Genomic DNA, 70,637 nt, shown 5'->3' with positions numbered 1-70,637 from the left:
GTGGGCTAGGAATGATGGGAATGGCAGTCCAATACATCTGGAAGGCACTAGGTTAGAGAACACTGCTTTAAGAAATCATCTAGATAAAGAATCTTTAATTGGCAATGTCTTTCTCCTTTAAAATTTGCAAATTAATGAGATCTAGGAACATGCTGTTTAAACACAGACATATTTATAGGCATCTGATGAGTACATGGTGGCCTAGGGATCAGCTTTATATTTGCATTATATTCAACTGACCCTTTAAAGGTGGAATCCCAAATGGATTTTGACACAACACTGTTTCTCCTCTTTATTTTCTAAATGGGAATGTTAAGATCATCTTATATTTCACAGTTTTGCAGCTGTAGGGTGGGAAAATGAAACATGATAAGGGCTGTGAATTCTGTTGTGCGTAGGTTGTTCGGTGGCAAATCCTGTGATTTGTTGCTTCATCACAGCTAAGTTTATCATTCTCTTTGCTTCCAACAGAAAAGGACTTTCTGAAGAGAACAATGCGCCTCTAGAAGACATTGCAGGATTTGCCTGGGGGCTGTGGAAGTGTGGGTTCTGCTGGTTTAACAGCCTTTAGGATTAACCAGTTCTTATTTGATCCAGTGCTTGAAAAATGTCAAACAGCAGGCACGGGACTTTGCATCAGATTGCATTGTGCAGCACAATCTAGGCATGGACAAATCTGCCAGATTCTTTTTCCTATTTTCCCTATTGAACTCTGAAAATTTTTCCAGTGTTGTACTTGGTTTACCTTACTGATTTTATTATTTATGTCGTTTCTGCACTGCTGAATCGCTGCAGCTCTCCAGATAATTCACAGCAATTCATAAAAGCACAAAACCACAATACAATAAAAACAGTATAACATTTCCAATATACAAAATTAAAAACATCCAAGCAGTTAAAACAGGTTTTTCCTGTCAACTGCTGACATCAAATCCATCCCCACCCCCAAAATGCAAGTAGATGCCAACAAATGCCTGGCTTGAAGAAAAGGACAGTTTTAACCTGGCACCAAAATGATAGCAAAGTTGGCCCCAAATGGGCCACAGGGGGGAGGTCTTTCCTTAAATTGTGTGTGGGGGGAGGCACCACCAAGAAAGCCTCACCCTGGTTTTTGCCCTCCGGACTTTCCTTGGCTGGCACATCCAGAGGAAGGCTCCAGATTTTGCTCATAGTGTCAGGGTTGACTGCAATTGCAAGTAGTAATTAGTGTGTCCGTAGTGGATTAAAAAATAAAATAAAACCTAGGCCAATGCACATTTCTCCTAAGAAACACATATTTGTATGTCATTATATCTAATATTCACATTTTTGGAAGGAATTTTCTAAAGTAATGGAGTTTGTGCATTATTTCATTAATACATTTATTGGATAATTGGATATTTTTGCAAAATTCAGAGATGTGTGGTGTTTCCAGGATAATTGAATTTTTGTTTGTGAGTTAGTGTGAAAATGCAAAATTAGGTACTGAATGAATTTCTACCCCATACCAGAATCTTATGCATATTTACTCAAAAGTAAGTCCCATGGTGAGCAACATGTTTTATTCCCTAGGAGTGTGTTTAGGATAAGGATACCCCGGAGCCTCTGAATTTGAAGGAGGACAGGCATCCTATACAGGGAGGGTGGAATATAGAATTGATCTTCCCCTCCATGCTTCTCCTGCCCTGAAAATCATCCAGACAGCTGATTTTGCCTGGCATTTCAGATGGGAATGGAAGGACGCTGGGGCATCATGAGACTGCATCAGATTCTTATCTCCCATCACCACTCCCCAGAATGCCCCCTGTCCCGACTTGCAGTCACTGTTACAATCTTGGAGAAGCAGTTGGTGATGTATTTTAAATGCTGGCTGCAAGCAGGGTGAGGGGGCTCTGAAGGTGAAGTTCTTCTCTGGCCTTGTATCTGGAAATCCAAAGAATTCTGTGCCCCCCCTAGATGCTGTCTGTTGACTTCTTTTGCATTTCAGATATTCACGTGCTACAACTGGATTTGACAGCATTCCTATGTGAGTATTGACAAATATACTTTTTCTAACGTTCTTTGTAAGAAGCACAGGGGTAGGTAACAAATGCTACTTGCACAGTGTGATGTAGATACTTTCCTCTTAACCAGGAAGGTGAGAGGTGTAGAAACCAAGCCCTATGAGGAACACTTGAAAAACTGGGACATGTTTAGCATGGAGAAGATGATTAGAAGAGACATGATGGTGGTCTTCCAAAATTTGAAGGGTAGAAGAAGATAAAGCTTGTGTTTTGTTGTTGTAGAGAGCAGAACTAGAAAAAATGGGTGGAAATTGCTGGAAATGTTGTTTCATCCAAATAATAGAAAAAACTGGTAAGAGCTGTTTGATAGGGCCTTGGTGGTGAGCTCTCCTTTTCTGAAGGCTTTAAAACAGTGGTGGAGCAGCCAGCTGTCAAAAATGCAGTGGTTGTATCTGACATTAGAGATGCTGACTGAGCAGGGAATTGGAATGGATGACCTCCAAGGTTCTTTCCAACTCTAAAATTGTATGACTCTTTGAAAAACTGTCTTGTGTCAGTTAGAGTTTCAGGAGAGTGTTAGAGTACATGAAGGAGGAGGTCCTACATATGGGGATTATTCCATTTTCAAACATACATTCCTGACTAATGCTTCGGATCTTGTGCTTTGGCTTTCCAGAGTGCTGGTCACCGATAGGAGTCTGAAATCACAGTTCATACAGTGGCCAGCCGGTTGCCCATGGGATTCCACAAGCAGGATATAAATGCAACATCACCATCCAATCCAAGTTCCTCAGAATCATGACCTGCATCATTAGGAACAGAAAATGTTAAAATTCCCGTGTTTAAATCTTGCAACAAAAAAGGTGTGTTGGGCTGTGTACCCACTTGTATCTTTCTATTCACTGTTGACGAACCGTATAAATTTTGATACCCCTATTGGTCAGGGAGTGAGACCCAATCTTTTTATAGAAAGTTGATGTTTACGTGATAGCTATTATTGTCTGGCCAATCCTAGCTATTTTGGCAGTGCTGGTAAAATTAGTTTTGCAGTCTTCCTCTTAGAAACACAACAATACAGCATGTCTTAAAAATCAACCAGCTTATTTTTTTCCCTCCAGCAGTGTACAGTTTGGACTTGCACTTAGAAAAGACACAATCCAGCCAAAGCTAATCATTTGAATTCAGTGGGAGAAGGTGACACACATACTTAACTTCCTCCTGTTGAAATCAGTAGACCTTTAAAACACTTTACTTTGACAGGGCTGGATTGTGCCTACAGAAAACAGGAGAATATGCCAAACAACTGAAATAACTTACAATATAGTACTAAAAAAATAGCCATAAGACTGTAAAATATGCAAAGCAAAGACAGATTCCGACCAAGTACACAATCAGTGGCAAGTGCGTCATGCAACAAAATGTTGCCGTACTCTCTCCTTCATTCATCCAGTTTTTTATCTCACTCTCCACCCCACAACAGACACACAACATTTCATGCCTCCTCATATTTGGTGAGCACGATCAGCTCACATTGGGTGTGTATTCAGATGCTTTTTCTTTCTTTGGGAGTGGTTTTCTGTTACAAAGAGGGATGAATTTGATCCATTATCACCAGTTTCCAAATTCAGTGGGCTGGTAGGGCAATTAAATCTAAAAGGAAAATTGTCCACTACACCCCATTGTGCATGCCTATGTCCTTATATACAGCTAGAGCGAACTCTGAGAGTAGAACTGAATTACAACAGCATGTAGCATTTTAAGGTTGGCACTACACTGTTCAAGATACCTAACAGCCTTGTTCAAGTCACTTCAAAGCACCTTTTCCCACCTTCTCTGTGCACTGGCTTGCTCCAAGTAGTTCTTTAGTAAAGGTTAGAACGTGCTACTATAGGCAGTTTATTGAAGTTTATTCACCTTAAAAGGGACATACTTGTCTTTAAGGGAGAAAACAAGAGTTTAAATTTTAATTTATACACAAACATGAGTAATTCTGGTCCGCTTAGGTTTGTTTGTTGCTAAAGAAGAGAAAGATAACTTCATTAAAACAGTGTTGTTTCATATTTCACCACCCTCAGTGTCCGACTAAATGGTGCATTTTCAGCATTTGTTGTGATTATTTTCCATGTTTATGCTTCATGTGGATTAAATGTTTTATGAGGATGCAGGACAAACATACACTTGCTTTAAAAACAATTAGATCAGCCATTTGGCTGGCATCCCTACCTAATCAGAGGCCAATTCCATGCAGTTGGATCCCAGTGGGTAGTGGAGAGGAATCCTGACCTCCAAATGGAGCTTGCTAGAAGGTCTTCAGATGAGCAGGAGGTGCCACTCGGCTGTCACAGGGACACCACAATGCCTGCACAAAGCTCTGCAGGTGTTATTGTATGGCTGGAGTCTCAAGAGTGGGGCATTCTGGGGAAGGGCAGGGCAGAAGGTAGCCTCCCAACCCAATAAATATGTATTTATTTATATTTTCACACAGTTTTTACAAAAAACGGGTGTCCAAAGAGACTTCTATGTTCTTGAGAGTGCCCAGAACCAACTGTCTCATCTACGCCAGCCTGGAGCAGGTATTGTTCCTCTTTCTTTTCCTTTCTAAAAGAGGCAATTTTAAAAATTCATACCACTGAAGCAAATGGAAGAAAAACCTGACACCAGGCCGGCATGACCCAGTCAAACACTGGATGGGGTGGAAGATCCGCTGCTTCATTCTAACTCCACTTAAATTGTAGTGCTAGACATGTGTTTATGTGAATTTAATGTGAATCCTTCTAAGAGCATGACAAAACCTGGAACCAACCCCCTCTTCCTAAACATAAAGTGTCTAATAAGAGAAGCGGTCAGAAATATACTTCTTCCTGAAGAATAATAATCACATGTAGACTAAAGCATGGGGTGCTGAGAGCATCTGTACTTCTTATGCGGGATCCCTTTTCACATATCTAGGAAGATTTTCTTCTCCTTGCACATATAGGTTTTTATTTTTTCCATATTACTGTGTACCCAGTACTGTGTATGCCTCATATACAAATGTTTCCTTCATGAATTTCTGTGTGATGATATTACATTCTTTACTGAATTGTATCACAATTCTGCAAATTGCACTTGCATAGCTGTGATCTGCAGGCATCTACTGTTCAAGCAGTGCATCTGGGAAGCTTATGGGATGGTCAAGTGCAGTTATACAGAAGCACAGAGCCCCAGCTGGAAGATAAGCCTGTTGAGTCACTCTTCCCACAGGACTGAATGATGATGATAATTAAGTTATGATCCACAGTGGGAGATGCAACTTTAAAATATCCCTGTACAGAAAAGAGGTGAACACAGCAACTGGTTAATCAAAGGGAACCCCGAAAAAAGAGCAAACTATAGGATTGTGATTCTGTGGTAATATCCAGGTTAAATTTTTGCATGAGTAATTAAGAATATCACAACACAGGGTGCTGCATACGGGGTTGGGGAAGAAGAGATTTGATATAGCAAATGTAGATTTTGCTTAAGATTTAGCTGGAACACCACCTACTCATGGATGATTAATGGTAGTTTGCAATGCCTTTCTGAGTTTGAAATTTGTGAGTAATGAAAACATCGAGGTCCTCAGTGGTCTGGAAACTCCTTCAGGATAAGAACAGATAGAATTTTGTATTGTATTTTAATGTTTGATAATCCACCTATAAAGCATTCAATTGTTTCTTATTGTTGGGTATTGTCAAGTCTTCCTCAACTTATGGTGACTCTATGAACGAAATTGTCCAGATTGTCCTGTCCTTAACAACCCTGCTCAGCTCTTCTAAAGTCAAGGCTGCAGCTTCCTTTAGGGAACTGATCCATCTCATGGTTGGTCTTCTTACTCCCCTTCCGCCTTCAACTTTCCGTTTGTCTTCTCCAGTGAGTCTCACTTGCTGATGATGTGCCCCAAATGACAGCTTCATTTGTCATTTTTGCTTCCACTTATTCTGTCAGTGCATTTGCAAAGCTGTTCTCAAGCACCATGTTTCAAATACGTTGCTTTTTTTCCTGACTGCTTTTTCCCGTTCAACTTTGGGTTGATTAGCGATATAATAAACAAACCAGTTTCTGTTTCATATGTGCTTATTTCATCATCCCTTTCATTAGACCCTTGATTTGAATTAAATGCCTTCTTACACCTTTGGCACTTCATTCAGGCACTTGGCTGAAACACAATGGCACTGGTATAGGCAATTTGCTGAAGTGTATCACTGCAGGACATAGTGTAGCGCTGGTTTGCAGACCTTAGGGAAAGGAAGGAAGCTGTCCATTGGCCGGAAGGCCAAATCCCATCATTCGGTAAGTCTCTAACTCCCGTTCATTCTTCCCCTGCCCAGCCAAAAAGGCTGAAATGCTCCTCCTTGGTTACTGCAGTACGAGCGTTAATCTAAAATATTTCGGTATACAAGTGGGCACCATTCTTTGCTTCTGGTCTTGTCAGGGCTGGCTCTGCTTTTAGGCACAGTTAAAGTCCCTGCTTCAGGCAGCATAAGTGGTAAAGCAGCAACGCAATGTGGGAGAAAAGAGCTTAGGCTATGCGGCCTTGATGCATCCTTAAATTTAGCTTGTTGCCTAATAGGAGGGATGGTCATCTTGTCCTTTGCCTTGAGCAATAAAATACCTTGAGCTGTCATTGGTCTCTGCTTCCCACTAGAGTGCAGCTCCCAGGCTACTTGGATACCTTTAAAAATGGCATACCTTCATAAACACCCTTTTTCTTAACCATGAGACCTCTTGGATGGTCTTAGGAACATAACTATTTGCCATTATTGTCAGCTTCACAGGGTTAGGTAGTCTCAGGCTTGCATTACACCTGAATGGTAGGTTGCCTTGGGGAATACAGATGCAACAGGTACATTGTTTTACTTTAGAATATTCTCCCTCCTCTTTTAATTCAAAGCTTCTCCCATCATCCCATTTCCTGTTTGGTAGTATCTATTAATTTCCAATATTTGACGCATCCACATTCTTCTTAATAAACAAGATATGTAATATAAACTGAAAGCACTGCTGACAGAAGAGTACAATCCACATGGCATTTAAAGCAACGCACTTGAATTTAAGCTTTCACATTGCTTTCCTGGCCACCGCCTTGCCCTTTTACAAGCTCACGTATGGAATGCTACACATTGTTCATGTGATGCAGTAGGATGGGAGCATGACGGGCAGCCATGCCCCCTGCGCAAGACCCTGGGCGATAGCTATGTGTGGGTAATTGGTAGTGTGGAAGAAAACGCAATCCATACTCCGTGGTAGGTTCACAAGAAAAGTGGTAGGTTCACAAGAAAAGAGGTCTGACATATGTATGATATGGATCATTCTAGTATTGTGACATGGCCTACAACAGGCTTCTGAAACAGCAAAGCTGACATGAAACCATTAGCTGAAAAGCTCACACCTGCATGTGAGTCAAGCAGTGCCTTTTCCCTTCCAACACACTCTCAGTTGGTGTTGGGATGGAAACATGGTCCACTTTCTCAGGGCATGTTGAACTGGACTATGAAGTTGTAAGCAGTCCTGAGACGACGCTGTTAAGGATGGGGTAGAAATGCTGGAAAGAAAGAAAGAAAGAAAGAAAGAAAGAAAGAAAGAAAGAAAGAGTAGTAGTAGTGAGAGGCGGCTTGGAAGTGGGCCAATTACAGATGCTGAGATGAGAGAAGTGGAGGCATGTATCTCAAGCCCAGACTCCCCAGGTGCTCCGGCAACCTCTGAGAATACCCAAGATGTACAGCTATGGGGAGGGAACTTGGAACAGGGCAGTTTCTCAGAGACAAAGTGGATACAGCTCTCAACCCCATGACATGATGTCAGCAAAGGAGGGTGGCCCACTTAGAGAGTCGGAGTAGAGAGGAGTGCAGTGCTCACGTCCAAAAGGCCCCTTCTGAAAGGATGGGGCCCAAGTGTACTCATAAGGAGAGTTCCTAGAAGTAAATACTAGATTGGGCTCAACAAACTGCCCTATGAACACTCAGGAATTCATTCCGGGTGATTGTGCTTCTGGAAAACACTTTGGTGAATAGTACACTTTTTGCAAAAAAGGGTCTATGGCTATGAATGTGTGAAGGGAAGAAACTTAGTGAATTACAGTTGGGATGAATGGTGCTGATCACTTAGAAAGACCCATGTGGTCATCTCAAAGCATGATTGGAATATTCACACCTGAACAGTGGACATGCGGAGCACCCCACAGGAAAGAGGCTCCTGTATCACCCTGCATGTGTTAAAGTGTTCCATGGGTCAGAACCAGTAAAAAACATTTTACTACCTGCGGCAAAGGGTGGCAACATCCCTATTCCATGTACAAATGCTGTGCAGCCTGCCTGTTGAATTTAGGGATGTGCATATCTTGAGCTGATCAAGGAATTCTAGTTTGGACTTGAAACTTGTTTCACCTTGTGTAGTTGACTGCAAGCTTTTGTGGTGGGCTTTCAAATGAACATTTCTTCATGCACATTTCCTCAAAATAGCATGCATCAATTGCACACTTTAATCAAAGGAAGAATTTAATTTTCTCCATTTGACTAAAGCATTTTTGTATGCAAGATATGCATTTTCATGCACATTTTTCAAACATAGTTTCTTGCTCTGTGAAATGTACAGACTTTAGAATGTGTCTGGGTCCAGGAGGTGGAATCTGGTTCAATTTTAGTCAAAAGAAGCTGAAACTAATGCATCTTCCATTTCTAGCTGAGTATTTGATATTGGAGAAAGGAGCCAAGACTTTGACATCCTATTCACTAAGCCAGAGGACTGGTTCATGCATAAAAATCAATGGTGTTTCAGTAAAGGATGTAATTTAAAATACTGAATTATTTAACACATTTTAACCTTCCAGATATCAGAGCCATATCTAAAGGGTATGACCCAATTAAACGTCACATGAATAAAGTATACAATAAGTGAAACAAAATTCTCATAATCAACTTAAGGTGCAGTCCTATGCATTCCTAAACAAAAAAAATGTCTGACCACTCCCAGCATGCCTCAGCCAGCCATGGTACCTGCGGGATGTTGAAGGGTGTAGGGCATGTTGAGATCGGCAGCAGGGGCTCTCCTCTGGGAGCCTTCCGTAAGAGGTATCAGGAAGCAAAGCACCCAGAGGAGGGCTTTCCCTGCAGTGGCGCCCCATCTGTGGAATGCACTCCCCAGAGAGGTCCGCCTGGCACCGTCATTATTTGTTTTTCGGTGCCAGGCCAAGACCTTTTTATTCAAACAGTATTTTAATAATCTTTAATATTTATAGATTTTAATTGTGCAGCCAGTGTGTTTCCAAGTTTTAATTGTAATTGTTTTATTTATTTATTGCTGTGAGCCGTCGAGAGGCTATGTAGCAAGGGGACGGCAAATAAAACCTTTAAATAAACAAACAAACATGCACAGCATTGCATCTTTAGTCAAAATTTTAAAGTGCAATCTTTTTGCATGCCTACTAAATCCTATTGTGTTCAATGGGTCGTCCATATAGGCAGGTTTAGGGTTGTAGCCTTAGGGTAGAATCCTATGTGTACTTAGAATAGGTCATCCAGCTCCCTGCTTGCCACAGCATGGCATTGCATATTTAGTTTGCACAGTGCAGCAACATTTTAAAGAATTCATTGTATTCTGTAGATGTTTTCTTGTTGCTTATGTTAAAATATTTTTTAAAAGATTATTTTCTATGAGACTGTATGAAAGTTTTTTTTCACCAAGTAGGGAAGGCAGTTATTTTTAAGTGGTTATTGGTTTTTCCATTAGTAAAGCATAACCTGCTTACCTAGCTTGACATTTTTGATGATTTGGACCTCCTCAACTGGATGAAAAACAGAACATACATTTTACAATATAACACAATAAAATATGTCAACACAAGGCTTTGCTGAACATGATCCTCCGTGATAGTAAAACCTGAGGAACAGCACTCCTGTACAGAAAGTGTACTGTATGTGCAAGGCAGAAGAGAGGCGCATTTGCTTGAATAACTCCTACAGAATTAGGAGCTAATGCTCTTTGCCTTTGTTCAGGTGAAGGCAACCATAGGAAATAACCACAGGGAACATCAGTCCAACCCACCGCCTTGAGGCAGGAAAGTGGAGTTAAGCATCTTGACAGATGACTATCTAGCCACTTCTTATACATTTCCGGTTATGGAGATTTCATTTGAAAGAGCCTGTTATTTTCATAGGTACAGCAGAACACAGAGATAGGAAGGTGTGGGATTAAAAAGAAAAAGAACCTCCTCTGACTTCCTGGTTTTCTCTGAAAGTGAAATGGACCGTATCAGGACCTGGAGCTGTCTTGAGCTTTTGTTTTGCTTTTCCTATACTGAAACATGACTCAAGACACGAGTAGCAAAACAGGAATACCCTGGTGGGAAGAATCTGACCTGGCTGCTGCAGACTAAAGCAGCAATCCAACACCTGCCTATTTAGGAGTAAGCTCCACTTAAATCAATAGGCTTACTTCTGAGTAGAATTGTGCTGTAGGCCAGTTTAAAAGGTGCTAAGAACCCCTTTATTGAAGCTTTTGCTACTTTGATTCATTAATAAAATTGTATTCCTAATGATATCCACATATGGTGCATTTTAGATGAGAACACATTTCTGTGGCCCGCTCTTATGCAGGTTTACTCAAATGCAAATCCCATTTGATTTATGGGGTCTTCTTCCAAATTCGTGTGCTTAATTGTGCTTTGCATGCAATATTGTGCAGAGGACTATGCCAAACTGCCACTGGCTGAAACAGTCCTTCCACTTATGAATATTGTTAAATGCAAAATGGAAAGCAGAAAGTACATGTTTAATCACATTTGCATTCTCTAGTCCATGCATACTTTTAATTTGACACACCCGTGAGGAAATGAAATCAATTAAACCATGGCTTTAAGTGTCTCTCCTGAAAACTGTCATAGTCATGTGATAACAACTTGCCTAATTGGATTGAAACTAGGCCAGGCCTATTGAATCTTGCAACGATCAGGAAGCTTCTCCTAGCTGAAATCCTCATTTGCACAATGTCTTCACTATGCCCTGAAAGTGATGAACAAGGTCTTAATCACACCTGGCATTCTGCATATACTCAGGAGCACTGCCATCTTTGTTTGCCACTTCACATATTGCAAGGCTCAGGGAAACCAAGAGCTGGTGAGGATCTCTAATCAATCCCCCACAATTGCAGGTTTCAGCGCAGTTTAGAACCGGCCTTTGAGTTGTGGCCGCAGCTGCCGTCGCCACATTTTCAGGTCACCCAGCTTCCAGAGCCCGCCTGGCGCGCGCATCAACACACCACAGGACCGGCTTTTGGCAAGTGGCAATTTGTTTGCAGCAGCTTTGAGACCTGGTAACAAAAAGGCAGGCCCTACCCGGCTGAAGGAGCACGTGGCGCACACGTAGGCCGGTTCGCCACGTGCTGGCGCAGTTGGGCAGCGCTGACTTTTCGGCGTCTCCCGCGGAGGCCTCGCAAGTCCCGGGGCTTGCCACAGAAGTTGAGGGCCACGCAGGGTTCAGCTCGAGCCCTCCCCGGAAAGAAACGAGCACCGCCAGCTCTAGGCGCATTTCACCCTAGATAATCCTGTCGATTTCAGGGGCGTTTCCGCTTAAGGAAACGCGCTGGTGCAGTAGAACAACCAGGTGCATCGCTATTCACACGTACGCTCCCCGGGACTCAACAGATCTTACTCTCGAGTAAGCGTACACTGTATTGCCGCAGCCTTTGGTTCGCAGAGGTGCCCAAAGTGGCAGCGCTGACATCCGCTTCTCCCCAGCCAGCTGTTTGGGCTAGAACTGAGCCAGCCTGGCCAGGGATGATGGGAATTACAGTCCAACGTCTACGCCATCACTGTCGTCGGCTCCCTCTAGTGAACTTTCTCTCTCGCTCTCTTTCTTAATCGTCCAGGACGCCCCAAGGTGAGCAGAGCTTCCGTCCAAGCAGAAATACCCGTGCGTTTGCGCCAGGCACCCGGTCGGTGCGCATTTGCGTCCTCGAGAGATCCGCGTACAACTGCCGGAGCCCTAAGCTCAAGGTGGGAGTGACCGCTTACGAGCAGGCTTACTTCCGAGCAGGCCTGCTTAGGATCGGGCTATTTGGTCGCACCTTCCCGGCAACTTGCGAGTTAGTCTCGGGGAGCAAGCCCTGCGTAAAGATCGGTTTGGCGAGTTCCTTCGCTCCCTGGCCGCCCAGCCGGCCGCCTGCCCGGCGTCCTCTCCCGACGGCGCCCAGGTCCTTGAGCGCTGCTTCAACACCTCGGGGAAAAGCCGGGATCCTTGGGGAAAAGCCGCACTTTGCTCAGCTCCAGGGCCGCGCCGCCGTCCGATCTCGCTGTTTGCATCCCGTCTCTTTTCCTCCGGTGGCTCACGATTCAATCGCGGCTTCCAAGTTTCTGGTGGTTTGCATTGATCTGCTTTATCTGCACACCGCTGTGGCGGGAGTGTCGCAGAGCAGTAAAAAAAAAAAAAAAAAAATTAGAAGAGGGCGAGCGAGCAAGGGAGCGGGCGAGAGAGCGTGTGCGAGGTTCTGGTATTGCGTCGAGCTGGCTGGGCTGGAGGAAGGAACCGCCGCTCTATGCAGCAGGTAGCGTTGCGCGCTAGGACCTGGGAGAACCCTCGCCGCCCGCAAGCTGGACTACCTTAAACCCAACCCAATGCCTCTTCCTGCGCCACTTTTCCCTGCGTGCTTGGATGGGAGAGCCACAGTCGAGAGCCGCAGCAGCAGCAGCTCGGGGCTGGAGGAGCACGACGTTGCACGGAGGAGCTCTGCAGAAGCTACACCTGTTTCAAGGCAACGCAGCGGAAAGGCACTGGCGGCACCCGGACGCCCCTCTCTCCCTGCTCGGGGTGGATCGTCGGCCAGGCTAAACCGGGGGCATCCGTGGAGGATTCTGGATAATAGCGCTGGACGTCAAAAGTTTTTTCCCCCCATTTCGGGTTTTCCAATATCATATTATATGAACAACAGCCCCTCTCCGCTTTCTTGGTTGCCTCTGCCAACCAGTGTGAGATCGCTCCCCGCTGCTGCTGCTGCTGCTTCTTTTCCTCCTCACAGGATTCGTGCTGATGTATGCAGTCTGTTATAGAGTAAAAACCGCGCATGCCTTTCTGGAATCCGAATCCGTAAAAAATCCTGGCGTCGCCCGTGCATCTTAAATGCATATGCCAATAATCCATGTATGCGCCTCCCTCCTCCTCCTCCTCCTCCTCTTCTTCCAGCACCTCTAACGCTGAAGTTGCGATGGTCGTTCCGCTGCTGCTTCTAAGCCCGATGGAGAAACTACGGATTCTGATCCTCATTACGGCCGGATGGGCAGAAGACCACCCTACCGCTTGCTAAAAGCCCGAGGGAATACAGATGAGCTCGCCCTACTCCACTTCTAGACCTCTTCTCTCTGATGTGTTTATAAATATGTCACGGTGTGAGTCGAGCGTGGTGGTTTCTTGAGACGAGCAGTGCTTTGACCTTGAACCTGAGACCAGTCAAAACAGCAGATTACATATATAGAGATATATTGATGGATTAAAGCAAGAACCATTTTTCCCTCCCCTCAATGTAACTGCAAGTGGGAGGGAAGACTGGAGTGGAAACACGGTTCTCCCCCTGTTAAGGGAAGGGGGGGAAAAGCTTGGGTCTGGGCACTAGCGTTATAATTTTGCTACACGCACACACACACACACAAAGCCAACCACCCCCCTCCTCCTTGCCCCTCGCTCCTGATGGCTCCCTTAGGTGAAGTTGGGAACTATTTCGGTGTCCAGGATGCGGTACCCTTTGGGAACGTGCCCGTCTTGCCGGCCGACAGCCCGGTCCTGCTGAGCGACCACCTGGGGCAGTCCGAAGCAGGAGGTCTTCCTCGGGGGCCGGCCGTGACGGACCTGGATCATTTAAAGGGGATCCTGAGGCGGAGGCAGCTCTACTGCAGGACTGGATTTCATTTAGAAATTTTCCCCAATGGCACGATCCAAGGAACCAGGCAAGATCACAGCAGATTTGGTAGGTATGGGGCTGTTAACCCTCTGGTGGTCGAGGGATGGCGATGACAGAAGTTGGTCTGGCTTTTTTATTGTAGGGAGGAAATGGGATGGAGGAGGAGGAGTCGATGATGAGGATTGTTGTTGTTATTGAACAGCTCTGAAGAGGAAAAGCCTCCGGACTTTGCAGATGGCATGCACAAGGGACACCCCTGCAAGTGTCCAAGTAAGAGTTTTTTAAACCCAAGAGCCACCAAGTGTGGGGAAATATATGGATCACCACTACCCTCCCCACAAACCTGTGCTGATGGAGAAATAGAGGTAGCTAATAATAATGGGTCATATCCAGTGTTAATGCTAAAAGTCCCATTCATTTCTGTGGGTCTACTCTACATATGGCTGCAACCCATATCTAGGCAGCTATTCTGCTACAGGAAGATTCGGATCGCCTTCTAGTAAGTCTAATATATGTTGGTACTGCTGTCTTATTCACAGTTAGCAGGGAGTAAGTTCCCTTGAGCTCAGTGGGTTGGATCTAGACTTCGTCATAGTTAAATTTTGTCGGTTTCACTGGGTCTGTTCTAAGTGTGACTAAATCTGGCTTCAAGCCAGGAGTCTTATTTCTGAGCATGATTGTGCTGTTAGGAAATGACAATGCTTTCTTGGGACAAATAAATTCCCAACTCCCTTCCCCCCTCTGACGTTAATATCTGCCTCTACCCACCTGCAAAACAGTGGATTGAAGGATGCCTACAGTGCTTCCCCCTCCCCCTTGAGGGATTCCCCCCACCCCACCCAAGTCAGCAGCTCCTGCCAAGACTTTTCAGCGCTGCTGTTGGTGCCTACATAAACTGAGATCTCTTGGCCATGAAATTAGCAAATGCTTCAGCAACTATCTTTGTCTAATTGTTGTATGCCTGCATGTCTGAATACTATGCAGGTATCACAGGAATGATCCATGTGTAATGCTTTCCATCAAGCAGCATGCAAACTGCCCTGACACAGAGATCATGAGTGCTTCTTGCCTTTTTTAAGTATTCTGTAGAGTTTGTTTTCAAAAGATCGTATTTGTGACTCAGCACAGAGGTGAAGCATACTAGTTCTATCTTCCATAAGCTGGCACTTTTCAGATGTGCTGAACTCCAATTCCCATCAGCCTCAGCTAGCTGATGGGGGGACAGTATTCCTATGCTCCTGGAGGGCACCAACTTTGTGGAGGCTCATCTCCCACACACATCTGATGTATTTCAGACACTGCAGCTCAGCTATTCCAACCTGGTGCCTTCCAGATATTTTAAACTCCAACTCCCATCAGCACCAGCCAAGTCAGGAATGCCTGCAGTTGGAGCTCAGCATCTGGAGGACCCCAGGTTGGGGAAGACTGCTTGCAGGACTACTGCTATAGACTGCTGCGGTTATTATGATAGACCACTCTAATTGAACCCTGCAGATTAAGTTTTGAAAGGGTTGGGAGGAGAAAATAATGCTGCTTTAGGTTGCTTCCTATTGCTGTTTGGAAGGAGTTAACTTGTGAGTGAATCCACCTGACAGCACTTAAAAGCTCGTCGTAAAAGCGATGTCCTGTGGTGGTTCCCCCCCCTTCCTTCACTGTCATGCTTTAATGCCAGATGTTGAACAAGATCTAAACTGTGTTCCTTTTATTGCTTTCAAGAGCTGTTTGGATAATGCCGCTGTTGTGTAAGGAAGGGATGCGCACTGGAGGGGTCATTACTAGAAGGGGGGATTCGAACAGGTCTAGTTAAATGCCAAGTCATTCCGTTTCGCCATTCATTCCTCACACCCTGGTCGAGACGTGCCCCAACTTGGGGCCTTCCAGATATATTGGATTCCAACTCACATCATCCCCAGCCAACATGTCTGGGGAAAGTTGTAGTTCAGTCTGTCTACAAAGCCTCTTTCGTAGTTTTGTGCTGAGCGTGCCTGTCTGTATAACACACCCACCCACCTCCTTTTCATGCCCGGACACCGTTTCTTACAGTTATATGATTTATGAAGCATTCTAATAATAACGCTGCATTTTTTTTCCAAGTTAAAGGTGGTTGGTGTGGGAACACACACTAGCCGACGCGGTTCCAGCGTTAAGAGGATAAACTTGAGGGGTGTAAAGTGCAAAGCAGTAAAGAGTCAGTAGGTAATTCCGAGTGCAGAAAGAAAGTTGGCAGATTCAGGAGGCCACTCGTCTCCCACGCACCCCTTTTTATTTGTATTTTTGGTGCGGGTGGCTTTGCCCGCCGAGCAGAGGCGAGAGCTCTGATGCAGCAGGGCTGGGCGTACGCGCGAAAGGAGGCGGCTGCAGCGGTCTTTACGGTACGTTTGCTGGCGGGGAGAGATCAAAAGCCGGAAGCTCTGGTGCGTTAAGAGGCGAGATTTGCACGCTGCGGTGGAGCCCAGCAGCAGCCCGCGAGCTCACGCCGCTAGCAGGTGTACGGCGGCCGAGCTGGCGCTCCTGCTACGTCGCGCATTGGCCGCGGCGGCAGCAACGGGAGGCCGCCGCAGGGTCCTACACGCCGCCTCTTCTTTCGCTCGCAGCCGCGGCTCTCCTCCCGCCGCCGCGTTCTCCACCTTGGAGGGAGGCGGCTCCTTTTATCTTTGGAAACGAGGGCACTGCAACAGAGATCACCTTGCGGTTAGATCCGAGAGTATCTCGCTCGTTTCTTCAAGGTTTTGAAAGGCAAACACTGCCCGAAATCCATTACTGGGGGTGCTAGCGGAGAGGAGGGCCGTCCCTAGGTAAAGGTGGGGACCCAGAGCGCTTGGCTATAAACATTTAACAGTCCTGTGGAAGAGGTTTGGTGGAGGGCAGCTTATCTGGGAGAACCGCCAAATTGCACCTGATCAGCCTTCATCTGTGCAAGAAGCAGGCAGGCGCTTGTCCTCTTTTACATCGGGTCATGCCGCATCCATGTAACTTTGAGAAAGGGGTGGATTATGGGTGATTTGCAACATGGTAAAAGTAAGTGAGGTCGTAGGGCTTGACATATCGGCCACACCTACCCTATTTGCCCAAACCCAGTGCCTCCGGGCTATTTTAGATGTTTACTGATTTTTCAAATCTGCTTTATGCCGAGGTTTCAAAGTGGTGAATGCAACACACATCTAGGCAGATAAGCAACAAATATCACAATTAAAAATACAAATCAATCAGCAATGAAACCTCATACTCTGCTGCTGTCTTTCCCAACCTGGTGCTCTCCAGATGTGTGGGACTGCAATTCCCACACATCTGGATGGTATCATGTTGGGAAAAGCTGCTCTGCTTTGGTACTTCGAACCATACCTGCCTGGGAAAGGCTCTGAATGTCAGAACAGCTAAGCTTGCTATGATGAAAGCGACTGCCCAGAAATTAAAAAAGGTATAGAAATACTGCTGTAAAGTAATGGCTCTGAATTCATTATGGAGGAGCCAGGGGGAAGGAATCAGTAAGATACCCAGTAAGGATTGTTTTCTATAACTTCAGTTGCAAACCAGTCCAAAATTACTTTGGAGTAGGCCCCACTAAATACAATGGGAATTACTTCTGAACAATGATGTATAGGGTCAGGCTGCAGGAGTGGGTGAACAGCAATCTGCTTCTATACTGCATCTTCTCAAAGGACCCTCGTTCCAGAGAAGCATTTATACTAATGGAAAATTGGGTAAGAGAGAAGCTTCCTCCTACCACATCCACAAGGGTTAACCAGAGCTTAGCCAGTGCAGTCCAGACTAGGGCATCTCCTGGTATGTCACCTGCAGAAAGCTCCAAAGGAATTTAACATGTGGCATGCAGTGTGACACTGCTCATATCTCTACATAAGGATCTTCTGCATAGTTGCACCACAAACCTTGAAAAACCAAGGTCAGAAAGCTGTTTCCTGAGAATCTTTCTGGCTCTGGCCACCATGGCATGGACACCTGCATGTAGCTGCTATTGTTGAAACCAGCTAGTTTTAGCAGGGAACAGAATCTCTGCTCAGGTGAACTTTACAAAGGAAATACAAGCCAGGAGCAAACTTTAAAAAGGATTAACTTTTTATGATGGTGAGTTAATTAGGAGCAGACAGTGCTGAGATGCGGAGGGTGTGACCCCAAATATACTTAGATCCGTCCATCCCCCAAATATTTACTTGGCAATAGTTCAACATTTTAATGGTGCTTGCAAGCAGATTATCTGTATCTACTCAAATGTAAAGCTGCAGCCCCAAAGATCTATTGTTCTACTTTGTCCTGGGGAACTTTGGGAATTGCACAATTGTGATGTGGCTAGAGATTACCAAAAATTGTATCTGGTATCTGGCCTATTTAGAGTGGAATCGCGGAAGTGAGTGGGACTTAAGTTAGATCCATACTGGGTACAGCTCATGAGACAGACCTGCTGGATAGCATCTCAGCCCCATTACTTTTATAATACCCAGATTGTTCCGGGCTTTTTTGATTTAGGCCATTAGAATTTAACACAAGTTTGCAAATATGTGGCTGCGCACCCATATGTTTACTGGGACCAGCCACAGGCTATTGGGGCTTGCAAGTGTAGAAGCTGAGTTTAACAGCTTTCCCCAACCAGGTGCCCTCTGGATGGTTTGGACCATGACACCTTGATTTCCTACCCCAGCTATGCTGGTTGGGGCTGATGGGAGTTGAAGTCAAAAACATGCAGAGGGCAACACGTTGTGGACGACTGGTGTACAAGGCCCACCTAATGTCTGCCTAGTGGTACACTCCTGTGCCTGCCTACTCAGAAGTGAGTACCCTTCCTACAGGTTTTAAAGGGGCTTTCTCTCAGTTTCTTATCCTCAAGTTGCAGCTGTCTGGAGGATAAGCTGGAAAAGGTTTTTATTTTGCAGAGAGAGTTACCCATGCACCTGAGAGGGTTTTTTGTTTTTTTTAAAGGAAAAAAAATCCACACTCAGAATAGAGTCCTGAAAAGCAAATAAGAATTATTAAGACTTGCCTTGCTCAGCTCCAGTCTATTTTAGGACACGTGCTTGGGACATCCCATAAATCATGCCTTACTGAGTCAGGAAGCCCTTACATTTTTAACAAGCTATCTAAAGAATAAAATAAAAATAAAAAGCCCTCGTGTCTGAGAGAGCTCCCTTTTGCACTTAACGAACTGGATTTCCTTGTAACGCGCTCCTGTGTGATCAAAGCGTTCGTTATCTCTCTTGTTAATGTAGGATTTCTTTAATGGAGTCTCCTTCGCTCTAGGACGTTTGTGTCGACAGCGCAGGCATTGTAAATTCAGGAATAGTGGACGGGAGGCATGACTTTTCCGTGTGCACAATACCTGCGCGGCCAATTTTTTTTTTTTTAATTAATGCCCCCCCCCCCCCGCCCCTTCGCCAGAGCGAAAGGCTGGGGAATAGAAAAGAGCGCTATTCGCCCGGTCTACTGGGATCTAGGGGAAATCTCCCAGCAGCGCCATTGGATGGAAGCAACCAAGCGGGCTGTGTGGGCAAGGTGAACAGGGCCTCCCCCCCCCCCGGCTCGCACCAACTTAGCTAGAAGCGCGTGGCCGCGTGTGGACCTCCCGGATTATTCATACAAGGCGGTTGCTCGGGGAGCTGTGAGCGGCCCGTCCCCTGGTCGCTGCTGCGGAGCGTCCTCGCGCGACATCCTGCAGAAGTCCTTGAAGTGCCCGGGGCGGGGCTGCAGCCACGGTTGCCTGCTTTTGGGGCGCACGGTCGAATGAAAGCACGCCTAGCCTGCCGCTGCCTGTGCAGTGACGGGTACTTTCTTCCCTCTTCTGGTTTGCAGCCGGCCCTGCCCTGAGCTGTTCTGTTCTGCTGGGACTGGTGCAAAAGGTGGAAAGGAGCAGGCCTCGAAAGTCTCTTCATCATTTTTCAAAAGGCAAAGAAGGTGCACAAAACAAAAGCATTCTTTGGAGATGCTTGAGAACAATATTTTACGACTGAGACCCTTGCAGGATTATATTATTGCTAGATCATAATATCCAGTACCTGCCCAGAATGGAATGGCTCAGAACAGCAACTTGCAAGTGAAGGAGACTGACTAAACTAAATAGTGACAGATAACAGCATGGCAGGAATGCAGTAAGGTACAATGCTTCTACACTAAGCATTTTTAGGGACATATTCTGGGCAAGACCTGATATTTCAGAAAAAAGGCCTGGACCAGTGAATTCCAAGTCAGCCAAATGAACCAAACTCACCAATTACATATGACTAGAAAGGTCTGATATAATAAAACACAAACCTTCCCCAGAAACCATGTTTCAGTAGCTGGTGATGGATCAGCATGCTGACTTCCAACTGTATTCTTTCTCATTTAATTATACAGGAGGGATAGAATAGGCCACCAAGAATGATGTTCTATTCCAGGCAATAATCCATTTTCTGGAAAATGGTCCAGAACACCAACTTCAAAGGGAGCTGTAGAAACTATATTTAGAAATCACATAAAACTGGACAAAGGGGGGTGCAATAAGCACAATACTTGTACAGAATCCACAATCCGATACTGCTTCTGGATGATATGCTTTGCACAAGGAGACCAATCCGGTGAGCCAGATCAACCAAATAATCACATATAAAGGAACAGATGAGACTTATCCAACTACCTGAAAATGTCAACAGAAAACATGCTGTAATAATTTCTCAGGTGTGTCTCACATATGCACTGGTTTTGGCATGTTTGTTTTAAATAAAACCATGCCAAAATGGGCCTGTTCTGGCCTGTTTGGTGCTGGCTTTTACACCATCCCACTCTGCTGCAGGAAATAGCTTGGAAAGGCAGAGAAATGGAGCCCTGCATCAGCCTTTCCACTGTCCCCACCAGACTGAGACCTTCATGGAGAGCTCCTCAAAACATACAGAGGCTTGCATCCTTAGCCACACTGACAGCAGACTATTGAAATCAGTGAGTTTACTCTTAATACTCTTCACATATAGGGTGCCTTAGAGATACAATTGCTGTCTTGAGATACACAGAATGCAAAACAGATATGTGCTGTGGTGTTCTAGAAGGCAGAGTGAAGGGCTGGATAATTTTTGGCTAATGTTAGGAGAAACTTTCTAATGCTAAGAGTTGCCTGGGGAAGGTGGTTGCATGCCTCCTTCTTTTGAAAGAATGTAAACAAAGGCTGGAATAAAGGAATGCTGAATTCATTCTGCATTGCAGATCCTACATTGAGGAGGTGGTTGGACTAGATATTCTCTAAGTTACCTTCTAAGATTCCATAATTAGTGTAGGTTAGGTTAGACAGTGACTGGTCCAAGGTCATCTAGTCAGCTTCATAAGTACAGAACCCAGATTTTCCAATCCAGATAGTTCTAGCCTTAGCGTTCTCTCATGCTGTACATAGGACTTTTGGAGACTTTGCTTTGCAGTCTTCTCCTTCCTGACAATTCCTCATTCATAGGCAGCTATATTGAGGGATTGCAAATCTGGTTTAGTGCTGGTCTAACACCAGGCTGGACTGCAGGTGGCGCAGTGGTTTAAACCACTGTGCTGCTGGGCTGGTTGAGCGAAAGGTCGCCGGTTCGAATGTGCACAACGGAGTGAGTTCCTGTTGCTCCATCCCAGCTCCTGCCAACCTTGCAGTTCGAAAGCATGCAAATGCAAGTAGATAAAAAGGTACCACTTCGGTGGGCAGGTAACAGCGTTCTGTGCATTTCGGTGTTTAGTCATGCCGGCCCCATGACCAGGGAGACTGTCTGCGGACAAACGCTGGCTCCCTCGGCTGGGAAATAGAGATGAGCCCCGCCCCCTAGAGTCAGGCATGACTGGACTTAATGTCAAGGGGAAACCTTTACCTTTAACACCAGGCTTCTCCAACTTGACCATTTACAGATGTGTTGGCTATGCTAGTAGGAGTTGCAGTCCTAAACATCTGGAGGTCACCTGATTGGGAAGACTTGAACTATCTTTGAAGTGAAATTCCTTTCTAAACGATCACTTTGCTCCCTAAACCCCTCCCCTAAAAGTATTCTCACACCTATACACTTTAATTGTATCTGAGTGTCTTGTTTATATCTGAGAGGGCAAGGGAAATACTTCTTTTAGGGTGCAATTGTATCTAGATAATAATCAGTTTCAGAATAGGAGGCAGATGATTAACTGATGCAGACCAGGAAGGTTGGTAAAGGTGATCTTTGCCTTCCCACACTGCATTTCTGCTAGTTAGCCGCTTTTGGCTATCTAGCTGGAGCTTCGCAGACAGAGAGAGGAAAGGAGGCTTCCAAGGACACAGGATGCATTGTACCCTGCGCTCTGCGGTCTCTTCCCCTCCCTACTTACTGGAACACCCCCGTTATCCTCTTTCTGAGGTCAAGTTTCTGACCTCAGAAGGCAGCCGGCGTAGTTCTTTCTGTGCTGACTGCTGCAGGGAGGAAGGGCAGTTGAAGCATGGATTCCAGTGCTGAGTTGCAGCTCTGTCTCTGACCTTGGCTTGTGGAATCTGAAATATCCAGTGGGCCCCCAGAAACTGTCCACAGGCCATAGGATTGCTCCCTGAGCTATTTGATCCAACCCAATACCAATCGATCACCTATATATCCACTCTGGAGGGACCAAAATCCGAAATCCTTTTGAAGGCTCTATAGAGAACACATTTAGCCTTCTTGCTACATATCCTGGGTGCATTCCTTTAGTTTCTTCCATGTACCTCATGGTTCCCATTGCTTGCTGTTGTGGGAGAATAAAGTGTTGCACATAAAGGCCCTGGTGCAGCAAAGACAAAACCTAACCTTGTCACTGAGATTGAGTGGGTCAGCCTATATGAGCATGTTGAGAACCAGGTTGATGTGGTTGTGGAAAGAGCTTCACCCAGCTGGTGGTTTCCATCTCTTTTGGACTACAGCTTCCAGGTTCCTGACTACTGACCACACTGGCTCAGGCTTATGGGAATTGCAGTGTAAAGCTTAATGAAGTGTCTGCATGTTGGGGTGGAATAGCAACTTGGGGAGGAGTGAGTGAGTCTAAGGTCAGATGGACTAGGTTGGGTTGATCCAGGTTCAAATTCCTACTTTGCCATGAAATTAACTGGATGATTTTGGCCTTTCATAGTGTGTCACCCTGTCCTATCTTGTAGGATTGTTGTGAGGATAATAGGGGTGAATCCTCTATATGTGAGGCTGTGAGGCTTTTGGGAGAATGATGGGATATAAATTAAATATGCCTCGGTGCCCAGCAGTTCTTACAGTATCTAAAACTTACCTTGACCTGTCTTGTTTATGGAGGCTTAAAAAAGAGATGTGGTATGTTCTCTCTTTCTCTCTCTGGTTGGTTTTGTACTCTTAAATTAAAAATGCCCTGCTAATATTCATAGAATTATACCATCCTGGGATAGGCACCAATGCTTAAGGAAAAAGGCTGTTTCATAGTTATAATCCCCATATCTTCAGGGAGGTTGCCTTACCTGCTTTTCCAGGAAAAAATCCTAGGGTGGGAGGTAATTAATCTTACAAGACTACTGATGTAAAAGAAGCACATTGCTGTCTATGTCACCTGTCTTGATTCTTCTGCAGTCTGTGACCTTCCATGAGGAGCTTGTGACTCCAGCTTTGTGCACGTAGGTGATGATGCAGCAGTAGAATCATTGCAAGGGCTGGAGAGAAAAAGCTAAGAGCTGCTGCAGCTGCAACGTATCTGAGCTTCTTCAGAACTGCTGCAGCTGAATTGTACCTCCATTCATTGGCCAGCTGTTTCCTAGGAGGTGGGCAGGCTACTCCTCTTCAGTCTGGAAAAAGTGCTTCTCCTGACTGATGAGGCAAAATAGAATCACAGCTGTGATTGGCAGAATCTTTTTGTGTCAAGAATGATGATGTTTCTCAAACCGGATAGTATAAAGAGTACAAATACCTTCATGTTGGTGTCTTCTGCCTGAAGCCTGTGCTTGTATGTTGCTGATGTGGTATGACAAAGTGGAAGAGAGCTGTGTTTAAACTGGGTGTATCTAGATGGTGTAGGCATTGCTTGATTGCTTTCATGACAGATGCAAGCAATGCAAAAAATCATTATTGTGGCTTTGAAGAAGGTCATCACATTAAAATTCCATTAAAATCAACATAGTATAGTCACAACTAACTTGCATCTCATGGATTTTATGGGACTAAAGCATGGTATCCTTCCTATGAATCCAAGTCATCAATATTGAACAAAAAAGTTCAAGTTTTCAAAGTTCCCTTACAGCACAGTTGGCATGTCTATTCAACAGCAAGTTTAATTGAACTGAATGCGACTTATTCTCTAGTGTGTGTATGATTTCAGGTTAATACTGCAGCTCTAAGAATATATACGAGGGAGTAAGTCCCATTAAATCCAATGAGGCTTACTTCTGTATAGATAGAAGTCCCATTGATTAAAATGACTGTATGTACTACAGTGACAGAATTGTGATGGGTAGGGAAGGAAGGAGTCCCTTGATTTGACTTTGTCCTTTTCCATGCCTTAATGAACAGGCTGCTTTTGCTAGAAGTCTTAGTTTGTGATCCCTATAATTTCACTGCTTGGGATAGTGGATATATTTGAATTTTCAACTAGGTTTTCCTATGCAAAAGAGTTAGTACGGCTGGATTTCTAATCTGTACTATGTGATACATGGGCAAAGTGGAAGGTTGGGTCTAATGAATTTAATACTATTTCTCAGATTTCTGGTCCTAGTTGTACATCAATTCCTGGCTCCTATATTTCTCCTTCACCTGCTTTCCAGAAGACCTGAGACTGTTTTGTCTGGTTTTATGCAGCAAGTGTAATTTTTCCACTTTAAAATAAGGGCAACAGATGGCCTGTCTCCTGAATGAGAACCAAGGACCCAAGATTCTCGTTCATTTATTTTGTCCAGACTTTAAAAACAACCACAGAAGCATTCTAACATTGGAAAGAAACAGGCAATCAAGGCCCACAGCCTCATTTTATGTAAGGGGAGATCCATATGGGAGAAACTGTAAAGTAAAACACTGTCCCATGCACACTACATATAATCTACAGTGCATTTATTTTTAATATTTCCTCTCATTCTCAATGCTTATTGCAAAATGCAGTTCAAATAGAATATTGAAAGTTATTGAACTTGTGTTAAGAGTGACAGCATATTCCTATACTTATGTGCATGGAAGAAATTCCCAATGCATTCTATGAGACTTATTTCTTGAGAATGTGTTTTGGACTGTAACCTAAATCATCACTTCCTAGTGAGTATACCTGGGATGGGATCCTAGAAAAAATTGACCTGCTTTCAAACTTTTGCTGGCTTAACTTTAACCCCCTTTGCAAAGCTAGTATAGCCAGGAAAGGTAAAACTTTCAGAAATGCTCAGGCTTAGACTTTGGTGAATCCCCAAAGGACAAGTCACCAAAAACACATACCCTTGCTGTCTGAGGTAGGCTGACAGATGATACTGTTAGGATAGGAGGGCCCCTTGATCTCAGGAATTGCAATGGGATGTAGACTTCACTGGCAGTTTCTAATACGGCTGGCACACGCTTCTCACGCCTTTGTGCAAGCGGACGTGCAACTAGTGTAGAGGCACAATAGCACTGACTAAAGCAGCTCTGGAAATGAGCTCCCTCTTGAGAGCTCCACTGATCCTCTTCTGGGAACAAGTTCTACTGGTATCCAGTTGCTTTAAGAAATGCTAGGTCCCTATTGCATTAGCACTCCCTGGCACCTGGGCAGCACAACCATAGCCCTCTGACTTTCTAATGACTAAAACACTCTGGCTCTCTGTGACCTTTGATGACCTCCTCCATGTATGTTTCCGTTTTCTCTCTAGTAGGATCAGCCTGGGTGGCATACTGATTGTAGCTCCTAAAAGGTGATGGGAGCTCCATCCTACAGCTTGAAACAATTTCTGGAAGCTGTGTTCCATGAAAATATGTTATAACACAGTGTGGCCTTATAATTCCAGTTTAAGCATAATGGTAAAATATGGTTTAGTGTTAGGGAATGCTTACAGGTGTTCTGCAGCAAGCCTTGGGCATGTTTGGCCTCCCCCACACCCATGTGGCATAGCTGCAAGGGGACTGGAAGCATATGTTTCTTTTTAACATTATGCCTGAACCCTAAACTTTGGTGAAAGTTAAGAAAACTATGGCTAGTGAAAGGAGGCAAATCCATTAGTTATGGTTTGAAGATGGCTTGTTCCCACTAACTAGGGTTAAGATTAACCATTCTTGGTCTGGGTTCAGGTGACATGGCAGCTTGAGGCTCATTTAAAATGGAAATAAAAGCTTCTGAGCTCACACTAAAGGGAGAGAGGAAGCCTGAGAGAGGAACACATGGCCCTAGGCTTGCTGAGGCTCTGTGATCTAGTAGTACATCTGAACCAGCCCATGCTCTCTGTGATCTCATTGTTCATTTGTTGTTAGTAGTCTGTGTGTCAGTGTTGAAGGGAATGAAGTGCCTTGGAACATGAAGCACTGAGAGAAGGAGCTTTAGAAAAATTACAGAAAGGTACTGAGAAGGTTGAGGACAATTCAATAATTGACCATAACTTTATTCATCATAATAATTGAATATCTGTCATTATTCAATAAGGATCCCCATCCCAGGGAAGAAAATAAATGTCTGGGCCTTTCCAAAGGCAAAATGAACATGGGAAAGCAGTGACCTGTGTTGCCTGTAACCTAAAGTCTTTGGCCTTTGACATGTTAGAACATTCCCAAAGATGTGGGCACACACAATACTAAAGTCATGCCCTAAATAAGTTACTATATCATAGAGCAGCAAGTAGCGGGGTGGGTAGATGCAGCTTTTCAACTGTTTTGTATTTCAACTTCATGCTTTCCTGAACAATAGCCTTGTTGGCAGGGGTCTGGGGAAGATGAAGTCCAAAAGATCTAGCCCTTTTGTCATCTCTGTCGTATAGCATCAAGATAAGAGCTCTAATAGACAGTCTTTGTAGTACACTAATTGGTTAAGGTTGTGAGCTTAAGTGGACTCCGGGGAATGGTGGAGGACAGAAGGCCTGGAGGAATGTTGTCCATAGGGTTGCGATGGGTCGGACGCGACTTCGCGACTAGCAACAATAATTGGTTAAGGTGGGTTGATGCACTACTTTCTGATCCAATGAAAACACAAATAGGGAAAGTCACGGAGGAGGTACCAGTTGCATTTTCTTCCTAGGGTAATTCCTCCATGAGTTTCTGAGAAACACTGAAAGTGACATTTAGTAGTACCATTAAAAAAACGTTTCCCTGGAAACATTGGTATTGTTATATTAGATCTATCAAATCAATACAAAATTGCTAGTGTGAGGTAATTAAGCCATGGTTTTCCCATTCTCTCATACCTTCTGGTGAGTGTTTACCCTCTAATGTCTAAGGATCTCTTCAAGGCCACAGTGACTTTCTTCAAGACTCATCACCTGAAAGTGCATGTGCAGTCTGCCATGGCATCCTAGAACTGGACTGGCTAAACTATTAAGCAAAGTGAGGCAGACACTTCAGGCAGCTGATTTTGGATGTCATAAAAGTGCTTGTTCTTTAACTGTAATACTGTACTTTTATTGCCAGGGAGGGAGATAGGCACATGAGGGATTTTCTGACCAAACAGCATGATGAGCATTTGGTATTTTTGTACCTTAACTTGAGGGTGGGTAACATTTGCTGTTTTGACTCAGGCAGCAAAAATGTTGAGGGGAAGCCCTCCTTTGGGAGAAAAGTTCAATGATAGCTATATTAGGGGTCCAAATTTGTGGTAAGTGTTCACACAGAAGAGGCAGCAGACATATTTTATGTTTCTACAGAAATAGAACTAGAACCTATGCATGGAAATTTCAGAGAAGGCAATTTTGTTTAAACATTAAGAGAAACTTTTTAATAAAAGGAGCTGTTTGACAGTAGAACAGTCTGCCTTGGGTAATGGCGGGTTCTCCTCACTGGAGGTATTTTGGCAGAGGCTGGATAGACATCTCATAAGGATGCTGGCATTACATCATACATTTCAGGACCTGCATGGAGCAGAAGGTCAATCTAGAAAATCTTCAAGGTCCATTCCAGCTCTGTGGCCTGGTTCACAGGTCACAAATACCAAGATTTTATGCAAACCCTGGCTAGCCATGAATTATTCCCATTCTTCTTGAGTTGCAAGTTTGCATTTTTCTTCCTTCAACAACCTCTGCAATTCCAGCTTTGGACATCATGATAAACAAAGCGCTACATTGTGAAAGTGGCCCAGCATGCTCACTTGTTCCTATTCATTCACGACAAGCCAGTTAACAAACAGTGGGCTGTTCTTGATGTGCGAACTAGGTCTGTGATTCTCTGAACTGTTTTTATTGCTGGTAGTCATTGGAGGGACTGTCATGCAAGGAGTAGCAAACACCAAAAGTCCTGCATATTTCATAGAGAAATACAGTAGTCCCCCGAAATTTGCGGGGATTGCCTTCCTAAAGCACCTGCGAATTGTGAAAAACTGCGAATCTGGTGCCAGCGATGGGTGCCGGAGCCAAGGCGGTGCGGGTGAGAGGCACAGGCCGGGCAGGGCAGGGGCGGGCATGCAGAAATCATTTTCTTTGAGCGACTCCAAACTCGGAGGAAATTATCTCCTTGCAAGTAAGCCGCCGCATGGCAAGGCGCCGGCTTACTTGCAAGGAGATTGGCTTGGACTTGCTCAGAGAAAAATCCCGCGAAAGACTGAAGATGCGAACGCTGAACTGTGACTTCACAAGGGTACTGTACAACATTAGGGATGTGTGCGGTTACAGCATTATAATACTGATCGTTTCCAGTTCTGAAAAAACGGATGCCTCTCTCTCATATACTCAGGTTAAATGGTAGGTCCTTGTTTGTGCAATGCTGTGTAACAGGAATATCAGAGAAAGTGATTGCTTGTTCTAACTCCTCACCTTGACTCTGCTCCTCTACTCTTTTCTGCCGCCTGCTCCAGGCCTTGTCCTGGCTGCTCATCTACAGCCTCTTTGCTCCAGCTGTGTACCACATGCATCTTGCCTTTGAGCCTCACTGCAGGTTTAGCAGCTGGAGAAGCAGCTGGCTGGCATCCTGCCTCAGCTCTCACAGTTCTCGTGAGGCCTGGTCCTTCCAAAGTGCCAGCAGGTTGGCTGTCTCAGGCGACAGATACTGGGATAAGAAGCTGTGGGGAGATCGTGGTGTGTTTCATAAGTAAGCCTGCTGCCCACATGTGCACTGGAAAAATATATCTCTGTATAAGAGTCAACTACCATTCTGGTCAGTTTCTGTATGTGGAATATGTGTAGATTCCACCTTGTCTTTTGCCTTAGGGAGCAAACAAACCTTGGGCTGACCTGGCTCTCAAAGTGGTTTCAGAAGGTTGAAACATGGGGTTGGGCATGGCTGCTCACTCAGTGCTCAGCAACTCACGTGGACTGGAGAGATTTGTCGTGGGGAACACACCTGAGAACAGTTGCTGCTTGTCTCAGGAGAGCAGGCTGGGGGAAACCTGCATTCCTTCTGTGGTGTTTTCAAATGGCAGCAGGTTAGTATGATATTCACTGTAGGGATGGTTAAGTCAGTTTTGGTTTCTTTAAGTATTACTTTTACAGCCTTACATTTAGATCAACTTCAGCTTTGAGAATTAAAAAATAAAAGAAAATTCATATGGATTTTTATATCCATATCATGTATATTTGTCCCAGTACATGCACCTTTGTACACATTTATGACTAATATATGCAATATGGCAAACAATTTTTCTAATATAATATGCTGTGATTGTTCACTAATACCTGTACTTTGTTTGCCCTTTCCTGATTATATCTGTATGCATTTTTGATTGGAGGCATTCATTACAACATTTGGAAAAACACAAATTTAGAAAGATAATTAGGTTTTGTTTAAAAGTGAGAAATTTGGTAAGTTCATATTAAAATTCAAACCAAACAAATTTCTTTTCTGTTCCTAATTCTTATCAGCCATAAAAGTACTTTGCTGTAGTACTGATTATATAGCCATGCCAGTGGAATTTAAATATTATTATAACCATACCAATGGAGTTAATGACTCCTTTTCCTCTTTTCTTTTTGAAGAGAAATGTAGTGGCTAGTCCATATTGAATGATAGCTTTAAACAATCGTGCCCAGGAGTGGTGGAGGAGGGGGAATCCTTTATCTAATTATGCTTGTTTGGAAGGGCAACATTAGTTACATTCCCCTGCAGAACTGTTCTGTCATATCTGTTTCAAGCATCCTAGGGGAAATTGCAGCCAGTTACTTAAATTTAACACCATTCTGTTTTCAGTCAATTGCCAAGCTTGGATGGTGTCAGGGCACATCCAACGTTTAATAGCCATTGTAAAGATACTTGCATATCAAATGAGATAACATTGGCAGGTTGCTGACCCACATCCTTGAGTCTTGCAACCTGATTGTGGGAAATCACTGTCTGGCCATGCAAGTACAACATTTGTCATCGCAGTACAGAAATGTTTAGGATGGTGCTGCCATGCCTGGGAACAGCCTTGTGAGTGCACACTAGCTAGGACTTTGAGGTGACTGGATAGATTAAGACAGATCTCCAAAAAGTTAAGGGCAGGCAACCGGCCAGTTGATGTCCTGGTGGAAATCTTGTAGCCACTTGCCATCCTTGTTGCAGCCAGGATTGCTGTGAGATAGGTTTCTGTTGGTGATGAAGACTGTGGTTTCTGAGCTAGTATGTTAGCTCCCGTCTCCGCCATGTACTCAGCCTTTTGGGCAGGTTACTCGTCTTTTGCCACTTGTCCCATGGCAGCCATTTTGTGGGGGTACTCAAGACAGTTTTTCAAAGGATCCCCAAAGTTTGCTTGTTCCTGCCCTGGGTTGGTTTCCAAATGAAGCAGTTCATAGCACACGGTTACTCACAGAAGCATTTTCAACTGCAATGTATAAAATGTGTTGAAAGGAGGTTTCACAGATTTCAGGAGGTTCACAGAGCCAGCCAACTGGAACAAATCCACAACAGGGATTGCAGCATTACAGATGGTCTGCAGAGTGCAATTCAGCCACATTATATTATGGTAGCAATTTCACTCCTGATTTACTTCTCCATTAGAATGAGAGATACTAGATGCATACATGGAGAGCTACCATAATGGACAATAATGGCCATAACATAAAAACTGGCCTCAGTTAGAGTTGCTTTGTGGTGTATATATACACTGGGATAACATGCTGGTTTGGTGAAAGTTTTACAAAAGATGTCTCATTAACAATATTTGGAACTACTAGTTCATATCCCCAAATATGGTGAAGATTTAAAGCATTTCAGTGGGCCAGTCATATCAGAATTTATCTCATAAGTATTGCACCTACTAGAATACTGAGTTTGGTTTTGTTTCTCTGCTTAGAAAAAATGAAAAACAATTTAATGCAGGCAGCTTTTACTAGCCTCAGATTATCAAAAGCATACGGCCTTGGCAATGCTGAATAATATATAAAGCCCTGATCAATAATGCTTGAATAGAGAGAGTACAGTAATTCTTCTCATTTTTGTGCTGGACTATTTGTAGAAATGTGTGTCTACAAGGCTGTGATTATGTTGCCTCAGTCATTATTGGACTGCTGCCAGGGCCCCAAGTCTCCCAGTAAGACTCCATGCCCTGTGTCTCCCTACCCCAGTTTTTTGTTTTGTTTAGCATGCCATGCTAAGCAGTGTCAGATGCCTGGATCTAGGCACAAGTTTCCCACTATGTCTCTGACCTGGAGTCAGCCTGGTGCATTATGAGAAATTAAAATGGTGGCTAGATGCAGTTGCCCAGTGCTGCCCAGAGTGCTGCCCCTGTAGCCAAATATGCCTGCCAGAGTAGGAGGCCCATCAAAGGACTTTGTCTGTGGCCCTTCAGACTTGGAGCTGGACCAGCAAGTGATGGAGCATACTAGGTAAAATCTCTTGGCCTTCCTTCATTTCTTCCTTGGAAGAAAATCCCAGTGAACTGCCTCAGAGAGCTTTTGCTATTGGATGGTGTAGAAATGACATTGAATCAAGCACACATTTGGAGAGATGTATTAAGCAAAGCATAATCCCTGGCAGAATTAGCCTGGTTAGAAAGTCCATATAATACATATGACACATGGTTGTTGTTGGTTGTCTTTCTGCAAAATATGCTCACTTTTAATGGACATGCTGTAATGGTGACAACATTGCAAGCACCCTTTTTTCTTCCTTGTGGAAGAAAAGTCCTGGGAAATGTTGCCAGGACTGAGTGACAGCAGCATTGCTAAGGCTGCAGGGGGACTGCAGGGGTTAGTGGGCTAGTGAGGAAATTGCTGAAGGTCAAGGATCTGAACTGAGCGGAGAAAGAGACTGGGGAGGGGTGTCTGAAGCTTGACATTAACTGAGGGTGAACTTGTGTCTTCCTTTACACAGGGCAATCCTCTCTTTGAAGATGTCCTATGTTTGAAGGGCTGTTTTATTCTAGCTTAGTTTAAAAATAAAGAGCCATGAGAAAGAGAGAATAGGAAGCCTTGAATTTTCCATCTCTAGTTTGTAGCCAATCAGCAGACAGCTCACATGAGCATTGTTTTCCTCACGATGAAGCTGTATTTCCCTGTATATTTATATTCCTAAGATTAGATTTTAATGCTGTGATTTTAATGTTACCATATGGTTATATTAATGGTATATTTATATTTGTAACCTGTCCAGGGAACCCTGTGGCAAATGTGGTGGGCTAAAATATAAATAAATAAATCTGCTAATTATTTCTTTATGTGCCTTTGCATATGTCCATTAGCCTATACCATTTTTATGTAAGACTGTGGCTCCTTTTCTACTTCTGTGGCCTCCTATACCAACTGGGCCTCAGCAGAAGAGGGTCCTGAGTGGGAAACACATGGAACGGGGCAGAAGAGAAGTCAGTGAGGGGAGAATGTGCTCCACCAAGACTGGGGCAGAACTAGGAATGTGGGGGACAGAAATGTATGAGACCAAGGGCTGAGGGGCAGGAAAGGAAAAGTCAGGAGGGCCCAAGTTCGAATATTGTTTTGAACGGAACAGTCTATTTTTTTAAAACAGTTTGTTGTTTTAAAATAAACTCTGAACCATAGACAATTTAGCTTATTTTAGGGGTGACCTGCATTATTTATAGCTTCAACAGAAGATATTGATAACTGTGAGTTTTGGTAAGAACTGAACTTCAAATTCAGTCAGCTGTGCCCCCCCATCCCATTTCAGGAAGAATTCCTTTGGGTGGGAGGGAATGTGAGGGAGAAGTGGAGGGAGGGGATGTGGGACCCTCTGCCTGCCCAGGAGTTTTCTGTTCAGAAGTACTTCAGTACCTCCTGGATTCTAAATGCTGCAGGATTCTAACTACTTCTGCAAAAAACACACAAACATAGTTAATACATTTGCAGCTCACAAGATGAAGTTGTTGGGATGGTGGGAAAAGGAAAGTATGATTTTAAGGATAAATGTTGCAGGCTGAGGGAGATTTCAGTGGCCCAACTCTCCTCCTCTTCTGCTCCAAAGTGCTCCCTCTAAAAATTCCAAAAGGCCGCTGAAATTTGTCATTTGCTAGTTGGGCGAATTGTGTGTTATCTATTGAAACTTGACTACTGAATTCAGGCTGCAGGTAAGTATTGTTACTTAACAGATTTATATTATTGACCAGTTTTTCTACATTTCTTTCAGAACACCTTTATTACAAGCTGCAAGGAAAGGAAGGGAGTAGAAAGATTTTGTATTTTGTGGGAAAATGCATTTGCGTCTGTGATGTGAATTCAGTCCTTCGTTGTGTTCATCAAGTTCAACAGATTCAGCCTAATCTTTTAAAGGCTATCCAATAAATGCCATTTTTTCAAACCTAGCCTGTAAATAATATTATCAACGGTATTGCGTGCCCCAGCATGTCAAAGGACTGCTGGAGCACTGGGCCTGTTAAGGCGCTTGATCGGAAGGATTTATGAAAAATCTCTTTGAATGGGCAGCTTTCTTTGAAGGACTGAGCTTTTGGCTTGGTGCTCATGTGCTGTCTGTATTGCATAATTTCAGGAAAAAGCTCTGTACACTTGTCTTTTATGTCTGTATTTTTAATAATTCCTCATTTCTTGGCATTCTTGCTTTTGGTGGAAAACAGCTTCCATGCATCCATGTCTATGAAAAGTAAATCCAAAGTACTACATTTGTGGATGGAAACAATATGTACATTTTTGTGTTATCTCTTTTGCAGGTATCCTGGAATTTATCAGTATAGCAGTGGGCCTGGTCAGCATTCGAGGGGTAGACAGTGGACTTTATCTTGGAATGAATGAGAAAGGTGAACTATACGGCTCAGTAAGTTACTTACAGTTTTAAAAAAATCTTGGGTTCTGTATGCTTTATTGAGTTAAAATGTTGTTATGATTATTGTGTCTTAATCAGAATCTTAAGCTTTAAGACTTAAGTTGCCGAGGATATAGGACAGCACATTGTGCAAATATCTAGTCAATGATCCTGTAGTCTAGTTAAGGAGAGGAGATTTGACAAAGGAAGAGGAGATGCTACCAATGGGAGATGAGACAGCTTACAGTTGATTGAACAGATTTTCGTCTCATGAACATATGAGCTTGGATATACCTGTATTGTCACGACTTGTAGCTTTGTACCAGTGTTGCAGGCTCACCCAGAATGCTAAACTGGCTCTGTACTTTGGATGGCATCACTGCACTGTTAATAACCATCATTAGCAGATGAATTCTTGTAGTGTTGACAAGCTCTTATATGGCATCGGAACAAGCTGAGCTAGGGTATGATGGGGTGGAGTGAAAGAAAAATGCTAAAGTATGTATACTCTCCAAAGCATTCAAGCCGCCATGGAACTATCTACAACTGCACTTACATTAGCAGGATGACTGGCTTTTCATATTTCTGTAGGGATATGCCTTCTGCCTTCTGTTCACACATTTTGTAGGCAAGCCTGTCAGACAGAATGGGAAATGCCTCTTATTTCATCATGCCAAGATGCATTTTTTTGTTTTGCAATCTAGAATATCTTGAATCCCTCAAATATAGATCTTATGTTCAATGTATTAGTATTGCATTAAGTTAGTTATTGCACATTTCCAAATTTTCTCCCTAAGAGATAAATTATGGGAAGGTATGCAAGAGCTTTTCATTGTTTTGCTTTTTATAATGGTTTCTATAGAGAGAAAGAAACAGTGGAAATGTTGGCCCCCTACACATGGCAAGTAGGAGAAAGCCTTTGCCTTTCCAAGGTCAGATGAGGAGTATCTCATGCTTGCTGTAATTCCAGCTTTAGCTTCTAGTTTCCCTGCTGTAAGTCACTGAAATCTAGGGTCCAGTGACTTACCCCAGGAAAAGATTCTGGCTTTGCTACACACACCCTTATCCTGGCTCAGGCAGAAGTTATGTCTGTGTTCCTTGACATGATTTCAAAAGCCCCCAACAAGGCATCAATTCAGGCTCCTGGAAAGAACTCTCTGTCCTTTACCTGGCAGCCCACAGGGTGGGGAGAGAAAGAGAAAGAGAAAAAGAGAAAGAAGTGGGTATAGAAAAGAAGACAGAATAAAAGAAAAAGCAAGGTAGGCAGCTCTGTCTTCTTCCAGCTTTGGCTTTGCCCACAGCTGGCTTTGGCCCAATGCACCACTGGCATACAGTCACCAACAGATTACCTTCCAGGGAATATGCCCTCAAGGGAACAAAGGTCCCTCACCCTTGCCATATACCTTTTCCTTTCTGACTTTAGTTTACTTTCTTTCTCAGGGTTGGGATATAGGAATAGCTCCTTTAAGATGGCTTTTTTATGTTTATGTTTGCTTCAAGGAACCCAAGGTGACTTGCACAATCCTCCTCTCCATTTTATCCTTGCAGTGATGCTGTGAGGTAGGTTCAGCTAAGAGTCAGTGGCTGGTCCAGAGTTACCCAGTGAACTTCATGGACAAGTGCTACATGGACCAGTCCAACAAGAGCTTCATGGACCACTGGCTCTTTAAACCATGGGTCCTCAAACTACGGCCCAGGGGCCAGATCCTGCCCACCATGCCCATTTATGCGGCCCGCCTCAGAAGTTTTGGACTCCCTGTGCCTGCTCCTGCCGCTGCCCGCCTTGTCGTGGGCGCAGCGAGATAATGGCTTGCTTGCTTGGAGTTCGTTTTGGACTCGCTCAGAGATGTCCAAGCGAGCAAGGTGCCGCCTCACCGCATACGTCTGCCTCCGCCTCACCGGCCAGCACCCATGGGCACCCCCGCCTTACCGGCCTGCGCCTGCCGCCGCCACCTTTCAACTGGCCCCGTTATAAAGTTTGAGGACCCCTGCTTTAAGGAACTAAAGGAGCATAGGAAGCTGTTTCATACCAAATCAGACCACTGGGCCATCTAACTAAGTATTGTTGATACTGACTGGTAATGACTCCCCAAGGTTTTGGACAGGAATTTTTTCAGCCCTGCTTGGGAATGCCAGGGAGTGAACTTGAGTGCTGGGACTTGAATCTCAGAAAAAAGGAAAGATTGAAGGAGAAACAGCTGCAAGAATGAAAAGAGGAGAATGTGCATGATGACTGATAGCTGGATGTATGAACAGATTCCACTTAAAAATGTTTTAAGAACATATGAAGAGCTGTGCTGGATCTGACCAAAGGACCATCTAATCCAGCATTCTGTTCTTACAGTGGCCAGCCAGCTGCCCATAGGTTCCCACAAACGGGGTATGAATGTCACAGCTCCTGGCTACCCATGTTCCCCAGCAGCTGGTATATAGATTCAGTCACTGGTGCTTGCTGTATTGTTCTCTCGCTGACATAGTTGCAGAGTCCCAAGAAATAATGGAAGCCACTGATTTATGGGCTTGTTGATAGAACAGATCGATGCAGTTACTATTTCTATCTAGCATTTAACCTCAAAAGACACAGCCACTTCATATGTTAATATAGATAGAGCTGAGGTATTTGAATGGTAGTCTGAAAACTCTAATCCACCCCCCCCCACAAAATATCATGGGAAAGTTGTATAATAGTTGAGCATATCTTTATTTGGCCATGCACTTGGATTTCTTTGTTTTTCCTTCATGTTGAATATCAAGGTCCTTTTGATAAAGGATAGATTATTGAATAAGCTAATGAGGCCCTGGTCTGGGTCCCAGTGTACAATATTGTACTGCTACAGTCTACCAGTTCTCCCAAAGGATGCTAATGGGTATATTTGGCAGTCTAGAGCAAATAGCCTAGCTTGGCACAGTATATGAAGAGAACTCCTAGCCCACAATTACCCACTCTACTTATAATCAGTGTGATGATTCTCAGATGGAGGTTGTTTCAAGCCCTGCTATGTGTGATCCTATTAACTAGAAAGTCCAAGGAAGATCAGCCCTCAGATAACCCATAGTTCATGAGTTTGTAATGACATGACAAGCCATAGTGTGCCCTGTTATGGCTTATCCAGAATGGTGGCTGGCACATACCTGTGGATTAATGCATGGTGATTTATTGTGCTGTGAGCCAGACCAATTGTTTAAATGGCCTGGTCAAGCCATTTAGGATATGCCTTTATGGTAATAACCAGCACATTTAATTATGCTCCCAAGCTAAACAGAAGACAGTGCAATTTACATAAACCTTGATGAATGTGTTCCACAAAGGTGATCCCCGCCAATACTTGGCTGCTGCATTGTAACCAGCCAAGAACTTGTCAATCCCCCTGTTTTTGTAGTCTCAGGTAGGCAACAATTTATTTGTTTTATTTCTAATCTGCCCACAATCTAATCTTCTCTGAGTGGGTTACAGCCAGTAAAAAAACTAAAATGCAATTTCAAAACACAGTTAGAATATTAAATACAATGCAAATATATAAAAGAATAAAATGTAATACAAAATGCAGTGCGCACACATCCTTATATGCAATTTTGCACAATATACATATTTTTGCAAACAGTTTCTGAATAATAATATATTATTTGCACTACTATACACAGTTTTATCTCTGCTTTCCCCTAAGATATGCATTTTAATACTTTTTTGATTAGCAAACTCATCACAATATGTGGAGAATTTTCAAAGGTAATTGACTTTGATTTATGGATTGGTTCAAAATGCAAAATTCAGTCAAATACAAACCAAATTTCTCTCTCATCAGTGCACCTTGGGGCAGAAGGCCCTCTTAAAGTGTTACTACTTCATGATGTAGCATCATTCCAAAGGCCATTCTTGGGAGAATAATGATAGCTGCTTCCACTCACCAAAAGCGTAGGGAGGACCATAATTTTAAATCAATCAGCTTTGTGTTTGTTGCACAACAACAAATTGCTTCCCAATTAAACATATCCCATTAAGGATGCAGTTATATTACCAGAAATGTAAGAACTCAAAGGCTTACAAGCATCCTGTGCGGGGCAGAGGAAATCTTTGCCTCCTTATTCTCCTGCCTGCATTTTTGCTAGATGCATTTTTATGGCCTGCTTAGCAATAGCATTTCAGAGGGGAAGAGCAAGACCTGGGACCGGGGGGGGGGGGGGGGGGGGTGTCCAGATAGTTCATAACCCAGCCTTTCCCAGAGAGTCTCCTAGCCCAAAAAATGCCTCCCCTTTCCCTTCTGCACGCCTATGTTTGCAATCCTGAAGAGCAACTGTTGTAGTTCTCTTTGCACCAGGTGCAAGGGAGAAGGGGAAGGGAAAGGGGGTGGCTCCATTTCACTTCTCCAAGGTGATGATGCTTTCTGACCTTGGATCTAGTGTCCAGAGTATCCTATGGTATCTTGGATTGTCTTGGGAGGCCATAGGGAAGCGCCCTAACAGGACTAACATTTGCCCTAAGTTTTGTTTACGATGAGATAAATTATTATCTTAGTATAAACTGGCCAGTACTAAATTTTTTAAAACTAATTTTTAAAATCTAATAATAGAGCAAATGCTGAAAACCAAATACTTAAATGTAGTATAAAGAAAGGCACAAAACATACCGATGTCATGGAATTGCAAAGTTATTAATTTTGAATATGATCTGGCATTTGTCCTTCCTGTATTAATTTTGCAGTTGGTACTTAAGCAAGTTTTAATGTCATATTGAACTACAGCATTTTTATTTCACAGAATATTAAATGTGCAAGGAGTTAATGAAGTACTTGGCAGTTATAGGTCTGGGGCATAAACTGTGCTTTTGTGCAATTCCCATTTCCTTTGGTGGGGCTTGCGTAGGGGAAATTCCTGGTGGATTGTACCCCTAGGCTGGCTGAGTTGGCTTTAAAACTCTCAGCAGAAGATGGGCCTTGCCATCAGACTGCAGTGTGATGAAAAGTGGCTATGATCTAATTCCATTAGTTTCAATGAAACATAACATCTAATATTCATGATCCTTCAGGGCCTTGTTGACACTGGCAAAATTAGTACCCATATTTCAACAGCTGCCAACAGTAGCGCAAATACTGTTGTGGCTTGGAATCAATGCATATTTTCCTACCCTCTTGGGTCCGGATACATATGCCAACAAATAAGTGTTCAGGATATTGGCTTGTGCCAACCAGTGCCCTGGTGCAGTGTTGAAGAAGCTGGGGCTAAGATGGCATTGCAGGGTGCCAAAGCTATACAAGTGTTGTTTGCTGCTGACTTTGCAATACGAATGTTTGCTGAATGAAATATGCACCCTGGACGGGTGAAATACCTCACAGAATTGGCACATTATAAATCACATATGCTGTAGAGTATTCCAGAGGAGTAACCATGTTAGTCTTTAAGGTGCCATAAGAAACTTCCTTAATTTTGCGACAAGTTGGAAGTTATCTACAATGGAAAAGGCGTTTAATGTATGTAATCTGTAGTGAAATGTAGAGTGAGATATGCAGAAACATTATTAGTTGTTGTTACCGATGATGATACAATACCTAGGCAAGTTGCAGTTTAAGAAGATTCTGGGTAGGTCACCTTCATCCCAGAGGCATTGTGTGGTATGGCTGCATACTGCCCTTGTGGACTTCCCAAGCTGTGGCAGTTGCAGGAGGTTCGTGGCGCAGGTGGACCAGCTTTGGTGCCAACTGGAGGCAACTAGAACTTATGGGCGCCATGGCTTTAATTCTGCTAGTCTGGTCCTGGGGACAACGTATTTAGGCAGTACAGTAGTACCACAGAAGCAGAAGGGCTGGGTAGCTGGACTTGAGGGAGCCATCTTAGTTGCTTACTAGGCAATGTCTAGTGTACCTATGTTGGAAGACAGTTTCGGGAAATTGAAATGGTGATGCCTGTAAGTTTAGCTGCCTGGCCTTTTGATTCACCAGGAAAAAACATTTAAATGTGTGTCGGGGTCAGACCATGTATGATATCTCTGGCTCTGGGATATGTATATTTGTCCAAGGGTGTTGTGTGCAGGTACTGGGCCTGCAGATTGCATCTGTTAAGAGGGCCCTTTACGGAGTAACATAAGCAAAGCTCTTAGGAACTTGCAATGGAAATTTCATTTCTGTAGGAACAGAACTGGGAGAGGGGAGGCAAGGGAGAATTACGAGCAACAACATTTGCTATGAGCATAATCTTTTCCGTGGATATGCAAGATGTGAATGTTGTTGCACAAAGTAGAAACAGTAACCACAGTGATACCAAATTTAATTTGGATTTAAGTGGAAATTACAAAGGAAGTCCAATACAGTGTCATTTGGCTTCAAAAGGGATAAATTCTCTAAAATGAGGAAACTGGAAAAAGGAAGGGAACATTGAAAAGGTTCAAGCTCTCAAAAATGCTTGGGGGTTACTCAAAACAGTAATAACTGAAACTCAGAATAATGGAAACTCAGGAAAATTAGCAACAGGTTCAAGAGGACATCAAAGTTGCTGGCCAGTGTCAAAAATGTTGTTTGAGAAGGGCTTCCTTCAGAAACTGGAAATCTTGCCCAAATGAGGAGAACAAAAAGTGAATGTGAGCTTGCAAGAAGGAAATACAAACAAACAATAAGGAGTACAAAGTGTATCTTGAGGAACACGGCATTAGTAACATCAGGGTCAACAAGACAGAATTCTTTAAATACATCAGGAGCAAGATACTCAAAAATTAGACAGTTGGAATGTTGGATTACACTGGAGTAAAAAGGAATACCTGTGGAGAATAAGGAGACTGCAGAGTAGCTGAATTCTTGTATTTGTCTTCACTGCAAAATGCACAGTGTGTTAAATCCAGCAAATATTTTACATTTGTACAACCTTGCCTTTTTTCTTGAACTGAAACTTCAGTAAGTAGAACTCCAAGAGCATTCTGGATTTAAAAATATGAGATTCTGAAAGCAAGTGCTATGCACCTTGGCCTCTTGGAATAAGAGTTATTAAACTTATCATATCTTTGAGGATTCCCAGAGGGGAGGCACAGTGCCAGGCTCAAGATGATTGGCTCATTATTTCTCAGCACATTCCAAACAAAAGGTTGCAGTTTTTTCACTTAGTGCATCAAGAAGTCAGTGATCAATAAGACCCCTGTCCTTGCTCATATTAAATTTACAGTGACCTAGAACTTAGAAAATTGTATATAGGATATTATACCAATTAGGTTTATTATAAAACCAGTCATGCAATCAGATAAGATAACCAGAAGGAGCATCTCTGATTATAAATACAAGAGATGCATTTTAAGAACAAGTGCTCGCAAGGAAGGATGGCATCAGAAAAATAATTTGTGTGTCACAAAACACGCCTGTAAGATGTTATGGGATTTTGGAATGTTTTATATGTAGGTTTTTATTGCTATTGATCTTATTAAGAACATAGGATTTTAGCAATATTATTTGGAGTGATTTAAAGAAATTGTCTCCTTAGGAATTTATGTCAACAAGACATAAATAAAGGAAAAATTAATACCTCCCAAAAAGTATATAAAGGAGATTTATTTATTTATTTATTTGGGGTATTTCTAGGCCATCCAATCACATTGAGACTCTGGACAACTCACAACATCAATAAATAAAACAGTAAAAATATAAATATCATCACATCATAAATACCCCAACAATAATAAAACTAAATCACCCACATCTGAGATAAAAAACCCTAAAATCTATTGAGCATTAACATATTGGGTAAATAAAAAGATCTTGACTTGGCGCTGAAAAGAATATAATGATGGCGCCAGGCGGACCTCTTTAGGGAGCACATTCCATAGCTGGGGCACCACTGCAGAGCAGGCCCTCCTCCTGGTATCCTGTCTCCTGATCTCCTTCAAGGAGGGTTCCTGGAGCAGGGCCTCTGCTGCAGATCTTAAGGGATGGGAGGGCATGTAGGGAACGAGACGTTCCTTTAGGTATCCTGGTCCCAAGCCATTTAGGGCTTTATAGGTTATAACCAGCACCTTAAATAGGGCCTGAAATTAAATTTCACAATTTAAGCCTGGGCCCAATTCTGAAAACACAGTAATGTAAGTTGATTGATTAGAAAATCTGCCCCATCCTAGACAAGCCTGTAGACAAACCTGGGAACACTGATTATGATTATCATCAATACTGATAGTGCTTTTTTCTTCTGCTTAAATCTTTGACTTAAGATGTGCTTGATAAGCTTTGTATTTAGTATTCCTATGCTAATATGAATAAAGTAAAGAAACAAAAGACTTACAAAAATTCTGGTTTTAGACACTGATTTGGGTGAATATAAATGTTGCATATTCTATATCTAGTGTTTAGAAAATCAATCTTATCCTCAGATATCATTTTATCAGGCTATATATAATTAAACAGGTAGTTAAGCATTGGCTACATACTGAAAGCTCCTATTTCCATAAGGAGGAAATCCTCCATTGGTGACCACTGAGATTATCCTCTCAGTGAAAGTACTGTCTTCAGCAGTTGGGTTTTCCTTAGGACTGCAACAAGGTAGAAGAGGTTTCTGGCCTGAAAGGCATCCTGGAAATATTTCAAATAAAATGAATCAAACAAATTCCCTCCTGTACTGAGGAGAGTGATCCTGTGGCCCTAAGACAGTATCTAGGGGGCACAGGATACTTCAGATTACCAGATTTGAGATCAGAAGCAGAGCTTCTGCTCTGATCCCCCTCCCCCCTGTAATTGGCATGGAAAGAACAATGGTAGCTGCCTCTCCAAAGTTGGAGAATCAACCTCAGAGAGGGGATAAAGAGATTGAGGAGGGAAGGAGGCTGGGACCACCAAGTTATGAACTATTTTGGCAGCACTTCAGATGCCTTCACTCTCTTTCAGGAGCATTTGTGAAGGAGAAAACAGCTTTTCTGTTGTATGTAGCCCATCTTGTATATTGAGTTCTTTTTGATCTTTCTTTTTTTCAGTGTGCAAGGGATATCATACAGTGTGATCTCTTTCCCCAGACAGATTTTATGTTGGATTACGGGCTGGTGACCTTGAGTTTAACACAACAGGGTGCATGAAACCAAATATAATATGAATCAACACTGATTCATCCTTATGCTTGTGAGGGGAAATAAGAATTTTCATTCTTTGAAAAAGCCTTTGGCTTCAGTAGGGTCTTATGTGAAAACATAGGAAATGATAACCTTGCAGAAAGCAATTTGCTAAGTCACTTATGTTCTCACAAAGAGATAACTGTGGTATGCCACATGTTTATTTCTTTAAGCATATTTTTAGATCACCTCTCTGCTCAATGAGCATGTGCAATGAGGTTCAATAAAAGAACAAAAGACAAAATAATAAGGACACTAAAATAAATAAAGGATCACTAAAAACTTGGGTGCATTTCTAACTGTTAAAAGCTAATCTGAACAACGTTGTGGTAGCCAGCTGTCTAAAGAATGGAAGGGAAGGCACTAGGCCTGATTTTCCTGGGGTAGGAGTACCACAGCATAGGTGCTGCTATACAAAAGGCCCTGTCTTGCATGCCCAGCAGCTTCATTTCTTCCGGAGATGGAAGACGCAACGTGTCATAGTTGGCATCCCCTTTCTCCTCACTGTTGACTTTGAGAGAAGACTGGATGGGTTGTATTTGGAAAGTTTTACTCTGTGGACTCAACAGGTTTCACTTGTATAGCTTGTTATGAAACCTAAAATCACAGACCACAGTGGCGTAACGAGATGCGATGACAAGGTCTTTAGTCCTGCCAGCACCAGTTCTGTTACAAGCATCTTGCAAGGCTGCTTAGGAGCTCAAAAGCGTTTGTTTATATATTCCACTGGAGGTAACAGTGCCTGTGGTGTGTTGCATTCATGGCCAATATCCACAGGGGTAAAGCCCGAGGACATGATATCAGGAGAGAAAGAAGCCAAACGAGCAAGATGCAATTGTCTCTCAATCATTCTTCAAGCTAGGTGGCCAACTGTTGCTACCAGTTTTTGGCCACCTTATTTGTTGATTCCTGCAAGTCAAGAGGATGTTAAGGCCACTGAAGATATTTAGGCTGTGACATCTCAACAGTTGGTAATTTAATTTTTAAGGAGCTTTGTTGTGAGCTGTAGTCAACTGTTCATTGTTGACAAACAGAAGTTGGGACTGCTTTGAAACCAATAGGGTGTTTACTAGTGCATGACAAATTGATGGTAAGAGTGTCTCTTCAAAATGGTGTAACTTTAGGAGAAACTGTAGTGAGTGGGCCTGGCACTTACTCTCTGCTGGCTTTCTGAGGCCCTGTGGTAGTGGATTCAGAAGAGGATGCTGAGGAAAACACAATGAAAGGGCAGGAAGATCAAAGCAGGGGGGCAGGAGCATTTCAGGTTCCATCAGGGCTGCTGCCCACAGTTTCCCAAGCCGACCATGAGAGCAGACATGTCTTGGGAGAGATGGGAGGGGACCCGGAGAGAAGGGAGAGTCATTGCTTTCACTGGAAGCTCAGGTGACAGCTGTGGTGAGGAGCGCTTTCTTTCAGCTTCGGCTGATCCATCAGCTGCACCCCTACCTGGAGTACGATGCCTGGCGACAGTGACACACGCGTTGGTGACTTCCCGACTTGATTTCTGCAACGCGCTCTACGTGGGGCCACCCTTGAAGACGGTCCAGATACTTCAATTGGTTCAGAATAGAGCTGCCAGGCTGTTGACGGGGACTGGGCGTTATGCTCACATGATTCCAGTCCTCCGTCAGCTTCACTGGCTTCCCATTGAAGTCCGGGCCCAATTCAAGTGATCACTTATAAAGCCCTAAACGGCTTGGGTCCTGGCTACCTGAAGGAGTGCTTGCGTCCATATATGCCCGCCCGCCCCCTGAGATCGGCGGGAGAGGCCCTTCTCCAGGAACCCTCTGTGAAGGAAATTAGGAGGATAGGTACTCGGAGGAGGGCTTTCTCTGCGGTGGCGCCCAATCTATGGAATGCGCTCCCCAGAGAGGTCTGCCTGGCGCCGTCGTTACTTGTTTTTCGGCACCAGGCGAAGACCTTTTTATTCAAGCGTCATTTTAATTGTTAATGTTATTTTTATTTTAAAGTTTTTTGGCCAGGGTGACTTATTTTATACAGTTATGTGTATTTTATATTGTTCTTTATGTATTTTAATTTATTTATTTGTAAGCCGCCCCGAGGCTTCGGCGAATGGGGCAGCCTAGAAATTTTCTAAATAAAATAAATAAAATAAATTGCCATGCCAGATCCCTCACCCCATGATGAGGCATTAGGAGAGAGAGCTGCTCAGTCAGAGGGCAAGTAGGTATCACCAGCTGGGTTTCCTCCAGCAAGAGCACCCTGAGGGTGGTGCCCACAGCATGACTGAAAGGAAAAGATTGGAGAGAAGTTCCCAGTTTAGGTTTAGCACTCTTTACATGTGCAGAGGTTTATCCTTCAGCCTGCTAGAGGACCTTTAGAGTTGCATTGTCTTGGTAGCTTTAAAGTGCCAATAATGATCTGCCTTGTAAAAGACTGTCTAGAGTTTTAGAGCCTAAGGCCAGGCCAGGCCAGGCAAGGGTCTAGCTCACAGCAGGGACTCTAATGGGTTGTGGGTCCTTAGCATGTGCCCAGCCTTGCCTATTTTTGATGCTGTTTCTCTCCAGAGTAAGACTCAGTTTCTCGTCATGCACATACGTGTGTGTGTGAGAAAGAACTGTTCTTCAATATTTTATTACATTTCAGAATGCAGTAGCTCATTAGCTGAAACCCAAAATGGTAAAATATAAAAACATACTAAAACATAATATAAATGCCATAAACTTAAAATGGAGTAAAACCAAAGTAAGCATCAAGAAAAAAAGCCATGCAAGTATCTAAATACACTTTCTAAAAATAATTGAAGGGTGAAAGAGGCAGGGGAAATAAAAGGGGTTTCAGCTGGCACTGAAAAGGCTACTATGCTGGTACCAGCTGAGTCTTTCTGGGCAGGGCTACCCTAAAGGATTGCTGCAAGCATCATTGTATTAATATAGGTGAAACAATTTGTAGAACAACATCAGCATCATCGAACTCCAGATGATTTGAAGTACAGATGTCATCATAATGGTACTTTCTCATGCTGGATAGGGCAGATGGGAATTTTAGTCTGTAACATCTAGAGGGCATAAGATTGGAAACAGCTGCACTGTGGAGATGGTAAGTCTGAAGTGGTATCCTTGATCTCTGGACTTAACCTTTTATAGACTTGGTTTTTTGGGTCCAAGTGCTTGTTCTGGACTTAAATAATTATTTTATTCGGGGAAAAAGTGAAGGAAAAAAATTGTAGCCTTTCTAACAAGTGACTGGAGGCTCTCTGTGTGTATGAAGTCTGCTTTTCTCCCTCCTCCTTGCTTTACGGGCTTACAGAAGCAGTCAACTCACAGCTATATTGTAATTCAAAAACTGAGCACTGAACATTTTTCGGCTTGGGGAAAGGTCACATGACATCTAGTAAGACAGGTGCCTGTTCTCTGACTTCTTCACTCATCAGTGGGATGAAATTTTTAATAAATATGTAATTATCTATTAAATAATTGATTTAAAGTGTCATCGAAGTTGAAATTAACTGCAGATGAAGTCTTGACCAGCTACAAATGAATTCCAGTGTTGGAGATGCATACCACAAAACGGTGGGGTCTTTAGCTTCTGTTTTAATTGCAAGGTGAAACAGCTGCATTGAGTCTATTTTTGAGGCAAAGTTGCATGGAAGGGGTTTTATTTTGTGTTTGGTGGGGAAGATTACATTTCTGGAGAAGGCTATGAAAGTAAATCATGCAGAAAATAAGCTCCTCAATAACTAATAAAACTTTCCTTAAAGTGACCTCACAGGAAAAAAATGAAACAAAATTGTGAAGTGAGAGGGAACAGAGCTTATATGTTATTGACAGTCTGAAAAGTTATTTGATCTTTGATGCTGGGGATACTTTAATATTATGTGACATGGCCTAGCAGCAAAATAGTACCATGCATTAAATATCAGCATTGCAGTGTGGAGAACTTTCTTCCTGTGAAGGGCTTTTGAACCATGGGAAAAATAATCAGGGGTTGCAGCTTTAGTGGGTGGAGCTAAAAGTGGGTGGAGTTTGCAGCATTGCAGAGCTCCCTCTCTTCTTCTGTGCTCCCTATCCTTTTCTTTCTTTGCCCCACATGGTATTACACCATGGACTGTAGGTTCTCCACTTCAGCTTAAGAGGATTCCATTATTCAGATGAGTTATTTCCCATGGATGCTACTTAGATGCATATTATTTATTTATTTAGAGGTATATCATGTATATCTTTTTTCTCACAAAGAACTCAAGGTGGCTTACATCATTCTCCTCCTGTTCGCAATCTTATCCCCACAACAACAACCTTGTGAGGTAGGTTGGACTGAGAGGCTGTGACTGGTTCCATGGCTTATTGGGGACTAGAACATGGATCACCTGAGTCCCAGTCCAGAACTTTTAACCACTGGCTATCTATATTGGAGAAAGTATAATTGACAATTGCATTGGATTATGGAAATCAATTGCAAAAAGTGTTGCAATTTTTATGTAAAAAGTGTAAGCATCTGACTTTGAAACTGGGGATTGAGGCTCTCCCCCCCCCCATCATGGAGAGCAAGTAAAAGGGGTGGGGGGGAGCAGGGAGAGGTGGAGACTGCAAAAGCCAGTCCGTGATTAGCAAGCATGAGAAGTACTTTAATCCACTCGTGTTTGGGCTTGCAGTGTTGGGAGCCACCAGCCTGAGAGGATACGATCCAGAAAAGTTAAAACATTTTCAAGCCCCTTCCCTTACTATGGAAGTGTTAAATACATGCTTGATGATACTGATATCAGTGACATTTAAAACTGCATTAATGTTGCCTATTATTTGTGTGCAGAAAACTTGGAAAGGATCTTTATGTTCAAGTTCACTTGAAGCTGGGTTAGCTTTTATCAATGGAAGCTCCTAGTTCCAGTGTCTATGGGGCTGTGTATTCATTCTGGGTTTTAGTCTGAACTTTTGAGAAGGTATACATGGTATTCAACCTGACCCCAAAATAGGTTTATTGCCTCATTAACATTGGAGCAAGCCGGCACTGCCAGCTGCCACATAGCTCATCCTATTATTCCTTCCTATCCTTTTCAGTGAAAGCAGACTTTTACATTGTGGGCTAAACCTCACCTAACTTTACCAAATGATGGTGCTCTGCCTGAATTAGCAGATATCAGTATATGGTGACCAAGTTTGATGTAACTGAGGGAAACACTCAAGTTTAGAAGCACTCCGGAATAGCTTTCCTGGAACATTATTTTTGATGCTAGACAACATGCCAGCATCCATTCTTAGACTGGAGATGACTTTCAGTTTGATGATGTCTAAAATTAGGTTTACGATCTTGATTTGCTGGCTAAGATTAAAATTTGTGGCGCTTACTCTCCTTCCACACAGCAAACCATGTCTGATTGTTCCACTCTCAGCTTTCTTCACTTAAATAGTATAAGCAGGGTGAAGCATCATTTTTTTTTTGCTCTTGTTAAAAAATTGGAATTCAAAGATCCTTGCTAACCTACTGCAAGCTGCCCAGAATTCTACTAGGAGATCCAGACCTACTTTTTGTCTACCCCAATTCAGGGTAAGGATAACTAAGGGTTTTTTCCTTCTGCATAGTTCTGCCCATCTTCTGTTGTCAGCTTCTCTGTGCCCCAGCAGATGAAATACAGTTGATGAGAACAAGAGAAAAAAAGCCTTCTCAGGGCAAAATAGACATTACTTTACAGTCATAGCTTGCATCCATAAAACAAATCGACCACTGTTTAGAAATTGCAGGCAAACACCCCCTGATCTGGATTTGGCCCATATTCTGAACACCCCTACCTTCCGTCCTAGGGTTCCAATTTTGATTAGGCACCTGCCTACTCTGGAGTCAAAACAATGAAAAGACATAGCTGTGAACTATGTAATGTCTGTTTTGACCCTCGGTTGCAGAACCTGGGGTGCTTCCAGAAGGAACTTTTATTGTGCAGTCACACTCACACATTCATAGAATTTGATGGATGAGGTGTGAGTCCAGATGATGTCATCTTCATCTGGTAGGGGAAAAAAATAAGGAAGAAATGTTGGAATAATTGCACCATGCCTCTGGATTATTAGCACTAGAAACCCTCATGTCTGGGCTTGGAAGCACGCCCACTCGGTGGAACCTCCTGCCTCAAGAAATATGCCCTTTCCTTTTCTTTTTTTACCTTTTATTACCAAGTGATTTTTTTCCCAGAAGACTGTTAGTTGGCCTTCAGTTTGATGTTTTTCAGGGTATACATTACTATGATTTCTTTCTTTCAGCTTACTGTAACTCACCTTTACATGAGCACCGGGTAGAAATATGGCATGTAAATAAAGTACTTAAATTATTGCCAGATTGATCTACTTCCTTACTGGGTATGAGTTTTCTCATATTAAAAAGGATTTCTTTTTCTTGGACTGCATAATATGGATTCTTCTAAGTTAGGATGGTATACCATATGAATCAAAGCTTCGCCTACATGGTTGAGTAGCTTGTTCGTTGAGTACCATTTTACTCTTGCACGACTCCTAGAGTGAAAGTCCTATTTTGGCCAGAAGGGTAGGCAGGCCACTGCTGTACAAGTTCAGACATTTGTCAAACAATGTAGATAAATATGTAACCTTAAAAGTGGTCCAGTCTGCTGTTCAAGTGCCTAAATTTAGATAGGACTTTGTGGATAGGAATGTGGCAGCATATTAGAGCGATGGTCAGAATATCTCTGCTATGTTTCTCCCTTGCTCTTGTATTTTTTTGGAGGGAGGCGGGGGAAAGCAAATCTGTCATTATTACATTTAATGTATGTTTTATACATTTATCTTATATTCTGAGTAATTACTGACTCTGTGGCTATATGTGGAATACATATTGCAACTGGGTTGTATCAAATGTTAATTTAAGTCCCATTAATTTTTATGGATCTACTCTAAGGAGGACTCACATGGACTTCAACCTGTATGTCATAGGTATCTGTTTTATATGGAGTCAGGCTAATGGCCTTCTAGATCAGTATTGCTCTCACACTGCAGCTCTTTGCAGGAGATGCCCAGGAACGAACCTATGCAAGTGTGACCTCTACAAGTGAGCTATGACCCTTCTGTGAATGCTCAGCAGGTCATTGGGTATGATGAGAAATGTAGGTCAACACATCTGGATGGTGTGGACTGGGCAAGGCTACCCCAAAATAATGGAAATTGATGGAGATGATGATTTCATCTCCGTACTTCCAACAACCAAAGCTTTCTGCGTGGTTTACAAGTCATACATAAGCAGATCACAGATATCTAAGTATATTGCAAAACAATCTTAATACAAACTAAGACCCATAAGAACAGCTGCCATAAATGCACCAGCATGCTGTTAAATACCCTTAAAGGCCTGGGAGAACAGGGCATTTTTAACTTAGTGCTGAAAAGATGACAGAGTTGGCATCAGGTGGAACTCGTTCCAGAATGGGGGGGGGGCACTAGTAAGAAGGTTTCCCTCTTTTGTCTCCCTTATAAGCCTCTCTTGGAAGTGGTGCTTAGACAAAGGCCTCAGATGTTGACTGAAGGATTCGAATACATTCAGTTTTAGAAAGGCACTCCATGTGAGGCCTAAAACATGAGAGGTTTAACTTAGGAAGGAATAAGTAATAGACATTTGATAGTTTTTGAATTCCTGTCCTTGATTCTATATTAGACACCCTGATATTGCAATGCCTCCCCCCTCCAAGTTACTGCAATTCATATTCAAAGCAGTAGGGAAGAAGAATAAGGGAGAAAGGAGAATGAATGGTCAGCACCATGTGGTGTGACTTTTACCATTTGAGCATCTGGGATTGGGTGTTTTTGTATAAATATAACCCATGTGCAGGTAGAGGAATTTCCCATTGGAACAAGGAAGTTCATGCTAGTCTGTAGATTTTAAGTATGTGTTGGTCAACTGCTTGCTTGTGAAATCAAGATTCATTAAGAACTGCTCAGTCCAAAGTATGCCACTCTTAAAATCAGTGAGATCACAGTCCAGTGGCCTCCTGAGTGTGTCTGGGAAGCCTGGGAAGCCATGGGCTGGGTCAGAATTCTAGCTGTACCCTTGGGAACAATTTGGAGAGAGGACTTCAATGCCTTTCCAGCTGAAGGGTTCTTTCAGCTGGGCTTTGATGATGGAAGACCATCTTGGGGACTGGTAAAGGAAGGGTGAGGCCCAGCCATTCCCTGAGAAATCCTGACAGTGCCACAGCCGCTCTCCCTTGTAGGGGAAAAGCATTTAGATGTCTGAAATCATCCCTCTAAATGTTTTGGAGAATGAGTGGGTCATGGAAGAAATCCTAGCATCCACATTTCCCCCGCCTTCCGCTAGGTAGTCCTTTGAGATCAGAGGATTGAAAACAGGTACATTGGATTGCACCAGAGAGCCCATGAGGTGTGATGGATAGAACGTCAGTCTTAGATCCCAGTTGTGAATGGGGGGCGGGGGGACCTGGGTTCCATTTCCTGCTCAACAGTGAATCTCACTGGATGACCAGTTTCACACTATCCTGAACCCCATGATTAAAATAATCTCTGTCTCTCTGTCTGATATACACTGATAATAATACTAATAAAATAATAAGCAATTTCATGAGTATAACAAAGAGCAAGAAAGACAGTACAAGGCAGAGGAGGACACTGAGAACCAAGCCACAAAACAATTATTTTGATCTTTTCCTTCCTGTACCAGCAGGAACCTATTTAACAAATGTTCTTTTTCTCCCCGCTCTTCCAGGCAAATCAGTTCCCCACATCTCTTTTTCCTCCTTATCCTGGATCATCACCCATATGCACAAGTGCGCGCTTGCGCGCGCGCGCGCGCTCTCTCTCTCTCTCTCTCTCTCTCTGACACACACACACACACACACACACACACACAGCCCCTCCTGTCAATTCTCCCATCCATTTATATAAAGAAACACAGGAGCTTTTCCAACTGCACACCTTCTGGTTGCTCCTAGCAGGCTTCCTGCAGACTTCCCTGCCCCTCCTGCTGCCCTCCTTTGCCACCCCACTAAATGCTGCTGCTCTCTGCTCTTGGCAACCGTCTCCTGCTCTAGTTGTGGGCAGGTGCTCCTGAGCACGGTTGCCGCCGCCTTAGCAGATCCGTTGCAGCTAAGAGTTCAAGCATTCATGCAGTACCTCTTCATAGGGCTGTTAGCTCTTTCATAGGATATTATTTATTCTGGTGCAGGATTTTAGATGTGAATCCATAACCAGGGATATTCCAGCCAACTAGGTGAGAACTGCATCAGTGGGTTTCAAATATACTCCGGTAATACTCCAAGAAAAGCAGTTGATGCAGGCATACATTGGGTAGTTAGGCTCAATTTCTTCCCTCTAGATTCAAAGCAATTGGCAAATGTCTCTTCACAGGAAGAGAGAGATACTGCGTACTTATATGTGGTAGCCATTCCTTTTTATCTAGCTGGAACTAAATCAGCTAATTTAATATGTATTTCCAGCAAGTGGAGCCTTAAGAATGAAGGAGAATTCAAACAATTGCCCATTTTATTTGTTTATACATAATATAAATTATATTGAAATTATTCCTCATACTAGCCCATTGCTCTTCATTTTACTCACATATCTTAATGGGCCAGGTTGTAAGTTCTGATGTTATAATTACAATTTTGTTCCAGAACTACTAGGAATATTTAAAAAGGGAAATAATTTTTATAGTAAACTATTTTCACATTTGATTCTTCAACAGTGGCTTCAGACTTCTGAATCAAAATTCTATTCATTGCCTGTATCCAAGGTCAACTTACATGACTTTTTTCGGTGTGGAAAACTGCTAATGAAGTTACTTTCCTCTTCAGTTTTTGCATGGTGAATGGGTCTTGTGAAACCACCTTTTCAGCCTGACAAGAATGCTAGAAATGTTCAAAATGTGGAAATGAACAAACTTGCCCCATGAAGATATATTAATAAACATTCCATATCTGAGGCAGGGCGGGGGAAGGTATTTTGCCTTCAACTTTTAAGACAGATTTGCTCATCATCACTGCCTTAAGAGGCACATCTTTTCTGGGTTTTTTTCCCGTTTCTGGACAGTGATGCAAACAGGGTAAGATGTTGGAGCTGATGTCTCAGGTCCCAGTCAGCTGAAGGAGGAGGAAGGCATCCAAATGTTGTGGAGATGCCTTACCAGGTTTTGAGCAAAGTGTAGTAAAACACATTCCTATCTAAAAAGTTCTCCCCATCTCAATAAGGCAATCAAATTGGAGTGATGATTTAGCTGTAACGCCAGACCTAAATTTCAAGTTGTCTTTAGCATACATGAAACAAATGAAACAAAAATGAATCAATCCAAGCAACTAATTGATCATTCCTCTACAAACGGCCAATATATCTCAGTCAGTGATTTTGACTTAGGCAATCACTATGTGTCTGAAAATGAAGTACAGTAATCTAATACTCAGTTTTATAACATATTTATACATCCTGGAATGAGGGCCCAACACTGAAAAGAATCATGAACCAATATATCTTTAAAAAAGCAAAGAAAAGTCTAGGGTTTTGTGATAATAGCAAAACACCTGGATTCTTTAAAGGACTGGGTATCTGCAGGCTGTACTGAATGGTCATGCTCACACATTGCCCACTGGTGCATAACCTGCCATCTTCTAGATGGATGGGCTTGGCCAAGAGCACAGCACAGTTCAGAGAGCCTTTGTGCTGCCACCATTCTAATTCTGACTGCCCAGGGCTGGAGGATCTTGCTACCCTTTTCTCTGTGGCAATACTCTTGGGGCTTGGAAGGACAATTCCAAAACCCCCCATGCATTTTCATTACTGCTGCCCCTTCTGTCTTGAACAGATTCATGACACACGTGCTCTCTTTTTGCTCAGATCCCTGTTCACAGCTTGCTCTTTACATGGCATTTCCATTTAGTTTACTTTTTCTGCTAAACTGCAACATGGAAGTGGCTGGAATGTGCATTCTTTTCATTTGCCTATTCTCCATCTCCCTCCCTTGCTTTTAATCACATTTCAGATTGTTACGGCAAGGAACAGTTAGGTTGACCTGAACCCAAACACAGATGCAGACCCAAACACAATTTATTGTCTCAGATCTCTGCATTTCTGAGCTTGTGATGCGTTTTGTGGAACCATAACAGCAACAAAGCTTTCAAAAATGCATATGTTTGAAAAATGTGCATGCAAAATTGCATACATTTAGGAAAAGGCACTCAAAAATATGTAAATTTGTTGTGTAAAAAGGAAAAAAAAATCCCTTCAGAAATTGATACAGAGCTTCCATGTAGAATTTGGAAATGTTCAATGAACTCAAGTTTGTAGATCCCTCATTGTACATTAGTGGTGCTGTATTGCTCATCACCAGCATCCTTGGCTGGGAATTCTTTCTAAAATTGCTTAGCCACGAATGGGAAGCATTGGCAGTAGGGTTTTTGTCTCCCATCTAGACTTCAGTGTTGCTGCTGTTAGCAGTGCAGCTCAGAGGGGCTGTATCAGGGTGGCCAGACTGAGGCATAGGGTTCTTAAAAGGTGCATAGAAAGATCCTCTCTTTTTAACACCCAGGAGATTCTGTTGCATGCATCATATGATCTAATCTGCCTGCAGAGCAGAAAAATGTAATTTGAAGGAGATTCAGGTCCCTCCCTTTTTCAAGATAGAGCCCAGAATTTTCTACTTCCACTTGGCATCTGGTTTTGAATTGAAAGAACACAAAGTAATTTTTAAAATTGCTCAAAGAAATGTTAAGACAACAAGAGCTGTATTTAAAGACTATTCAGAAAATATAAAGAAGACATTGATTATAAAGCTGTCTGCCTTCTTCTCTTTAGAAGCTATGGGAGGCTATTAGAACACATTCAGCTCTTACCTAACATTGAATTCAGTAAAATGGTTCTCCCTTAATGTGCAAATCTATAGAATCTGGTACTGCTCCTGTATTAAGTTTGCAGGGTGAAGTAGGGTTGGCCATGAGTAAAGTGCTTACTCACCTAGGATTTGTAAATATTTCATAGACCTTCTGGTCCCAGGCACATATCCATCTGTTTGTTTCTATCATTTATAGAGGACAGTCCTCTCTAAGGAGTTGTTCAGTACAAGTCTGATCTAAAGATGAAGAGCTATCAGATGGGAGAACTAGGCCTTGAAGCTGCCCATCAACCATTACACCTGGGCAGCACAGGTTGCCCGGTCCAGTCTGCCTTACTAGGGTGACCACTTCATTGTAGGGTAGATTGTGACTTGGTGACCTTTGTGCCTGCTTAGTGCTGTATTTTTATTCAAATCCCAATAATGTTCTAAATTTGTTTGTACATACTTTAGCATATGCAAGCACTTAAAACTATTTGCGTTCTGTCTCAACTTCCTTTTTTGGTGCTACATTTCCCTCTTCGTTTTGTTTTGAATGATGTATGAGTGGCTGCCCTAATAACTTGCCTATCAGGAAAATACAGAGGGTAGCTTACACTGATGCTTGAAATAATCAAAACACAACAAATTATAATGCAGTTCTTAAAACAGTAAGAACAGCATTATCAAATCCACCATATTTACTGAGTTTAAAAACACAATAGACATCAGTGGTCTGGGTAAATAACATGGAGCCTTCTAGGAAAACTCACAGAGGAGGTATCATCCCCGAAAGCTCGCTGTGCTCACCATTTAAGCATGTAAGAAGGGGCGTGCTGGATCATACCTGAGACCCATCTGGTCTAGTATTATTTTCCCACAGTGGCAACCAGATACCTATGGGAAGAGCCTTGAGGGCTTGAGTGCAATAGTACTTTTATTTATTTATTATATTTATTGTATTTCTAGCCTGCCTCATTAGCCACATGGCTCCCTCCTGCAACTGTTTCTGGGAACTGGTATGCATAGGCATACTGTATTCTGCCTTTGAAAGTGGAGGTAGTGTATAGCCATCGGATCACTTATGAATCACAAAAAAGCCGGCACCAATTTGCATAGAATATACATATGCTAATTTATATGTAAAATGCAAACTTAGTATGATTAGAATTCAAGTAGATGTGCAGTATATCTCACCATAATGTGGAATATTGTGGCCAGAAGACCTGTGTTCTTTATTCAATCAGGTGTCCAGGTGCTGTTGATGGGCATCTTCAGTACTTAGCTCTTCCTTCTGATGGTTCATTATCTTTAAACTAGATTTGGAATGGACTCCCCTTCAAGTTTGTTTAATGATGAAAACTTTTATATACCATCCGTTAATTAGCCATAGGCTCTTGGAATGGTGTACAGTAAGTTGAGAATGGCCTCAAAATAGAGAGCAGTCTCTGGCAGGCTTTGACAGTCCTCTGTAAAAGGTCTCCCTAATGACTTCTCCTCCATGGATTTGTCTGATCCCCCTTAAAAGCTATCTGAACTGGTGGCCTTCACTACATCTTATGTTAGTGAATTCCATAGTTTAACCATATGCTATGTGAAGAAGGGGGTCTGAAGTTTTGTTTGTAGATGGGGAAGAAATGGGATGGTTTCATTTAAAATTAGATCAGACTCAGCCTGTGATACATTCTCCATCTTTATTACCATGTAAGCTACTTGCTGGCAAGAGTCAATGAGTACAGTTAAACTCTGAAACAATTACAGCTACTTATGAATCATACATTGTGATGAAAAAAAGAATTACTATGAAACCACAACCGCAATGCTTGAGCTGCAGTGTGTGATGCCATCCTCCTTCTTTCAGGACTTAACTCAATCTCATGTATATTCAGTGGACTAGAAGATGAATAGATCCTGTTTCCATTCCCTTGCCATGCCCAGGTCAGAGCTGCTGCTGAAGCTCAGATGCAAGCCTGGTATAAACCTTCTCTTTCTGAAGAACCACTTATTTCCTCAATCTGGAAATGAGGGTGGGGAACCTGGTTGGGAGGGTGCTTTTGGACTCATGTCCTGCTTGTACCACTGTGAACAGAACACTGGAGCAGGTAGACCCTTGGTTTGATCCAGGAGGGATCGCCCTGTGACCTTTCAGAGAAAGATAACTGAAGCCATGAAGATGGTTTCAGGCTTACCTAAAAAGGAGTGGGATGACACCCCACTTCGGGCATTGCTCTGAACATGATCTCTGTATTCATTAGGCTGCCCTTTAGTTAGCATATTTTATTTGTTATTTTTTTATTTTTTTCATTTCTATACTGCAATAGCTGAAGCTCTCTAGGTACAGTTGATAAAATACTATAAAATGCAATATATGATTTTTTTTAAAAAATCACCAGACGTTACCCCCATGTGCTATTTGGAGTTAGTAAATGTTTTGTCAAAGAGGATAGTCTTAATATGGCACCAAAAAGTTAATAAATTTGATGGCAAGTGAGCTTCAGTGGAGATCATTCCATTATTTGAGGGCTGCTACAGAGAAAGCTCTCCTCCTCCTTCTGGTAAACCAAGCTTCCCTTGGAGGTGACATTCAGGGGTAGGCCTCAGAGGTTGAACATAGTGGCTGGGTAGAAGAGGTGTTCCATCAAGTATTGTAGTGCCACACGAGTGTGCAAGACATTCATGGATAGAGTTAGCTTCCCAGTACCATATGCAGCCCAGCTCACTGATTGTTAGGACAACTCAGCACCCAAATGGTTAATGTGTACATTCATTGAAAATTAATGAAGAACATGCATTGGAGCAAGAGCTGTCCTTTTCACAGTCCAATCCGTCTCCCATCTACCCTAAGAAGTAGCAGCAGATTGGATTCTGTTGTGATTGAATAATTTATTTAAAAATAATGTATTACTCTTGTGTCTTTTTTTTGGGGGGGGGGATGTTGCCAGTGTATTGTTGAGAAGAACTGGTAAAAAAACAGCTCAATCAGCTCAATCCCCCCCCCTCCCCGTGTTTATTTGCTGAATTCGGATCTAGTAGTTTAAGCAGATATGTGTGGAAGAATGCAGTAACACTTAGTTTACTGAGTGCAGCATAGGTTTTCTTGTCATTTAAGCTTCAGGTGTATAAGTGTGCCTTTCCATCTGGGCCAGGAATAATCCTAAAAATGTCTCCAAAATGGAATCAGAGTATTCTGACATGTGCAAATCCCATTAATTTATGTGCTTCTTGGTAGTGAGGTTTTCCTTTATCTCAAAATACTTACTGTATGACATTCTCAGGAGGTAACATGGAGATTTATGACACAATCCTATGCAATGCTGGCTCAAGTATGCTGGGAGTGGTTGGTCTTTTGTGGGCCTAAACTGCATGGAATTGTGCCCTCAATAAATAACAGAATGTTTCCTTGTTAAGTTGCTTCACTTTCATCCACAGGACTGTTGTCATATGTACTTTAAGGAAATTCTTAATGATAGACTACAGTTGTAGCATATGCTGGGACTTGTGACTTAGGGTTCCCCCATAAGTCCCCATAAGTCCCTGGAACTTATGGCTTAAGGTAATAAGCATTAATTCAATTCCAAAGGGATATTTGTGTTAGATTGTTGCAAACCAAAGAGTCTGATTGATACCCCCTGTTGAAACTCTATGCTGCCATTGATGTGTTAGTCTTTATGATGCTGTTCAACATGTCCTATAAAATATTTCATTAAAGGGTTGTATTGACATAGGCAAAGACAGGTTCATCTACTTCTGTGTTGCATGATAGCATATGAAGACTCTCCTTTTCATATGTGCAGTTATGGCAAATTCCTTTCCGCATCCCTGGCCCATTCTGGGATATGCAGCCCAGGGCTATGGACGCTGTACTCTAAGTAGGGTTTAAAAAGGGAAGACTGGAAGAAGGACCTGGTCAGGAAGAAAGTCTGAGTAAAGCCACTCTGGCCCTGTTCTGCCTGTCACAAACCTGAGAAACTTCACCATGCAACAGTATTGGGCAGTTAGAGGCAGGGTTGGGGTTGGGGGAGAAATTTAGCAAGAGCCAAAGTCCTGTTCTTTATTTAATTCAAGGATTAGTTGCAAAAAGGAAAGTGAATATTCTCTTTTGTATACTTCTTAAAAACAGGAACAATGCTAGTAACTCAATACAACCCCTGGTATTTTTCATTTGTGCTGGGGACTTAGAAATCTACAGTGATTCATTTTAATGTTTGTTTAATTAATTGATTAATACAATTCCATTCCTTTTGCAAGGAAAACAAGGCAGCTTATACAGCTGCCTCTTCTTCATTGTATTCTTATAGCAACCCCATGAAGTAGGTTAGGCGGGGAATCGGTGACTGGCTCAGAGTCATCCAGGGAGCTTAATGGTTGAGTCCAACACGTGAACCACTAAACTAGACGCTTAGTGTCTGTGTGTGTGTAGAACCTGTTTACTGGCTAGATATATATGAGATAGGCAGTGGGGCACAGGAGGAATGAGAGGGTTTTCCCTCATTCCAAAATGGCAGCTCTTTGCGAAATGGGTCCTTTATAAAAAGAAAGCAACCTCCCCTTCTCCAACTTCTTACTGTGTTTTTTTTTTCTCTTTCTCTACAGGAAAAGTTAACCCAAGAGTGTGTATTCAGAGAACAATTTGAAGAGAACTGGTATAACACATATTCTTCGAACCTATATAAGCATGTGGACACAGGAAGACGATATTATGTTGCATTAAATAGAGATGGGACGCCAAGAGAAGGGACTAGGACTAAACGGCATCAAAAATTCACACATTTTTTACCTAGACCTGTGGACCCGGAGAAAGTCCCTGAACTATATAAGGATATTTTAAGCCAAAGTTGACAAAGACATTTCCTTCACTTGAGCCCTTAAAAAAAAGAAAAGAAAAAAAAGAAAAAAAAGTAACCACTATAAAGGTTTCATGCGGTGGGTTCTTAATTGATTAGCTGTGCCATCACATCAGCTCCACTGTTGCCAAACTTTGTCGCATGCATGATGTACGATGGAGGGTTGGATGGAACATGCTGATTTAGTTCTGCACTTAAAGGGTTTGTCTTCCTGGAGGAGAGCCTATGCCCATCGCTTGATTTAATGTGAGAGGAAGGAAGGAAGGATGCGTGAGCGTGGCAAAGAAAGAGGGTGAAAGGGAGAAGCTGAAGCAAGAAGGAAGGGGGGCAAAGGCCTGATGCATGCTGGGAAATAGACACGCTTTTAAATTTTTTAATCCGTTGTACTTCATCCTATATCAGCATAGCTGCCATACTTTGACTCATCAGGAATTCTGGCTGGTGGCCTGCTCAAGTGTACGCTGCATTTAAAACAATAAAAGGCATGGAGGGCACGGTCTTACTTAAACAAACAACTTATTTTCAGTTTGAATGCTCAAGTGGGATTTACCCCTTGCTGAGTTTCAAGCAAAGACCTCTTAGGTAACACAAGAAAAGATTAAAAATACAACAAAAAAGTTAAATTTATTTATAGAAATTCCAAAGGCAACATTTTATTTATTTTATATATTTATTTATTATATAGAGTTTATTTTTAATGAAATCTGTACAGGCCAGATAGGCAGTTGGGAAGCTTTAGGCTCTGTAAAACATTTCAACAGCAAAGGCCACTATGAACCTGTGAATCATGCAAGTCAATCGTAAAGGTGCATGGAGGCAAAGAGAAATCCAGGGACTCTAATGTACGAAAGGTGGAATTTCTTTTGTGCCCATATTATTGTAAAGGTATGCACAAAACTCATGATGATGAGTGCTCGCTCTTCTGACTGCTTGTTTCATAGCTTAAACTCCCCCCTTTCCTCCCCAAGGATTAAAGATAAAAATGGGTCTTCAAAACTTTAATTCTGTGTCTGTAATATTTCCTCTTTGAGAAATTACTTATTCCATCTTTGTAAGCTTCACAGTGGTGAAAGAAAAAGAAAGGAAGGAAAGACGCGTTGGTATATATTCTCTTTGTTAAAACCTACTGCAGATAATACCAAAGTTAAATGATAAATATGCTCATTTTATTTAAGCAGAACGCCAGAAACATCCTAATATTGACTTTTAAAAATTAATTAAGGTTATCACAACTATTGCAAGAGGCGAGGGACAAGATTCAACTCTTGCAAACTTGGTTAACTGTGCACTTGACTATCTACTCTGAAATTACACAAGTTTCATAGAGGTTCTTATTGTAACATCTTTTATGGGGAAAATTGCATTGAGTGCGAACTGTCATAATACATATTAACACCCTTCGTAATGCAAAATGAAACTAATAAATCTCTATCGAGAATTTCAATGAGGGAGAAAGAACTACATTTGCTTTATTTCCTGAAATTATCTTTCCAATGTTTCTGAAGTATCTCTTGCAGGCTCTGCTGCCTCATATGCCTCAGTAGGATTAGATAACATAGTAAGTGCAAACACTGTTTGTTTGTGGCTATAATTTTGGACTTGCTGTTAGAAAAGAGACTTGTGTCACAAACCCTCTGAGAATTACAGAGCAGGCAGAAGCACTGATGGCAACTGCAGTCTCCTTCACTTGTGGGCTATCCTGATACCAGCATTACGTTATTGTGCAGAGAAACTGTACGATGTTTTGGACTAGCACAAGCAGCTCAAGATGGCTATGGTGGTTGCCGCGGTTCTGTTTAGTCTGGAATCTCACACACCTTTCCACACGAGCAATGTGTGCTCCTTTGCATTGCAGTCACCAGTTTAGAAGTAACAGAAGGGATGGTTCTGGTGTTGATTGTGCAATGCTCCAAAAGCCACTTGCTGTGGAATGAGCTGATGGTGGCAGTTTACAGAAGCAGTGGCAGTGCTGATAAGCAGTCCCGGAACCATATAATTGTACCTCAAGACACTCAGTTTCCACAGGAAAGTATTATTAGGCAAGGGAAAAGTTTCAGGACTGAAGCTTCAACCGATCTAGGGTAAGATTTCAGCCAAAGGCACAGAGAGTTAAGTACTATTTGTGGATGTGGTAAAGAGAGACAATGATCAATAGATTCAAAATGAATCCAGTGTTTCTTGGCTTGGTTACACAATACATTGGAAAGATGTATGTTTTAAAATAGCAAGCTGTGTAGGGTCATTCCACAGGTCCAGTCTTAGGACAGTACAGTACACTGTATTCCATGTGGGGCTGCAACTCCCTGTGACCACTTTTCTCCTACTTGATCATGAAACTCCTGCTCTTGTTCTGCTTTCCCCTGCCATTTCTAGTGGTAATCAGTGCTGTGGGGCAAGGCCAAGGAAAGATGATGACAACAGTGGAGGCCTTTACATTGCAGGAGAGCTGTAAACCTCAGCACAGGGCAGGTGCTTTAGTAGCAGCCTCATATCAAGTGTAATATGCTTGTGCTAGTCAATTCATACTATCTGAAGTTGGTTAGATACTAGATGTGATATCAGGCAACTCTGCATGAAAAATGCAAGATAGCTGAAATAATGCTATGAACACCACAATGCGCGCATTCATGTTAAAATGAAAATTTAGCATCCACCTTTTCTCAGCTTATACTATAACCAAATGTATCATAAATGGCTAAATATTACACTCTGGCTAAACCTTTCCAAATAAGTACACGGCAGCTAACTTAATTCTAAGGAATGTTAAACAACAAATTGCAGATTGGTTCTGCCTACAAACAATAAAAACTGACTTAGATTGCAATTTTGTACCCGTTTAAATGGGAGTAAGCCCCACTGAATTCAATGGGACTTACCTCTGAGTAGACATGTATAGGATTGCACTGTTAACTGTTGATCAGGACATTGTTAATATTTAAAAATGTTATTCCATTTTATTGTAGCTCTTCTGATTACTACCTGTTGTTTAGTTTTAATCTTTGCACCACTATTGAAATAGATATCAAATAGGCTGCACCTCTTAAAATATCTGCAAGACAGGACCATGCCAAATCTTAAGCTGCCAAGCCAAACTTAACCCACTGGATATGGTGGCTCACACTGGGCTTGATCAACTTTTTTCCTGGAATTGGAAAAAGATGGGGCATGAGACTTGTCCAACACCTGTCAAAGCACAGTCCGGGCCTGTGTTTGCTCTGGTGGAAAACACAAGTTGTACAGACCCACCATAAGTCTTTAATCGTCAAACCATTTAATTGGAATAATTACACAGTTCTCAAGAGGACTGATACATTGTAAATTACTTTTCAGTTTGGACCAGAAATGATTGTCCTCTCTGTTCTAAATGAAGAAATGAGTTAAAGAACACAGCGCATGCTCAACAACTAGAAGTGAAAAGGTGTTTTATATTGCATAAAGGTGGATTCAAGTAGCAATAAGCATCTGGATTTGCACTAAGTCCACAAACATGTTAAGGACATTCAGAACTAAGGTCAATTGTCATGAACTGACCAGAATCATAACAAGATCATATTTCTTAGCCTTAATGTGGAATTTGCTGGTATTTTTGATCACAGACAGATCATTAATATTACTTAACATGTTCTTATTTAATTTATTTTTTGTATTTTTAAAAGAAAGGACTAAAATAAGCAAGAAAACTGTTATGACTTTATGGCAGTTGATACAATAAACTGTAACCAATTTATTAAAATAACCCATAGTGGTGTGTATATACCTATTGAATTTTTGTAGATATGGAATTATTATAGACATTATCCTGGAAATGGATGGTCAAACACAGGGTAGCAGTCTACAGAGCCTTTCATATTTACCTATAACAACAGTAAAACAAAACAAATTTCCATGTATATTTTTGCATAGGTTACGCTCTTCCATCCTTCCCCCACTTGCTGCCCTCCAAGTATGTTGGATATGGTTTGTTGGTTGGAGAATACTGGGAGCTTAATCCCACACATTTGGAAGGCACCAGGTTGGGGAAGCCTGCTCTGTTCTATGCATTCACTTAAATTTCTTTGCTCAAGACCGGATGGGAATGGAAAATTACAAGGCCTGTCTTCAATAATTGCAAATAGGGTTGAAAGACACATAATATTTCCCTTATAATATAGATGTAGTATGTAATTAAATTACCTGTAGATCCCAAGTGGCATGACTGCAGTGGTTATGTGGCCTAGAGACTTTCCTTCCGGAATACACTCATTTGCCTTTACATCAAGTTTGGGTGCACCAATTGCCTGGCCTTGCTAACAGATTAGCTCCAAATGGTTGCTTATTCCAAACAAGACCTATCTCTCATAGTCAAAATAGCTAAGGCTGCTTCTAATACTGTTCCACTTGGATGCCTTGGAAATAAGGAGAGTGCATTATAATGGGGAGGGTAATGGGGAAACTTGTTGCTGCTATTCTTATGCTATGGACCATTAGAAGCCTTCATATATTCTAGTGCGGGCACCTCTTTAAAATTCTCACAAAAAAGCAATCCAAACAAGCTGGTATTATATACTTTGATAACATGTAACTGTAAATACATACAGAAATATGTACTTTGTATAAATATATTGTTACAGAATTTTGAAAATGGGTATTATTTTCTTGCAGTTCCATCAGTTAAAACATTTTCTTAAGATCTGTATGACAATTCATTTCTCAGAGAATTATGAGACCTATCAATACATGAAAAACTTGGCTTCCATTTTGAGTGCCTCATGGCAGAAAAGTATCATATATATTAAACCGTAAATAAACATATCTGATCATTTTAACATGGGGAAAATACTTTCTTTTGGTCACCCAGGCAGGCTTGACTGCATAAGCTACACATGTGGTTGCTTGGGATGGCATGTGGACTGAGAGGTACATCCGAGAATCCTTTGCACAGGATGCTGTTCCAAGAGTTGTGCTCTTAAGTTATCTCCCCTGTTGGAAAGGGAATTTGGGGCACATCTTTCTTGGCCTGTGCAGTTTAGCTGTTCGGGACCCCTGAATGCCTTTGGTTGGCTGTTTCTGCCATGGGCAGTGCTCCAGATACCATTTCTGGCAAAACTGTAAGAAACTGAGAACTCGTGTTGAAATGATATTGATGAGGAAGGCCCACATTTTTCTTTCAAGAGTGGTCTCAAAAGCACACAGTCCTTCTAAATGGAAATCAACAAGACTTCTCCCCTTTCCATTAATGGAATCAGTCTTGTGGTCAAGTTAATTGATTTTATAGCCATATGGGACCATTCATGCAATTTAATGTAATTTCCTGTGCAATGCAGGCAAAGTTAATGTTTTCCAATTATTACTGCATTAAACCTGTTAACACTGCATTTAACTGAAATCTCTATATTGTATTTGGCAGGTTTAGGGCAGGGGTGAAGAACCCCTTGTTCACAGGCCATTCTAGCCTGCCTGGGGTTCTGGTCTGACTTGGCCTTGCCATCCTCCCTTCTGATGCCTTAGACACCTACCTTTGATTACTGCTTGGTTGTGTATCGGAATTGGTAGCCCAGTTGCCAGTCAGCAATTACCTCTCCCTATCCCTTTAAAAATTGTTCTAAAGAGCTTTGGGGTGAGCTGCCACATATGGGGTGGGAGGGGGAACTGCTGTTTTCCTGTGATCCTTCAAGGTGGAAAATGGAGAATGCACCTTTGATAGTTTGACCGTATATATACATTGCTAAGTGTTTTGCAAAATCATGACCAGAGAAGAATTGCAGAACTTTACCATTAACAGTGAAGAAATCAAAATTGTGAAGGATTTCATATACCTTGCTCACTTATCAGTTCAAAAGGAGACTGCAGCCAAGAAATCTGAAGAAGAGTGAGAGTCTTGGAAAGAGAGCAATAAAAGAACTAGACAAGATAATATTAAGGATGTTTCACTGGAGACCAAGCCCAAGATCATTCATACTATTGTATTCCTGATCACAGTGTATGGGTGTGAAGGCTGGCAGAGAAGAAAACTGACAGAAAATTGATGTGTCTGAAGCATGGAGGAGGAGATCTTTGCAAATACCCTGGACTTGACAGAAAGACAAACAAGTGAGTCATAGATCAAATCAATTCAGAGCTTTCTGTAGAAGCAAAAATGGCAAAACTGAGGCTGTCTTACTTCTGACACCTCATGAGAAGGGAAGACTTCCTGGAGAAGACATGCTAGGGAAAGCTGAAGGCAGAAGAAGAAAAGGAAAACCACATAAGAGATGAATTGACTTCATAAAGGAAGCCACGGAGTTAAAAGTGCTGAGGGGGAATGTCATGGACAGGTCATTTTTGAGTGCTTTTATTCATGGGGTTGCCTTAAAGACAACTTGATGGTACATAACAAGAACAAGTGTTTTGCAATTGTTTGTAATGTGTTAATGTTGAGACACAGAATCTTGTTCAACTTTCATCTGCTAGACTGAGGAGTCATCTGCTAAAAGGAGGAGCCCTTTTGGACACAGCATTGTTTTCTCTGAAAGATCAATTTATGCCCTGGCAATAAACCACTTTCATTTCCCTTTGATAAGATAAACAGATTGCATGTTTAGATTGCACTTGTGAGTCTATTTAGCAAAGACCTGCTTCTTGCAATATCTCTGTGTGCCATACATGTGGGCACTGATGTTCTAGAGGTATCCACTAAAGGAAAAAATATCCCTGGCAGAGAAGATGCTGCTGTTTGTGAGAAGAAAAATACCAGGGGACAAAACAACTACAAGACTTTTCAAACAATGGAGACCTCCACATTATTCTTTTTAGTGAGATACTGGAGGAAACTAGGCCCTTTCTGGTAGTGGAGATGGGATATGCCAATCTGTATTGAGCCTTGGTTTTTAGGATAGTTGCATTCATGCTTGCTACAAATTAAATCAGAGAAGATTTGCATACCAATCCTCCTATGGGGGAATAGATAAATTTCAAAGTACACGGGGGAGGAATAAAATGGCAAAGTTTCAACAAATGGCATTTCAATAAAATGGTTTGGGGAAGGGGAGGGATGAAAGCATTATTTGCCCATTGTCATCAAAGAGCTACATCTGTTGTCCCAGGCTTCAGCAGTCAGTGGAGGAGTGCTGAGCTGCTAATTAAATATAAGAATAATATTTCTCATACAATGGCACAAACTGGAGGAGCATGTTCTAACACCTGTTCATTGGAAGCATTATAAAACAAGGACCAGCCTCACTGTGAACAGAATTTGCAGAATTTGCGGTACTTGCTGAAAGGGGGCAGGGAATGACAAGTCACCTTGGCAAATCTTGCTTCTTGGAGTACCTTGGACAAGAAAGCACATTGTCCTACCTTTCCAAATGTTATGTGCACAGCAATCCCATGCACGGCCATGCAGAAGTAAGTCACAGTGAATTCAGTGGGGTAATTTAGTCATATCCTCTTTGGTGAGGCTACACCACATGCTACAGCAGTGTAGGCAACATTTTGGTTCTTTGCACACATTTGGTAATTTGAGAAAGCCTTCTTGGTACCAGCGCAAAATGGACACACTAAAGATGAAAGCTACAGCTTGCAGCCGTCCACAGTCTTATTTTCTTCGGAACATTAGTGTCATTCGCAACCTAGAGGCATTCACAGGAAAAGAAAATGGGGCTAGGCAGAGGTTCTCACTTCGCTTTGAAGAGATCTCAGTAAAATTGACACTTAGCATCTGGAAAGCAGAGTGAGCAGACACATGGGTAACAACTATGTAGCTGCATTTTATTTAAAGTACAATAAAATATTTGTAGATACCTGTGCAAAATATCATGTGCAAATTTTATGCAAAACAGTTCCCTCTTTTACCCTCTGTTTCAGTGACACATTTATTCTCTTTCTGACAATGCATAAATGGACACCTTACATGAAGGGCTTTAAATGGTATGTGTTGCGAGCTTGAGAGAGTTTATTCAGAAGAAAGGCAGAAGAAGAAGACCAAATAAGACAGGGGTTGACTCCATAAAGGAAGTCACAGGCTTGAATTTACAAGAGCTGAGCAGGGCTGTTATAGATAGGATATTCTGGAGGGCTTTCATTCATAGGGTCATCATGAGTCAAAGGTAACTTGATGGCACACAACAACAACAAGGTCTTCCAAGTTTACTGGGACTTAGCATACTAAGTGTGCTTATATTTGCAGTTGAAAGGTATAATCCTATGCATATTTAGAGATAAAAGGAGGTGTTCAGGTCCCAGCATGTCCCAGTCAGCATGGCTGGACACCAGTGCACTATGCCAGTGTGCCATTTACTCTTGCTATACTCATATGTGTGGGAATAAACTCCAGTGAACTCAATGAGATTTGCCTTTGGGTAGACATCATCAAATTGCACAGATTGCAAATACATACATGCACACACTGGTGTGAGAGTCAGTTCTTCCAACCAGGATGGGATTTACCTCTGAGTAGACATGCTGTTTGAGCCTGACAATCGCAGCTGAGGAGGATCATTTGCTAAAATGGAATAAAGAATGGCAACAGATTTTGTTCTAAACTAGGCAAAGGCTGCATTGCTCTTTACAATTACTTTCATTAAGAAAATGTTTTGAAAATATTTGAAAATTGAAAATATTGCTCAATGCATATTTAGCAATATTTAGCAATGCATTGAGCAATATTTAGCAATGCATACCCTGTAAATTTTTTGTAAGGCTTGCAATAGCTGTTGCAATACAAATGCACACACATTCCTGTGAGTTGCCTGTGAGCAAAGTCACCTTGCTTTGCTTAGGTTTTTCCCCCCTTTGGAGACAAATACTTGCATGTGGAATGCTAATTAATCTACATTTTAGAGGTTTGCAGGCTTGACTTTAATTTACTCATTAAGGATAACAGCAAAGAACAGTTGAGAAATGTTCCATAACCTTTATGGAAATGTGTCAACATTTTACTAGGACCTAAGCCTCAGACTACTTAAGAAGCCATTTTACTAGGATCGTTAACTAGTTTTGTTTAGTTTATTAAATTTCTAGGCCTCCAAGTAGATTAAAAGCAGCCTTCGGTGTATAAAATATCCAAGTATCACCATAAAACCTCAAGTAACAGCATAATCATAGTACTAACAACAATTAAGATTCTAGTATAAGATACAGATGCAAATCAAAGTAATTCTGACCTTGAGAAGTGCAATCATAGTAAAAGCATGATCATGTCACTAAATTCTTTCAATAATAATAGTAAGACCTGCATTGATTTTGAAGGGACTCACTAGAGCCTTGGGTTTTTGTGGATAATTTTAGGTTTAAAAAAAATCATAAGCACGATTATGGGAAAGGTGCTTTATCCATCATCCAACTGTACTTTTTTTATCAGTGAGTCAGCTGTGCTGCTGATGAAGATCCAGAGGCATTTTCTGGCTGTTTCGGGATCCCAGTGGTTTTTGGTAGGTCCAGGGAAAGAGCAATCTAATTGATTGAAAAGTAGAGGTTGCCATATTTTCAAGGAGTCTCCATTTCAAGGTTTTAGTCACCTTCTCAGAATTCAAATCTTCCCTGAGATGCAATTCCTTTCCCTAGAAACCTGGAGGTGCTGGAAGCAAGGGAGCCAAATTTCCCCCCCCACCAACCCTCTTTCTCAGTTATCCCTGCAGTTCTCCATACCACTCCCTGCTCCCAAGCTCCATTTTTTCTCTGTAGAAAAGTGCTCCATACTTCAGCTGAAGTGACCAAAGGGAGGATAGCAGTGCAGGGCTAAAGGAATGTATATCACAGAGGAAACAGGACTATGATCTTGTTCTGAGATCAGCTAGAGCTGGTATAGTTACTTTTGTTTCACCAAAAATAATTATTATTTTAATTATTTAAAACATTTTTATCCCATCCTTTCTGGTAATGGCTCAGGATGGCTTACAATAATTGAAACTAGATAATAGAGAAACATAAAACACTTTCATAAAACTAAAAAAGGAGGAAAGAAAAGAAAAGAAAAGGAAAGGAAAAGAAAAGAAAAGGCAACTCTGATCAGATCTTAAAACATCTAAAATCCTTAATTATTGAAATGATGACTGAATATAAAGGTCTTTACCTGGCGCAAAAAGGAGTATAAAGTCTTTGAATGAATGATAAAGGATCATATGCATTAGCATATAAAGCATGGGTCCTCAAACTACGGCCCGTGGTGCCATGGCCTTCCATCCAGCCTGTGCCGTTGTTCCCCAGCTGCGCGGCGGGGAGGTGATGGCTTGCTTGCTTGCTTGGAGATGGTCTCTGAGCAAGCAAGCTGCCGCCGCCGTTGCCTGCCTCCTGTATGCACGAACTTGAAGCTGCCTTGTAGCATGGGCGGGGAAGGTAGTGACTCGCTTGCTCGGAGATGGTTTTGGACTCACTGGGAGATCTCTGAGCGAGCAAGCCACCATCTCAGCGCCCCGCGTCCCCGGGCATCCCCACCTCACTCGCCTGTGATGGTCACCACAGCCTTTCAACTGGCCCCCTATTCAAAAAGTTTGAGGACCCCTGATATAAAGAATGAAATGCATTAGCAAAAAAGAGGCCAAAGAAGGTGCAGATTTGCATAAAAGGTGCATGTGTGAATGTGTATGGCTACATGCAAATTAAGATACAAATTAAGACATAATTATTTAAATTGAAATGCACCACAGCGACAAGTAGCTGTGACAAGTGTGCCCAGTCAGTTTGCCTGCCAGATGCTCAGAGTGGGTGGGCAACTCCCTGGTCCTGGCTGCTCTCCTTCATCCTTTTCTCCTTAAACCAGACTTGGACTGGGCAGCCCACAAACGGAGGACTGTCCTCTGTAAGGTAACACACTGGAGGAGCAGGTGGGATGCTCCCATGGCTGCCTCCTTTTCTGGTAGGCGTCCCTTGAGCAAGCTGGCTCTGTCTTTCAGCTTTGGTTTGAGGG

The 70,637-nt window shown here is 42.5% G+C and overlaps 1 protein-coding gene across 2 annotated transcripts; it reads left to right on the top strand.

Moving 5' to 3' along the window:
* The first annotated feature begins 13,661 nt into the window (after nucleotides 1–13,661).
* FGF9 (fibroblast growth factor 9) lies at nucleotides 13,662–64,375 on the top strand. 2 transcript variants are annotated; one of them, XM_044442366.1, is made up of 3 exons: nucleotides 13,662–13,952; nucleotides 34,011–34,114; nucleotides 59,526–64,375. In XM_044442366.1, exons 1-3 carry the CDS (start codon nucleotides 13,676–13,678, stop codon nucleotides 59,769–59,771), a joined length of 627 nt encoding a protein of 208 aa, XP_044298301.1. In that variant the 5' UTR covers nucleotides 13,662–13,675; the 3' UTR covers nucleotides 59,772–64,375. The 2 variants fall into 2 exon arrangements, with proteins under 2 accessions (XP_044298301.1, XP_044298302.1); XM_044442367.1 differs by having other exon boundaries at nucleotides 34,011–34,097; nucleotides 59,526–59,707.
* The last annotated feature ends 6,262 nt before the right edge of the window (nucleotides 64,376–70,637 follow it).

This window comes from Varanus komodoensis, unplaced genomic scaffold (genome assembly GCF_004798865.1).
Source record: "Varanus komodoensis strain SLA01 unplaced genomic scaffold, ASM479886v1 scaffold4, whole genome shotgun sequence".
NCBI classification, from domain to species: Eukaryota; Metazoa; Chordata; class Lepidosauria; order Squamata; family Varanidae; genus Varanus; species Varanus komodoensis.
Note: the sequence above shows the minus strand (reverse complement) of the source record. Positions and strands in the feature narration are given on the sequence as shown.

Bases quoted from the DNA above. Each gene is read 5' to 3' on its own strand.
- FGF9 (XM_044442366.1), top strand. From the start codon at position 13,676: ATGGCTCCCTTAGGTGAAGTTGGGAACTATTTCGGTGTCCAGGATGCG. The intron at 13,953-34,010 runs GTAGGTATGGGG...TCTCTTTTGCAG, and splicing joins GCAAGATCACAGCAGATTTG to GTATCCTGGAATTTATCAGT. The intron at 34,115-59,525 runs GTAAGTTACTTA...CTTTCTCTACAG, and splicing joins AAGGTGAACTATACGGCTCA to GAAAAGTTAACCCAAGAGTG.